The sequence below is a fragment of the Glycine soja genome, chromosome 10 (genome assembly GCF_004193775.1).
Source record: "Glycine soja cultivar W05 chromosome 10, ASM419377v2, whole genome shotgun sequence".
Taxonomy (NCBI): Eukaryota; Viridiplantae; Streptophyta; class Magnoliopsida; order Fabales; family Fabaceae; genus Glycine; species Glycine soja.
The window spans coordinates 29,319,343-29,391,431 of record NC_041011.1 but is presented as its reverse complement, the minus strand read 5'-3'; the positions used below and the strand labels follow the sequence as shown (position 1 = coordinate 29,391,431).

The 72,089-nt window shown below is 36.5% G+C and overlaps 4 protein-coding genes across 4 annotated transcripts; 1 reads left to right on the top strand and 3 right to left on the bottom strand.

Moving 5' to 3' along the window:
- Positions 1–2,215: 2,215 nt before the first annotated feature.
- On the bottom strand, positions 2,216–15,323 carry LOC114371602. The gene is made up of 5 exons (XM_028328989.1): positions 15,191–15,323; positions 14,914–15,116; positions 14,677–14,731; positions 14,292–14,549; positions 2,216–2,367 (listed from the first exon to the last, which is right to left on the bottom strand). Exons 1-5 carry the CDS (start codon positions 15,321–15,323, stop codon positions 2,216–2,218), a joined length of 801 nt encoding a protein of 266 aa, XP_028184790.1.
- A 23,006-nt stretch (positions 15,324–38,329) lies between these two features.
- On the top strand, positions 38,330–39,024 carry LOC114369556. The gene is made up of 2 exons (XM_028326784.1): positions 38,330–38,443; positions 38,544–39,024. Exons 1-2 carry the CDS (start codon positions 38,386–38,388, stop codon positions 38,849–38,851), a joined length of 366 nt encoding a protein of 121 aa, XP_028182585.1. The 5' UTR covers positions 38,330–38,385; the 3' UTR covers positions 38,852–39,024.
- Positions 39,025–41,299: 2,275 nt separating this feature from the next.
- LOC114371601 (probable serine/threonine-protein kinase PBL19) lies at positions 41,300–47,304 on the bottom strand. The gene is made up of 4 exons (XM_028328988.1): positions 47,128–47,304; positions 41,826–41,936; positions 41,543–41,680; positions 41,300–41,362 (listed from the first exon to the last, which is right to left on the bottom strand). Exons 1-4 carry the CDS (start codon positions 47,302–47,304, stop codon positions 41,300–41,302), a joined length of 489 nt encoding a protein of 162 aa, XP_028184789.1.
- A 6,468-nt stretch (positions 47,305–53,772) lies between these two features.
- Positions 53,773–54,645, bottom strand: LOC114371600 (protein PHYTOCHROME KINASE SUBSTRATE 1-like). The gene has a single exon (XM_028328987.1). It carries the CDS (start codon positions 54,643–54,645, stop codon positions 53,773–53,775), a length of 873 nt encoding a protein of 290 aa, XP_028184788.1.
- Positions 54,646–72,089: the final 17,444 nt, after the last annotated feature.

The window sequence follows — 72,089 nt, the reverse complement described above, 5'->3', positions numbered from 1 at the left end:
TCCAACTTCGCAAACTTGCTTGTCATCTTCGAACTATCGTTCGTCATCTCGAAAAATTTAACTTCAATCTTTTTTTGGTTAATTTGAAAATCGAGATGATACTGGATAAATCTGAAGTCGTGTATAACACTTTCAGATTGAATCAAATTTCGGGGTTCAACCAAAATTGTTCAATCGGATAAAATTAGAAGATTATAATTCAAGAGTTTTGTTTTGGTCTTGTATGTTTTGTCACCCGTTATGCTTTCTGAACCAGAATGATTATTTATGATCAAAGAACAGGTGGTTTTTGGCAGTTGATGGAAGTTTTTTCCTTTTTAAAAACTGCCGTTGATGGAAGTTTTAGTAACTTCCATGTAACTTCTAACCGTTGATGGAAGTTTTAGTAACTTCCATGTAACTTCCAAAATTTTCCTAAACCGAACATCTTGTTATTACATTAAAACAAGCGTGCACTCTTATTTTAACATAATAAAGAGATCAATTACACTAAAATGTCCAACAATTTCCTCCGCCACTAACAAATGATTTTGGTCTTGGCCATCAGCCCTTGTAGAGATATCCACCACTTGTCTCGAATCCAATCCTATTATCCGCTTATCAAAGCTGAAACTATGAACATGTCTTAATCCACAAGCAATAGCTTGGATTTCTGCATGGATTACTGAGCAAGGATCAAACAAAGATGAGAACCCATACAGAAACCTCCCATGTTCATCTCAAAAAATGCCACCTCATGCTGCACAACTCTAATCGCTACTCACAGCTGTATCACAATTAAGCTTAATAGGGATTCCAGAATACCACTCTAGAATGGCATTGAATCTGCACAGGATCACCTAACACCTACTTAAAATCAGCAAAATCAGCAGCCTTATGAATCTCATTTGCAAAATAACTAGCTTCATACCACGTTTCCGTTGAGGAGGAAAATGTATTGTCGAAAAGCCATTTATTTCTCCTCCACCAAATTTTATCCACCACTGCACCAAAGAGTTGACATAGGTACACCATGGACATTAAGATTTATGGCTGATTGCATCAACAATGTTGTGAGGTGAGATCCTCAACAACTTGTTAGTGTCCCACTGACCATCTATCCCAACAAAGAAACACATGCAAATTGTATGATCACAGAGCCGACCTTGGTTCAGGATCTAGTCATCCTCCAAAAAACGCAAAGTTTGCCCATTCCTTACTCTCCAAATAATATTCTTTCTATACCATTCCAACAATGCATAAGACCTCGCCAAAGGTTTGTAATGTTTTTTTTATGATCCATGATGGGCAAACAAGATTACCCACATTGATATTTCTTTCTAACAAAATTAGCCCAAATGTCATTTGGTCAAGTGCACATCTTCCACCCAGTTTTCATCAGGAGAGCTTGATTAGCATTTCTGGCCGTTCTCAATCCCAATCCACCCCAATCTGTTGGACGACAAATCTTATCCTACTTAAGCCAGTGGACTTTCCTACAAAGGGATCTAGGGAGAAAAGAGGTCTGCATGACATAGGATAGGAGTGCCTGTAACACAGATTCACTACTAAAAAAAGGTCTTCTACATTGGTTCTAATGGCCATTTTACATCGGTTATGACGCGTGGTGGTAGACCCCTGTCGTTGAATAACAACATCAGTTGAAGAACCCGTCTTAGAATTATGGACATTCTACATCGGTTCTGAAGGTACAAACGATGTAGAATGTGAACATTCTACATCGGTTCTGAAGGTAGAACCGATGTAGAATGTGGACATTCTACATCGTTTGAACCTTTAGAACCGATGTAGAATGTTCACATTCTACATTGTTTGTACCTTCAGAACCGATGTAGAATGTCTACATTCTACATTGTTTACACCTCTAGAACCGATGTAGAATGTTGTTTTTTTATTTATTAGTTTCGCAAAATTTTTGTGGCATTCTACCTAGGTAATGTCTCATATGAGACTTAATTTATAAACTCATGTCAAATTTCAACTATCAAAATAGTTAAATAACAATTTATCATTTCACTTACACAAGGTATATGTACAAATATGTAGTTATGATCTAATAGCTACATACAAATATGTAGTTATAAAAATATAGATGCCATTCTAGGGAACAAAACAACTTTTGAATGTAATCAAATATCAAATACATCGACAAGTCATCAGTCACTAGGTGAAAATCAATTCTTCTAAAGCCAAATCAGGATCAACTAACAAGGAATTAAGCTGAAGGAACAAATACCACAGGCTCTGGCTGAATAGGTTCATCCAATCCAGCTTTGATAGCATCCGTAATTTCAATTGATGATATCTTGAATCCTGTTTCACTAGCTCCCTCAATGTGAACTTTTTTTGGAACACAAGCAACAATTGCTACACGAAGTGGTGCAAGATGACTTTTAAACATATTAAATTTAATTTAAAATATAATATAAAATATTTAGTGAAATTCTGATACCAATGACGGATGTCGTACAGGATGTCACGACATCACTCTTCAGAACATGCAGATTATATTTGACAGTGTGAGCAGTTTAAACAAGTAAATAACACAAGAGAATTGTTAACCCAGTTCGGTGCAACCTCACCTACATCTGGGGGCTACCAAGCCAGGGAGGAAATCCACTAAAATAGTGTTAGTTCGAAGATCTAACAGCCACTGTTTACAACCTTCTCACCTAACCACTACCCGTGCAATCTCTACCTAAGAGCCACTCTTAGATATGAGAACCCCTCTCACTCCCTCTCAATCACTCTCCTGTGTTTACAATTAAATCGAATACACACCAGAGATTGCTCTCTGAACAATAGAGATCAACTCCACACACTATAGAGATCAACTCTACACACTCAGGTCCAACACTTGATGTTAGGGTGACATCAAGGTGGCTCACAAAACACTCAAGTCCCAAAACTCACTAAATAACTCTTCAATCCCGGACTTGGTAGAAAACTCGTGCAGCCTTCATGTTTATATAGCCGTGTGCGTTTCTGGGCTGCAACTACTTGTGCTGGATGAGATCTATCATTTTCCTGAAAATCTGCACTTAAAGATCTAAAAGATACAGTTTGATCTTTTAGTTTTTATCTTTAATCTTTAATCCCTGAACGAACTATTCAAGTTTGTAATTCGAACTTTAATTATCTTTTAATTCGTTCCAAGAGATAGATCTTCTTATCTGTTGCTAACTGCACAATAATCTGTTAAAGAGATAATAGATTTATGTGTCCAGTATTTTCGGGCCGGATGTCAGGACATCGTGTCCGACATCGTGGATCCTGCAGCTTCAATTCTTCATTTGACATTTTATCTTGCCTTGTGCATTGTGCAGCCCGATCTGATTCCTTGACATAACGTTGGACATCATGTGCAGCAACTCCAGCTTTCCTTCATTGTCTAAGTGCTTATGTTTTAACAAAATCTTAGCCAATCTTTTAAACACTCAGTAGAGCTAAGCACTAACAATCTCCCCCTTTGGCAAATTTTGTCTAAAACATACTTAGACACTTCCTGAGCAGGTACGAGCAGTTATGCAAGTGGGATCAGCAACTTTCATTATCAGAGTAATCAAGCACAGCGGAATTGGTAATGGCGACAGCAAAATTCTGCAAGTTGCAAGTCATTTCCGTGACATCAGCTTTCTGCTCCCCCTGTCTCCATGCTCTAGCTGCAACATCTTCTATCAGCTACTCGTCTTTTCCAGGATGTCAAGACATCTCACGTGACATCCGCTTTCTGCTCCCCCTGTCTCCATGCTCTAGCTGCAGCATCTTCTATCAGCTACTCGTAGTTACAGTAGCTTACATCAGTCATCATTAGCAGCAGTCTCCCCCTCAAAATCATGAATCATGCATACATCGTATCATACAACTCCCCCTCAAAATCATGAATCATGCATACATCGTATCCTACTACTCACAATCATAGATCATGCATAATACTACTATTGCATACATAGTGCTATTACTCCCCCTTTTTAGACAGAATTTGACAAAAGTAGAATGCATGCAAATATTACAGACCAATAGCAATTAATTGTTCAAAGGGACATGCCCCTATAACTAGTAAGAGTAAAAGGCAAAAATAAAGGTCTGATGGTCATGGGGTGGCTTCAGAATCATCATCATCTGATTCTGTATCCTCTGCTGCATCTTCTCCTTCCTCAGCTGCCTCTTCTTCTTGCTCAGCTGCTTCTTCTTCCTCAGCTGCTTCACCATCATCAATGCCACTGTCTGTGAGTCTTTCGATCAGCCGTTCCAGCTCCATTTTCTTCTCTGTGGTGGCTTTGATGGTTGCTTCCAGCACCTTGCATGTGTCCTTGAGTTCAGCAATCAAGGCATCCTTGGATACAGCACCTGAAGCAGCAGCTTTCCCTGATGTCGAGACAATGTCTGGGACATGTGTCCCCTCAAACAGTTTGTAATGCAGGGATAGAGGAGATTCTCTTTTCATCACAGAGTCAATGTTGTTTAAGATATTGGGATGTTGACTCAACATAATGCCACACAATACAGTTGGGAAGGCAATGGGTAATTTGACAGCAAAAGATTCTGAATGCTTAACAGTTTGATCAAAAATATAGTTTCCAAAATTAAATTTGGACTTTGTTCCAACAGCATACAGAAATTTACCCAAACCTGTGGCAACAGTGGAAGTATGATTGGTGGGTACCCAGTTTGCAGCGCCAATCCTGTGCAAGATTGCATACTTCACACTTAGCTTCCCTGCAGAAAGCTTCCCTTTCTTTGGCCAATGCTGGACTCGTTTGGCAGTGATTTCCTTGGCAATCTGATGCTCAGAAACATCAATATCCACCACTCCTTCAGTAGGTCTGCCCAGGTATTTGTTGATCACAGCAGGGGAGAATCTAACACACTTTCCTCTGACAAACACTTTTTGATAATCATCACTTTTTCTGTTTGTTATGTCAGAGGGAATGTTGACAATGAATTCCCTGACTAGGCTTTCATAACAGTCTCCCAACTTGGTGACTGTCTTCAGTAGTCCAGCAGCCTTGATGAGGTCCATGATCTCCTTGCAATCCAAGGCATTTCTTCCCAGTTCTCTTTCTAAAGCAATTCTGCGTTGATATACAAATTTCCACCTTTCAACATTGCCAATGGAGTGAAATGAGATGTTGTCCAATGGTGCATCAGGGACATTTTCAGGCACCTTTTTCCCTGATTTCTTGGCCCGCTTGATGTCGGGAACATCTAGTTCGACATCATAATCAGAATCAGATGAGGAAATTTCTTTCCTCTTCTTGGAAGGGATTGCAACTTTGCTCCATCTGGATGTGGTAGGAGTGATTGGTGTGTTCTTCTTCTGTGCCATAGTTTTGATTCGTCCAGACCTAGTAATGGGGGCTTTTCCCTTTCTGCCTTGTAATCTTGCTGCAATGCCAGGTGCCAACTTGTTGGCAATGGGTTCCTCATCAGATTCTACTTCTTCTAGGTCAATGAGGTCACCTGGAGCAGGTTCTGGTGCCCTTGGTGCAGGGGTCTCTTCTGTGGCTTGATCTTCTTCTTCTGTTGATTCCTCTTCACTGGGTGAAGGGAGGGCTTCAGCATTTGGAGTGGAAGATGTTGGAACATCTTTCTCAGCATCAGGCACAGAAACATTTGGGGTGGAAGATGTTGGGACATCTTCATCAGCTTCAGGGACAGAAGCATTTTTCAAAATGCTACTCACAATACTGCGGATTTTCTTGTCCATCTCCGTGTCTACTTCCCTAGGACTTGTTGCAAGGCCAGGGTTTTCAGAAGTCTTCACTCCCTGTTGTCGTTTGGGAACCAGTTTCTTGGGGACAGGAGCTTGACCAGGAATCATTTGTATGGGTTGGATATGGAATTCAGGTTGTTCCTGGTTTGATGGAGCTTTGGTGGATGATGGTACAGAGGGTGAACCAGGAGCTGAGGTTTCTTTTGGTGCGGTAGCCATGGAGAAGCAGAGCCTTTGGAATGGTTTCGTGAATTTCTGAGAGCTGTTGGGGAATGCTGATGAAACCGAGAATGCCACGAAAATATAAATTTGAATGAAGAATGTAGAGGGGCGTGTGAAGCAACGGTCGAATCTGTTTTGGCCCAGTAATGAATGTGCTATTAACGTTTGAGCACATTCAAATAGAAGTAATTGCTATAAGTCTTCTAGCAGACAAATGCCCAGCTTGCCCCTCAGTTTTTCAAACTGATTTGCATCCAATGCCTTTGTGAAAATATCTGCTATTTGTTCCTCAGTGTCAACATGCTTCAGTGTGATCACTTTATCATCTACAAGATCTCTAATATAGTGATGTCTAATGTCAATGTGCTTGGTTCTGCTGTGTTGAACAGGATTTTTAGAAATATTAATAGCACTCAAGTTGTCACAGAACAATGTCATGACATCTTGTTCGACATTGTACTCCTTGAGCATCTGCTTCATCCAAACTAGTTGTGAACAGCTGCTTCCTGCTGCAATATACTCTGCTTCTGCAGTAGATAGGGACACACAGTTCTGCTTCTTGCTGAACCATGAAATAAGATTGTTGCCCAGATAGAAGCATCCACCAGAAGTGCTTTTTCTGTCATCTGCACTTCCAGCCCAATCAGCATCACAATACCCAACCAGCATTGAATCTGAACAATGACAGTACATAATCCCATAGTCACTGGTGCCATTTACATATTTCAGAATTCTCTTTACTTGATTCAAGTGACTTATCTTGGGATTGGCTTGATATCTTGCACAAACACCTACTGCATAGGTGATGTCAGGTCTGCTAGCTGTTAAATATAGTAAGCTCCCAATCATGCTTCTGTACAGACTTTGATCAACACTGGTGCCAGCTTCATCTTTTGTCAGCTTCAAGTGAGTAGGTGCAGGTGTTCTTTTATGGCTGGCATTTTCCATCCCAAACTTCTTGACAATGTTCTTTGCATACTTGCTTTGTGAGAGGAATATGGAGTCTTCCATCTGTTTCACTTGAAGTCCCAGAAAATAAGTCAGCTCTCCAACAAGACTCATCTCAAATTCAGATTGCATCTGTTGGACAAAATGTCGAAGCATCTCATTCGACATCCCTCCAAACACAATGTCATCAACATATATCTGTGCTATCATCAAGTTTTCAGCATCTTGTTTGACAAAGAGAGTCTTGTCAATTCCCCCCTTCCTATACCCTTGCTGAGTAAGGAACTCTGTTAGCCTTTCATACCAAGCTCTTGGAGCTTGCTTCAATCCATAGAGAGCCTTCTTGAGCCTGTATACATGATCTGGATGAGTCGGATCTACAAATCCCTTTGGCTGCTCCACATAAGCTTCTTCATTCAGGTATCCATTCAGAAACGCGCTCTTCACATCCATCTGGTACAGCTTGAATTTGAGGAAGCAAGCTACACCAAGTAACAATCTGATGGACTCAAGTCTAGCAACAGGGGCAAAAGTTTCATCAAAGTCTACACCTTCAATCTGAGTGTAGCCTTGAGTAACAAGTCTGGCCTTGTTTCTGGTTATAACACCATCTTCATTGGTTTTGTTCTTGAAGATCCACTTGGTGCCAATCACATTAGTTCCCTCGGGTCTAGGAACTAGCTCCCAAACTTCATTCCTTTTGAATTGCTCCAATTCTTCTTGCATAGCATTGATCCAGAACTCATCAGTTAGTGCCTCTTTCACATTCTTGGGCTCAATTTTGGAGACAAAGCATGAATTGGAGACAATCTCAATCTCCCTTGATCTTGTAGTGACCCCTCTGTTTGGATCTCCTATAATCAGCTCCTTGGGGTGCATCTTCTGGATTCTAATGGAGGGTTTCTTGTCAGGTTGGTTGATGTTTGGTTCATCTGTAGCAGAATCAGAGTTTTCTGCATTTTCTCCACTTTTAGCTGTATCTGCTACATTGTCTCCCGATGTTCTGACATCTTCTTCGACATCCTTCTTTCTTGCTGGAGTTAGATCATCAACAACCACATTGATGGATTCCATCACAGTTCTGGTTCTGGAATTGAATACTCTATATGCTCTGCTGTTTGTAGAGTATCCCAGGAATATTCCTGCATCACTCTTGGGATCCATCTTTCTCCTTTGCTCTCTATCTGCCAAAATGTAACATGGACTTCCAAAGATGTGGAAGTGCTTGACAGTTGGCTTCCTCCCTTTCCAGATTTCATACAGTGTGGTTGGAGTCCCTCTTCTCAGTGTGACTCTGTTGTGGATGTAGCATGCTGTGTTCATGGCTTCAGCCCAGAGATTATAGGGAAGTTCTTTGGCATGAAGCATGACCCTAGCAGCCTCTTGCAAAGTCCTGTTTTTCCTTTCAACTATGCCATTCTGTTGTGGTGTAATGGCTGCAGAGAACTCATGAGTGATGCCTTCAGATGTGCAGAATTCAGTAAACTTGCTGTTTTCAAACTCTCTGCCATGGTCACTCCTGATTCTCTTGATGACACAGTCTTTTTCTCTTTGAAGTCTTAGACTAAACTCCTTGAATACTTCAAAGGTGTCTGATTTTTCTCTGATAAAGTTGACCCAGGTAAATCTGGAGAAATCATCCACAACAACATAGGCATACCTCTTTCCTCCAAGGCTTTCAACTTGCATAGGCCCCATCAAGTCCATGTGAAGTAGTTCCAGCACCCTGGAAGTGGTCTGATGTTGAAGCTTCTGGTGGGACATCTTGACTTGCTTTCCAATCTGACATTCACCACAGATTCTGCCTTCTTCTATTTTCAGATTGGGAATGCCTCTAACAGCACCTTGGTCAATGATTTTCTTCATGCCTCTTAAGTGCAGATGTCCAAATCTTTGATGCCATATTTTGACTTCATCTTCTTTGGAGGATAGACATGTGGAGGAGTAACTGGTTTCTTGAGGTGTCCATAGGTAACAGTTGTCCTTTGATCTGCTGCCCTTCATTAGAACTTCACTCTTCTCATTTGTTACCAAGCATTCTGACTTTGTGAAGTTTACATTGAATCCTTCATCACACAACTGACTGATGCTGATCAAGTTTGCAGTCAGTCCCTTCACCAGCAGTACTTTGTTCAGACTAGGAAGTCCATCATGGACTAGCTTTCCCATTCCAATAATCTTTCCTTTAGAGCCATCTCCAAATGTCACATAGCTAGTGGAGCAGGGCTCAATGTTCACCAGGAATTCTTTAATTCCTGTCATGTGTCTGGAACAGCCGCTATCTAGGTACCAATCTTCCTTAGCTGATGCTCTAAGTGAAGTATGAACAACAAGACTGACAATCTTGTGTTTTGGAACCCACATCATCTTCTTTTTGCTGCTGCTACTTTGAGTTCCATGATGTGGATGGCCATGTAGATGATAGCAAAAGGGCTTTATGTGACCATACTTGCCACAGTAGTGACACCTCCACTTCTTTCTTTTACTTCTTTTACTCTTTTTCTGCTGCGTTCCATGATGTCGAGACCGATGTTGTGACATCGTGGCTCCAGTGCTGTTTTTGGCAGGAACAAATTCTGTCATGGTTATTCTGCCAGCAGATTTATGATTAAACCCAAGTCCTTTCTGGTTTCCAACATTCTTCCCAAGCTGTAGCACCTCATCAAGCATATCTGAGCCTTTATTCAGCATCTTTATTGATTTTGTCATGTTTTCCAGTTTAGAGTTCAGAAAACCAACTTCTCCTTTAAGCTCAGAGATCTCCTCTTCATGTGCCTCCTTCTCAGCCTCCAGATTTGCAATGACCTTCTTCAGTTGTGCTTCTTGCTGAAGGATCTTCTCACTTTTGATGCATAGTTCTCTATAGGATATAGCAAGCTCATCAAAAGTGATTTCACTATCTGTATCACTTGAATCTTCAGCAGATTCAAATCTCCCAGTGAGTGCATTCTCATCTCTGTCAGAATCACTTTCTTGTTCACTCTCTGTATCATCAGACCGACATACAGAAAGTCCTTTCCTCTGCTTCTTGAGATGAGTGGGACATTCAGCTTTGATGTGTCCATAGCCTTCACACCCATGGCATTGAACTCCTTTGCTGTGACTGGGTTTTTCATCTGACCTTTTCTGGTATTCACTACCTTTCCTGATGTCGAAGGGGATGTTCCGGACATGTGGTTTCTGCCTCCTGTCCATTCTGTTCAGCACTTTGTTGAACTGTTTTCCAAGGAGCACAACTGCATTAGCCAGACCTTCATCAGTATCCAGGTCATACTCATCTTCTTCTCCTTCATCATTGGACACGAACGCCAAGTTCTTGCTCTTCTTTTCAGTCCTATCCGAGAGTCCTAGCTCAAAGGTTTGAAGGGAACCAATGAGTTCATCTACTCTCATGTTGCAAATGTCTTGGGCCTCCTCTATTGCAGTGACTTTCATGTCAAATCTCTTAGGCAAAGATCTGAGGATCTTTCTCACCAGCTTTTCATCTGTCATCCTCTCTCCCAAGGCAGTGCAGGCATTGGCAATTTCAAGAATGTTCATGTGGAAGTCATGAATACACTCTTCCTCCTTCATCTTCAGATTTTCGAATTTTGTAGCCAATAGTTGCAATCTGGACATCTTCACTTTGGAGGTTCCTTCATGAGTGGTTTTCAGGATCTCCCATGCATCCTTGGCCACTGTGCATGTGTTGATCAGTCTGAAGATATTCTTGTCAACTCCATTGAATAGAGCATTCAAGGCTTTGGAGTTTCCAAGTGCCAATTCGTCCTCTTCTTTTGTCCAGTCTTCTTCTGGCTTCAATCCATCAGTGGGCTTTCCTTCTGTGTCCAGCATCTTGGGATGTTCCCAGCCTTTGATGACAGCTTTCCAGGTTCTGCTATCCAGTGATTTGAGGAAGGCCACCATCCTAGCTTTCCAGTATTCATAGTTGGTTCCATCCAGAATTGGTGGTCTGTTCACTGGTCCTCCTTCTTTCTCCATGTTCATCATAATTTATCTCCCTAGATCTCACTCAGTGATTTCGAGTGCCTGCTCTGATACCAATTGAAATTCTGATACCAATGACAGATGTCGTACAGGATGTCACGACATCACTCTTCAGAACATGCAGATTATATTTGACAGTGTGAGCAGTTTAAACAAGTAAATAACACAAGAGAATTGTTAACCCAGTTCGGTGCAACCTCACCTACATCTGGGGGCTACCAAGCCAGGGAGGAAATCCACTAAAATAGTGTTAGTTCGAAGATCTAACAGCCACTGTTTACAACCTTCTCACCTAACCACTACCCGTGCAATCTCTACCTAAGAGCCACTCTTAGATATGAGAACCCCTCTCACTCCCTCTCAATCACTCTCCCGTGTTTACAATTAAATCGAATACACACCAGAGATTGCTCTCTGAACAATAGAGATCAACTCCACACACTATAGAGATCAACTCTACACACTCAGGTCCAACACTTGATGTTAGGGTGACATCAAGGTGGCTCACAAAACACTCAAGTCCCAAAACTCACTAAATAACTCTTCAATCCCGGACTTGGTAGAAAACTCGTGCAGCCTTCATGTTTATATAGCCGTGTGCGTTTCTGGGCTGCAATTACTTGTGCTGGATGAGATCTATCATTTTCCTGAAAATCTGCACTTAAAGATCTAAAAGATACAGTTTGATCTTTTAGTTTTTATCTTTAATCTTTAATCCCTGAACGAACTATTCAAGTTTGTAATTCGAACTTTAATTATCTTTTAATTCGTTCCAAGAGATAGATCTTCTTATCTGTTGCTAACTGCACAATAATCTGTTAAAGAGATAACAGATTTATGTGTCCAGTATTTTCGGGCCGGATGTCAGGACATCGTGTCCGACATCGTGGATCCTGCAGCTTCAATTCTTCATTTGACATTTTATCTTGCCTTGTGCATTGTGCAGCCCGATCTGATTCCTTGACATAACGTTGGACATCATGTGCAGCAACTCCAGCTTTCCTTCATTGTCTAAGTGCTTATGTTTTAACAAAATCTTAGCCAATCTTTTAAACACTCAGTAGAGCTAAGCACTAACATTTAGTACATTTTGTTTAGTTTGTCAATAAAAATTGGGAAAATGACACAACAAATGAATAAAATACCATAAATATAACATGATAAAGGAACATTTAAAAACAACTTTAGAAAATAATGGACATGTGAATATATTAAAGTGTAGGAAATGGGAAAAAGAGTACTTGTTTTTTGTGGAGTTTGGACGGGAGTTTTGGGCTTGAAGAAGCATCTCCAGTCCATCTGGTTCTATGTACCTACCAAAAACACAAGTAATAGGAAAAACTATATTTAAAGGGCCGATTCCAAAACCTCAAATTCAATTAAGAAAGCGGGTATCAAAGAGACAATAGGAATTACAGGAAAACACACCAGAAGAATCAATATACCAAATTCCCCAACCTTTTATTTGATAAAAAAAATATAAAAAAATCAAGTGACATAAGGAGGGACTCTAGTTCAAAACTCTGCAACTCATTCAGCTTCCTTCGAAACTTTAAATACCAAAAAAGAGAAACTTTTAAGATAGAAGTTGATGGAATCTTGTAGGATATCCATAATTTAATTCACATCCACTATATATACTCTCAGTAAAATAATTATTAATGATGTTGTCTTCTTATTATCATATAACCAATAACTGATTCCAAGATCTGTTAATAAAAGAAATGAAATCATGTTGGATTAAGTTAGAAACTACTACTGTATACAATAACATCTATTGATCTACGATTGCAATTAGTGTATTAGTATTAACTAGCTAGTATTGCAATTAGAGTATTAGTCTTGCATTAACTGCTTATATCCATATTTCTTGCAATTTTAGTAAGGTTTAAGTATGAGTTTAAGTCTAATAATTAAAATGAGTGGTTATTTTTTAAGTATAGTTCCTGTAAAAAAAAATATGAAATACGAAATAATTGTTTTAATCTATATAAAATGAGTAAACTTTGGTTTTAACTCTTCTAAAATCATTGTTTTTCATTCTCTATGAAATTGCTATTTTTATCCCTAACTTACTTTAAGGTACATAGATAAATACGTATTTATTTTGGAGATCTATAAACCAGCAAAGCCCATGTCACACTTCAACCTCTAGAATCTTAGTCTAAATTCCACCTTAGCATGTATATATATATATATATATATATATATATATATATATATATATATATATATATATATATATATATAATACACATTTCATGAAAAAAGGGAGTATGATATCACTTTATAAGAATAAAAAATGAAGCGTCAAATTTAATAATAGCCAATAGGGTTCATGTAAAAGTTACTAACAATTAATAATATCTAAATATTTAGGCTGTATTTTAATAAGATGATCATTTATAAATTCCATTAATTATTCGAGCTATGAGGCTACGTCACAAATAAACTAATAAAGTAATATTAAAAATCAGGAATTATTTTTTCTTTTAAAATAGGGAAAGACATTAAAGAGTTTTAATAAAAGCAATCTAAACTGGAGCACCAGTAACAATGAGAGCTTCAGTTTATTTCCCTCGAGCACATCAAGCCAAATAATCTCACCAATGTTTTCCCAAGCAATGCAGCCTAAAATCCACGCTCTGCAGCATCAGCTAAATGCAGCTATCCTCACATACCATTCTTTGGCACTAGTATACACTAGCTCAAGGTTAAAGCTTATGCTTTGGGCCCACCAACAAAAATATATTTGTTATTAGCTTTTTATAAAACATTTGACTCAAACTAAAGTTCAGAGTGCAATCATTCAAAGATCAGAACAAAAAATTGCCTCAAAAAGACCTTCAAATGTATACATGACAATGTCTAGTTTAAAATCTGAATTTATTAATTCCGCAAAACTAAAGAGACAACAAGACATTACACAATTGATAAAAGACACCTGCTGCACTTCACATGCACAAAATGAGTTTATTTTACACATTATAGCAAAAGTCTAAAACAACCACCAATACCTTCCAACTTAATCATCCTCAAAATTTTAACCCACCATCTTACTTAGCAATTAGTACACAGTAGTTGTAAACTCCAATCCATAACAGGAGTCTTGGTTCAACTCATTTGTTAATGTAAATTGTAAACTTTAATCAACAAAAGAGAAAGAAGATCCACAACAGTATTGTACAATTTGAAAGCAACACCGTGTCTTCTCCTCTGTTACCCTTGAATACCCTATTACTTTAACCCAGCAGAACTATCTTACCGAAAGCACAACAATACAACTACTAATTCATCAATGAAAAACATTAAAAAACTAAACAAATAAATAAAATACCCAGTTTTGCTTAACACCAACAAAAAATGCACCCACTTCTTAAGCAGAGTTATTGGACTGTTATCAGTGTCCTCCACAAACATTGGAACGTGCAAAGACCTAGCCACACGTGCCTTCTCTCTCTCACAGGTTGGCCTAACATCAAGAAGAATATGTATATGTTCATAAAAAATAGATTAAAATATACCTGGCCACCAGATAAAAGCAATACAGCTAATTTGCCATCAGAAATGGCCTTCAATCCCATTTTCCACCATCTCTCTCGATCCTCTTGACTTCTCTCCACCACCGTCGACACACTACTCTCCGACACAGGCTCAATGGCCGCCACCGGCAGTCCTGAAAGCAATCGCAATTTAGTTACACGCGGCAAAACACATAATCGTTAATCAACATACATGCACGTAAAGAGAAGAATTCGATACAATCAATTAACAAACACGTAATCACTAATTAACATCCAAACCTTGAGATCGCAGCGAGCACCGAATAATCCGGTCAATTCTTGAAAGATCTAAACTCTGCAACATGCAACATATTAATTAAACAAAACAGAAACAAAAATCACACAATAAGGAGGTCAAAATGATCCGAAATTGGAAAATGAGACAAATACGATTTGCAAATCTGAAGTTCCGAACTCGAATCGGAGGCGAATTCGGAGGAGAGGAGAGGGAATTGGATAGGAAGGAATAAAACTTACCTCAATGTCCTTGACGAGAAACTCGCGTTCCTCGTAAGAGAGCTCGTACCAGAGGGCGAAAGCGTGTTCTTGATCGTAGTCTTTCAGTCTCTGGAGAAGAGCTTGCAGTGGAACAACGTCGTTGCCTTCGAATACCACCGACGATGGCTCCCTCATTTTTTCTCTCTCTCTCTTCGGTTCCAGTTTCAGTTTCGATTTCAGATCTCGAAATTATGAAGAGAGTGAGTGAGCGAGGTTCAATGTTGGTGTTAATGTATGGTTGGTTGGTTATGGAGACAGGGGAACGAGGGAGGGGCGACGAGGGAGGGTCCAGCGTCGAGGGAGGGGCCGGCGTCGACCTCCCGCGACGGTTTGTGGAGGTGAGGGAGGGAGGACAAGGTTCCAGCGCCAGACAACACTCGCGTCTCCATGACGAGGAAGGAATAGCAAGAAGAAGAGAGTGTGTCTGAGAAAGAGAGTTTCGGGAAGAGGAAGAGGCATTACATTGGGGAAAGGAAAAAGGCATTGGAAATCACTGAAGCGATTGAGGAGATCGAGAAAGAGGTCGGCATTTAAATTCAAAATTACACAAGTTTAAAGACGGTTTTTCTCGAAACCGTGTTTGAATAATATAAAATAAAAGCGGTTTGGAAAAAACCGTCTTTAAAATGTTATTGCTATTTACAAAAACTGCCATTGCCTTAAACAAAAACGGTTTCAAGAAACCGACTTTAATTACGTGTGGTAGAATACGCCATTTTTAGTAGTGATTTCGCAAGCATCTAAGGACTAACATAGGAGAGATTTAGAGCTTTCCAATCACTCAAACGTTAATTAATTTTGTCCATAATGAACTGGAATGATTGTTTTGAAGCTCGCTTGTGGTGGAGGGGAACTTCAAGATACTCTCCCAAATTCATGGTGCATTGAAATCCTAACTCCAAGGCAATCTCATTTTGTAACGAATTACAAGTATTCCTAGAGAACAAGACTCTAGTTTTTTTCCCACTTACCTTCTAGCCAGAACTGTCACAGAATAGTCAAATAACCTCCTTGATAACTCGGGCTTGCTAGACATTGGCTTCCGCTCAAAGAAAAAGGTCATCCACAAAGGCTAGATATGAAATATTAGGCCCACTTCTCAATACCTGAATCAGATGTTGCACCGCATGATTTATTAAATGAAAAAGGCTTTCTATGCAAAGAAGTAATATTTATGGAGAAATCGGGTCACATTGTCGGACTCCTTGAAATTGAGTGAAAGAGTTCAGCATCTCACCATTCCATAGTACCCTCATCCTTGAAGATGAAATGCAGTGCCGCACCATATTTGTAATGTTCTCGGGAAGAACGATGTACTTCATAGTAGTGTAAATAAAATCCCACTTAAGCCTATCATAGGCTTTCTCCAAATCCACCTTTATCATCATCCATTTCCTGCCAGTTCTCTTATTTTGCATTGTATGGATCATCTCTTAGGCAATGATAATATTGTCACCATTGTTCCCGTTGGGATGGAACTACTTTTATAGGGATTGATCAAAGTTTCGATGACAGGTCTCTACCACCCAGCCAGGATTTTGGTGATAGTCTTGTAAGAGACGCTAATGGACACAACTAGTTCCACTTTAGGGATTAAAGGGATGAGAGTGTCATTCAACACATTAATAGAAGCAAGATTCACTACAAGAAAATAGGTGAATAGCATTGATAAGTCAGTCGCTATGGTAGGAAAATCGGTCGCTAATCAGTCTCTATGGTAGGCAAATGGGTTGCTATATAGATCAACGACTAACCTTGCTTAGGCGCTATAATCTTGGTGACTATTCCATAGTGACTAGTCTTTAGTGACTGATTCTGCAATCAATCTTTAGCGACTGTTTTTGTGACTGGTCTTAAGCAACTATTTCAATTATTGATTATCAATGATTAACAACTACACTAGTATTCATTAATTTAATAGCATAAATTAGCGACTAGTTCAATATCTTAGTCTCAAAATCAGTCACTATTGTAGCATTTGTTTTTTATTTTTTAAAATTCATTTAATAAAAATTTTACTTGATAAACAATAAATTTTACATTGTATTTATCAATACAAATTGACATGATAAACAATAAATTTTTTTAATTTATAAAATTTATCAAAACAAGTATCAAGTTCATCCAAACAAAATATCAAAACATTTACAATAATACATAATTATTGAGTTGACTATTTATCAATAATATGTCAATGCATATAAGTTTGTTTTATAGAATAACTAGTTATCTAGATAACTACACAAAAAGTATCTAAGACTCATCCAAACTAAATATCAAAACATTTGCACTAGTTACTACACAAAATGTCTATCATATTAGATGCTTTGCGTTACTTAAATACCAATTAGGTGCTTGATTTTAGTTGAGATTAGTACCTGCAACAAAACACATGAATACCACATTAGGCATCATTTTCTTACTAGAAAAAATTAAAAAAAAAAGTATATGAAAATTACAAAATCCAAAGAACCTGTGATCCTACATCTTCAGTTCCAGTCATTGAATGGCGACAATTAAAAATAAAATTATGAATCCATAAAATCTCAAATCCAAAAAGACATATTTTTAAAAATAAAAAGGAAATAAAAAATTACAACAGCTTTAAACAAAGTTTGTAGTTCATAGATTTGAGATTGGCAATGAACCCTGAACATCCACTAACAGATTGTTAACAAACCATGCAAACAAAATACCTAGATTGATCGAGAGTGGCTTTTATCCAAATAGTTTGCAATTTGTCCACATAGTTGGCACCTGCTAGAAGGAATGATTGTATAACCTTGCTCCCTCCCTCCACCATGTGTTATCTAATCTAATGTAGGAAGGAAAATAACCTAGTCTAAAAATGTTGGCCATGTGGAATCCTTTAGCTGACCTAGAGTAAAAAAACCTCTCAATCATAATCATATCAATCACTTCACTACTGGAAAAAAGGTCTTCTACGACGATTGTAAAGTACCTTCTATGAAGGTTTTAAACCATCTTTGAAGCCAATGTCATTAAAATTTTTGACTTTTGACGATGATTCCCTAAAAAACCGTCTTAGAAAAAGGTATCCTTCTAAAACGGTTCTTAACAAGAACCGTCTTAGAATGTCACTCTTCTAAGACGGTTAAAGTTAAGAACTGTCTTAGAAGGATACCCTTTTCTAAGATGATTTTTCAAAGAACAATCTTAGAAGAGTATCATTCTAAGACAATTGTTAGATAAAAACATTCTTAGATGGGTACTATTTTAAGACAGTTTTTAGTTAAGAACCGTCTTAGAATATACCATCATAGCTACACACAAGAAAGAAACATTGCCAAAATCAGTATCAGTTTGGGAGGCCAAGAACCTCTTGTCCAATTCCTTCATTGACAAATTACATTGGCTCTTGTTAGAACAATTTTTTTAGAGACAAATACAAGCAAAAATATTACCTTGGCTCCTATTAGAACAACTGCTACCACATCGTACAAGTAGTGTAACATCTTCAATTGAATTAGTGCCATCTATCTCCTAACTAATAAGTATATTTCATTATTCTTCATGTCATCACTCATCACCAATTTAATGACTTTTGCATTGTACGAAGAGAACAATTGACAATTATAAACAATAAACCACGTTCTCTATAATCTATAACTATTATAACAAAGACAAAACATAAACTAAGTTATCATTTTAGTCTAATTTTTTTTATAAACTTTTTGCTTTTATTTTTTATTAAGTAAACTATAACAAAAATTAACTATTCACTCTCATATTGATATGTTATATTTCATATCTCTTTATTAATTTAAACAACATATCATTGAATTAGTTCAATTGTTCAAACAAACACATATACTAGGCCAAAAGACAAAATATATTTTGTCTTTTTTTATCCATCCATGAAATATCGATATATAGAATTATAAGTATGAAGAAAAAATATTTGGGATTAGGTTGGTTACGTGTACATAATGCTGCACTTGCGATCACACCGTGGTTGAAGCCTCGTTGCATGTGACATTTTCAGCTCACATTATACATCCAAATCATATTATATCATCTAATTTCATTATAATAGTTTTCTGTTTTGATTTTTCCAACCATCACACTTTTTTGGTATAATTTTAGTGAATTAAAAATGTAATAAAAATACAAAAATAGTTTGTATTGCATAATTAAAGAGAAATAAAATTTAAATTGAAAGTAAATGAATGAATTAAGATATTTTTTATTAAAAAAATAACAGTAAAGAGGAAAATCATATTGAAGTTTAGTTTATTAGTTTTCAGTTAATAAATGTTTGACAATTCTCAAAGAAAAGCTTGAAGGGATTGAATAATCAAAAAGAAAAAAGAAATGATCTCTATTGATTCTAACTGATGTAAAGAAATTGAATTTTGTATTCACTATTGGAAACAATGGTACAAGGATTCCTTAGATACATGATATTATGAATGGTAAGAATAACTTAGACTCTAACAGGGAAACTGTCAAGCAGTTATTAACAAAAAAAAAACTAACTATAGAAATTAACTAACTCAGCCTAATACTTGAAAAACTAAATAAACACATAAATTTAGACTTTAAGAATGCAGACAAAATATATTTCATAGTTGAAATGTAGTAGTTAACTACCAGGGGGAAGAAATGAAGCACTGATACTTTAATTTAAACTCACCCATACGGAGCCTTTTCCAATTACACTTTGGGTCCAAGGAAGTTTTTCATCAACGCCAACTTTTTGCCGTATGTACTTCTACAAATACAAAAGGAACATAACAAATTGACAATAAATGCATGATACACACCCTAGCATCAAGAATAAAGTTGATTAAAAAAAATAGAAATAAATAAGCAATAAGGTAACATCTACATATGTTTTATTATTAAATAAAAAGAAAGAAAAAGGAAACTTAAAATGTACAACTATAGTATAATTTTGAAAAGGTTGTATAGATGAGGAAACAATAGTGGCAACCTATGAAAATGATTAGAAGAGAAGGGAAGTGTTAGTGAAATAAATATAAATATAGTTTTGAAAGTTGAAACAATTGTAGTAGTACTTGGAAATTGATGGCTCTTTGGTGAATATCATGAGGAAGCAGAGGAGGGTCAGGATACTTATCTTCCAAATATTGGATGTGAGACTGAGAAGAAGAGGGAATGAGTGACTGAGTCTGACCATAATAATGGCAAGAGAGTCAATAATTACTGAATCTCCATCGAGCAGCATGAGAATAAATCCAATGAGGTTGAGCTTAAGAAACTCTAAACAAAAGTAAAAGAGGAAATTGAATTGATCTGAGCTTAACAAATATTATATTGCAAAAAATTGAAGTTGGCCCCAAGGGAACAAGAGGAAGCTACCAAGGCTAACAGGAGAGACAACAGAGTCACAAATGTAAGTATATAATTTATGTATATAACAATCCTCATTAGAAAATCCACCATCCAAATATAAGAAAATAATACATGTGTTCTTTAGATAAATAAGACAGAGAGAGATAGCTTACGCATCTTGTAGGAAACCACACGCTTGTTGTCGAGTGAGCGAACTTGGAGGCCCAAAGGGTATATGGTGTTCAGCCTACTCATGCACCCCGCATAATGAATCATAAGGCTCACTAATGCACCAAGCACCTTCATGAGGATAATGAATCATGTCCTAAGGGAGTTCATAGGTAGGTTTATAGTTGTTTATTTTGATGATTTCTTAGTCTATACTAGGGACCTAGATGATCACTTAGGACATCTATGGCAGGTTCTTTTAGTTCTTAGGAAACATATTCTATTTGCTTGTATAAATAAATGCACCTTTTGTGTCGATAGTGTAGTCTTCTTAGATTTTGTGGTTAGCAAAAATGGGATCCAAGTGGACCCTAAGAAAATCAAGGCCATCCAAAAGTGGCCCACCCGAAAAAGTGTAGGAGATATTGGGAGCTTTCATGGGTCGACCAGTTTATATAGAAGGTTTGTTCCTAATTTCTCTACACTTGCTTCGCCACTCAATGAGTTGGTGAAGAAGAATGTGGCATTAATATGGGAGAGAGACAAGAGCAAGCCTTTGCTTTGCTCAAAGAAAAGCTCACCAAGGCACCCGTTCCAGCTCTTCCTGACTTTTGTAAAACTTTTGAGCTAGAGTGTGATGCCTCTGGTGTAGGTGTGGGAGCTGTGTTGTTGCAACGTGGGCACCCTATTGCTTACTTTAGTGAGAAACTTCATGGTGTCGCTCTCAACTACCCCACATATGATAAGGAGCTTTATGCCTTAATTAAAACCCTCTAAACTTGGGAACATTACCTTGTTTCCATGGAGTTTGTTATTCATAGTGATCATGAATCACCTAAGTACATTAGAGGGCAATGCAAGTTAAAAAAGAGGCATGCAAAATGGGTAGAATTCTTAGAGAAATTTCCATATGTTATCAAATTCAAAAAGGGAAAGACAAATGTGGTTGCATATGCTCTTTCTAGGAGACACACATTGCTTTCTTCCCTTCGAGCTCAAATTTTAGGATTTGATAACATAAGGGAATTGTACGTTTCCGATGAGTACTTCTCTCCCATTTATGCTAGTTATGGGCACAAGGCCCAAGATGGATTCTACATTGCTAACGGGTATTTGTTCAAGGAGGGAAGGCTTTGTATACCCCAAGGATCCATTAGAAAGTTGTTGGTCAAGGATTGCCATGAGGGTGGACTAATGGGGCATTTTTGAATTGATAAGACTCTTGTCTCCCTCAAGGAAAAATTCTTTTAGCCCCGTATGACAAAAGATCTCCATGGGTATTGCACTAGGTGTATGGCTTGTTTACAAGCCAAGTCTAGGGTGATGTATTGCACACCCTTACCCACTCCATCTGCACCCTGGGTAGATATAAGTATGGCCTTTGTCCTTGGGCTCCCTAAGACCTAGAGGGGTGTAGACTCTATCTTTGTGGTGGGGGATAGGTTTAGCAAGATGGCACATTTCATACCATGCCACAAGGTAGATGATGCTAGTCACATCTCAAGACTTTTTTTTAGAGAAGTTGTGAGGCCTTATGGTTTACCTAACACTATTATTGTGTTTGATAGAGATGCTAAGTTCCTTAGCCATTTTTGGAAAACTTTATGGGCTAAGCTAGGAACTAAGCTCCTTTTCTCCACCACTTGTCACCCAGAGACTGATGGGCAGACAGAGGTAGTGGATCTCTCTCCACATTGTTAAGGGCTCTCCTAAAAGGCAATCACAAGTCTTGGGATGAGTACCTTCCTCATGTGGATTTTGCCTATAATAGGGGGGGGGGGTTCATAGAACTACTCGGTAGTCACCTTTTGAGGTTGTCTATGGGTTCAATCCTCTAACGCCTCTTGACTTAATTCCCCTTCCACTTGACACTTCTTTTATACATTAAGAAGGGGTATCTAGGTCAGAGTTTGTGAAGAAATTACATGAGAGGTTAGGAACCAAATAAAGAACCAAATAAAGGTGTATGCAGCTAAAGGCAATAGAGGAAGGAAGGAGGTGGTGCTTAATAAAGGGGATTAGGTTTGGCTCCATCTTAGGAAGGATAGATTTCCTACTAAGAGAAAGTCCAAATTGAGCCCTAGAGGTGATGGCCCTTTTCAGGTCTTAGAGAGGATCAAGAACAATGCTTATAGGCTAGACCTCCCAGAGGAGTATGGAGTTAGCAACACCTTTAATATTACTTGCCACTTTATTGGTTCTGCACTAGTATCGTGGCATAGCAAAAAGCAAAATAGTGTTTCCTTATCAACTATAGAAGCGGAATATATTTCTGTTGGAAGTTATTGTGCACAAATCCTATGGATGAGACAAGAACTCTTTGATTATGGTTTAATGCTTGATCACATTCCTATTCGTTGTGACAATACGAGTGCAATCAACCTATCCAAAAATCCTATTTTGCACTCTTGAACAAAACACATTGAAATTAGGCATCACTTCCTTAGAGATCATGTTCAAAATGGTGATTGTGTACTAGAATTTGTTGAAACAAAAAATCAATTGGCCGATATCTTTACAAAACCTCTACCCAAAGAAAACTTCTTTACCATTAGATGAGAATTAGGGATTATTGACCAATCTGTTTTAGATTCCTAGCCCAGAAAATTATATATAATATTTTCCTCTTCATATATTTAATGATTTGAGGGAATGTAATCGATTACATTAAGTATGTAATCGATTACCAGGGAACCATAATGGTGTAATCGATTACCATTAAAACATAAGGTTGTAATTGATTACCATAGGTTCCTAATCGATTACTAGAAGGTTAGTCTATTATTTCTTAAGCATGTAATCGATTACAATAGATCTATAATTGATTACCAGATAGTTAGGAAGTTACATTATAACGCTTGTAATCATTTACATTCCGTCATCCCTGTCTTTAAATACAAATTTTCTCTCTCTCTAAGTTCAGAACACTCATCTCTCCTTTGTCTCTCTAACGGCGCCCCACATCCTAAAAACATCAAATCCTCATATCTTCTTCATTTCTTCACCAAATCGCTTCAAACAAAGTGCGAAATTCTTCTATTTGAATCCTCTACAAAACCCACCGATTGAAATTTTCTAAAACTTCACCAAATGGAAGTCAAAGAGGCGCAAGGGCTCATCATAAAAGACTCATTATCCATTTTTCAATCCAAAGTATTGAAAAAGTTTTTATATTTAAAATTTTCATCAAATCTTAAACTTTTTCATATAAGCAATCATTGAAAAATCAAGGGGGAGTGAACGACACAAATGGATATTATTATTTCTCTCTTTACTCCTTATCTAAAGATGGCTGTCATCATCAAAAAGGGGGAGAATGTGAATGTATATCATGCATGTTTTGATGATGTCAAAAGTTTACTTGATGAGCACGGATTGAATCAAGTCAAAGAACAAGATCAAGAAAATCTAAGATAAGGACTTAGTAAATTTGTTAAAAGAATCTCTCTTTGATTGCTATAGTTTGGCCTCAAAATCTTTACTATCAAAATTCTTATATTAAAGTTAAATCAGTTCAAAAATCTCTTTTTGAACTAGTAACTGATGACCAGGTTCGTGTGATCGATTACTAGAGTATTTGTGAAAAATGACATATAGAAAATTTGGAACTGATGAACCAACGACACAAAATTATTTGAAAAATGGCATATTGAAAATTCAGAAAAACTATTTAAAAGTCACAACCCTTCAAAGATATGACTGTGTAATTGATTACAAGTGTCATGTAATCGATTGCTAGTGAAAAAGTTTCAGAAAATCTTTTGAAAAGACATATCTCTTCAAACTATTTTGAATAGGCACAATGGGTATATATATATATGTGTGTGTGTGTGTGTCCTTACTTCGAAAATAAGAGAATTCTCAGAGAACTTAACTTTCAAAACCTCTCTAAACATCTTTGGCCAAACTCTTGCAAATTATTGAGAATTTTGCTATAATCTTCAAGTTGTATCATCTACTCTAAAAGAGAGAAATCATTCTGTTCATCTTATAAAACTCAGTTGTAATCAGGAGATTGTTTGTCTCTTGGCGTGTGAGAAACTCGAACACAAGGGTGAGGGATCCCAAGGTGTGTTCAAAGATTGTAAAGGATTTACAAGGATAGTGGAAAATCTCAAGTAGGTTATGATGACATCCTCCCAAGGATGGGACCCATAACCAAAGTCATGGCTAGGAGACTCTAAGAAGATTGGGCTAGAGACATAGGAGAAGGCCCTAGGGTTCTCATGAGCCTTAGAGTAGATTTTGAGCCCATGGACTAAGTATGAGCCCACTTATCTTTTTACATATTGGATTAGGGTTTCATTATTTTTGGGCCTTGTATTTAGGGCTCCATATTGTAGGGAGGGTACCCTAGTAATGTAGGATTTTTTCAGCCCTTGTATTTTACGGCACCTAGGCTAGTTTTTGTATTAGGAGAAGTTTTGTAATTTCACATGCATTAAGTGCACTATTTGATGTGTGTGTGTTGGGAGAGAAATTTAATTGAATTGGGAGAAGCCCAATCCAATTAAATTTTAGAGGGGGAGGTGAGAATTTGCTTGCTACACCCCATTGACACATCATATAGTCACACTTTGTGCATGCCCTTCATGCTTTACATGTCTCATGACACCTAAACACACTTAGTGGAGAATCTTGGACTTGGTCTTGGATTTGTGGGCTAAACCATAGCTAAAATTCACTAATCATAATTAGTGAAATTTTGGCTCCACAAATTCAAATTCAAATTCATGTGAAATTTGAATAGAAATTCAAATTTTCCTCCAATTTTGTGTGACACTTTGGCTATAAATAGAGGCCTTGTGTGTGCATTTTTTCAACTTTGATCATTTGAGAAATTACAATTTAAAGTTCAGACCTCATTTGAGGCATAAATTTCATGCCCCTTCTCTCCCACTCCCCCCACTCATCTTCTCCTATCTTCAAGCTCTTATCTATGACTTCCTATGGTGGTGAGCTTGTTCTTGACTAATCTTCTCCTTGAAGTGGCGTCTCCAATCACCTTTCCTCCGTCTCCATTCCGCTGTCATTGATATTCAAGAAGCAAAGGACTCCATTGATGAAGAAGATCCAAGGCTTGCAAGCTCCTCATGGAGCTACATCAGGTTACTTGAGGGCTGGATGTAGGCACGAGAAGTGGCCGAACCAGTATAAATCGAGTTTGCAATTATTTCTTCCCTTATCTCGTTTATTTTATTGCAATTTACTTTGTCTTGCATATTTAAAGAACATTTTTAAATTGATTGTTGCTTCTTCCTCTACATTCTAAATCTATCACATATCATTTAAAAGGGGATTAAATTCACCCCCCCTCTTAAGTTATCGAGGCCACCTGTTCAACAAGCCGGTGTTCTGGTTTGTAGCCCACGCCCCACATTGAACTTGTGTCTCGTGAAGTGTAAGCATGGTCTAAGTAGACACTTGATCGAGAAGAGGAGGTACGCGTCGCCATGACAAGGCAATAGGAACTGAAGCTGGCAAGGCTAGAGAGGAAGGAGGCAAGTCCGCTGAGAAATTTGTAGTCATCACACCAGCACTAAGAAGTGTCATAATAGTGGAAGAAGGAGAAGCAGAGGGTGCCAAAATAGAATGTGGCTCCAAAAGAGCAGTTGTAGCGTGCACAACCAATGGAGTCAAAGGCAGACCTTGAGAACCAACTGAAGAGGGGCAACCCAAACTGGTCATAAACCCAATAGCTTGCTTCATGACTCGGAGGCTGAAAAGGGCCCTTGACCTTTTACAGCCTGGCACACCGCCGTCACGCTTCCTCATGGTCTAAGAAGACATTGGAGTGACCTCAAAACTTCATCATCATTAGGGTCAACCTTAGCAGTAGGTTGACCCTATTCTTCGCAGCAAAAGAAGACATATCACCACCAATAGGTCCGATCGGCTTAACTAAGGGTTTCCATGCGAAATCTCCCATGATATCTACAAAACAAGAAAAAATGCAACAAGGTTTAATGCAACAAGGTTTATCCCCCATGGTAAAACATTTTACCATGTAAGGCAGAGAGAGGATTGTTCGTCGAAGGAAGGGACAAGATTGCCCGAGCATCCAATAAGACTGAAAATTGATCTAGAATAGCCTTGTCAACCCTCTCCACTATGGTCAACAGATCCTCGTCAAAAGACTTGAATCTGGTAGGGTGTGACAGCCAGTAAAATGGGAAGCGGGGTTCCCCATCTCAAATAAACATCAATGGCAATCCATCTGCCACGACATCCATCACCAAGACCTTGAAAACACGTTCGAGTCAAACTAGAACAACTTCTTGGGCACACTATTGAGGGACACCCAACCTATCTTCCTCGTTAAATTTATTTGAAATAAATAAATAAACACCAATGCACTAGGCCGGATATTGAAAAAGGGGCATAGGACCTCGAAGGCCCTCACCATCGCCTAATTATTGTTATGAAGCTGGGAGGATGCCGCATTCAAGTGCTCTAGCATAGCACATTGAAAAGAGTCTAGGGGGGAGAAGCAAACCCAGAACTTCAAAAAGACAGCAGTACATAAGAAAGAAGGGTGGACAACTGGATGCCACCTTTAGAAAGGGAAATCATCACTCCATTACTCCTACAAGCCTAAAAAACCATCTTGCAGAAGTCTTCTTGGTTGGCCAACTTCAGTTGACACCCTAATGCATCGAAGGGACGTTGGTGATCCATCATTGTGGCTATACTTGCTACGGGGGGGGGAGGGGGGGACTTAACATCCCCACTGCCACTCCTTATCACTGCCCCAACGATGCAACAGAAGGTCGCGCCCTTCTACTGGGACGAGAAACACCCCCGCCAACACGACACGAGTCCACTAACCTCTCGGAGGAAGTGGGCTCGCTGTCAGAAGTTTCATGGCGTGCCCCCTCCAAGGAGGAGTCGCCGATTGGATGGCCCCTCATTCCACTAGGGGTTGTTGAATCAAACCACCAAAGTCACTTTTTGCCCAAACCCATGGCAGAATCAAAGATGAAAGACATGGTTGAAGGAAAATGTACCTTAAAGCAAGGAAGACAAACAAAGGAGAAAGGGAAATTGCAATGATCGCGAGCAGAAGGCAAGGAGATTCAAGGACAACTTAATATAAGTAGCTTGGACAACACTTGTCCTGGTCGAGGGGCTCGACAAACTCACAACCCTCCTACTTTTCAGGGCTACTACTCTCAACACCAGACAATCTCCCTCGACACATGACAATCTTTCTTGACACTAGGTAACCTCTTTTGCCAACAAGTTGGCTTAGAGCTTGGGGGGCTTATGTATTGTCCAGGGTCTACAAAATGAATGTGGCAAGTGACATGGCACTCCAATACACACGTCCACCCTGGCATAGGAGCCGAACACATCGCCCTTAGTGTTAGGCTACTGGGCCAACAAGTACTCAACTATCTATAAGAGACAAATTATCCATAAGTCACAACTTATCTACTAGCTATTATCTACAAGCTAGGAATTATGTGTAAGGGTTGTTATACCACTGTAACAACCCCTACAAACAAGGATTCAAAGCTCGTATCTCACTCTATAAATACCAGGTTCTATCTCACCTTTTTGATTCCATTCTCAACTGACTCACGCACTTACTTGAGCGTTGAAGTCCTTTGTTTTGCAGGTCCCTCCCTCGTGTTCTCCTAACAAAGGGTAATTATAATCGACGTACGGGATCGTGGAGCCCTTGTTGGCCACATTGACCCTAACGTTGATCAATTCTAGATTTTGGTAAGTACAATTGAATTGATTAAAGATTTTATTGGAAATAGAATAAATATAAAATGTTCATTAATTAATTGAATTATTTGGAGAAATGAATATGTGATTGTCACGTAGCATCACCTCATAAAATCAAACCTTCTTTTGCAGTCTCACCACATATTTCACACAACCTGTGATCATGAAAGGTAATTAAAGATTGTGACAAAACTAACATAGAACAAAAGGAACCTCAAGATTATTGAACTAAAAATCTAGTTTGCATAAATTGAAACAAGATTGGCCATGCTTTGGTGATAACATTCTTATAACTATGTAAATGTTAAAAAAAAGCATGTAAAATCTTGTCTCTGAGCTTAATAAACAACAATGGTTTTCAAATTACAAAAAGAATTACCCACAAGTACATAGGATGGAAAAAAAAGTACTAATAGAGCTTCCCCCACCCAACAACTTTCAAATTCAGAAGGGTCCTAAGATGAAAAAAGTACATACATGAGACTAATTTCAAACACAAATTAGAATTAAAATGACAAAACACAATGGTATTCCCAAACCATTCTTCACTAGGAATAGTAAAATTATGTACTTTAAAAATTTGAATTTGGCATACATCTGAGTTCTAAACCATCATGTGGTAATTTGAATTTTGATGTAAACAATGTCGAAAATAGCAACTGAGACTCTGACAAAGCTCTCGATTGAAGGCAAGTTGAGAGAGAGCTTCTCATATTATTTCATTAGATTCATTAATATGCAATGGTTGAACCTCTCCCTCCCAACCCCCAAACCAAAAAAATCTAGGTTCATTAGGGGAATAGTCACAAGATTTAGTGACATAAGTGAAAGTTGCATTAGTACCATACCTCTAGAGTTTCTTCTCAAAGAAACAGTAACAAATATTTTAAATGTGAAATATGGACACATTCAGAAATATCATGGGATTATTGTCAAGTGCAAGACAATATTGCTGGCATGCAATCTTTTTTGTATAAAATTATTGGTTTTCTTTATTTTGGATGGGGTGAAGCCACTAAGAAAAGGGGCAAGGAGTAGGGGAGAAACATTGTCATATATTATTCTTTTTGAGGTGATGAAAGTACAAACTTACTTTTCCTAGTTCATTCCCCATATATCAGCTGAAAAGAGAAACCGAAGGTTCAAAGAAACTTCATGGAGACAAGAGTATATTTTTTACCAAACATCAACATGAAAAATATATCCATTCATATATTCATATGCTATACGCCAAACTAATAGTTGACGTCATTATTTGGAACTTTGGATGTAACCTCAACTCACAACCACAAGAAGTCGGGTCATTTGTGAATACCTAAGATGGAAAACCAACTGGTTGTTTGGTTGCATTTGCCCAACTCACCCTCATTGAAGTCTATTGCCAATAGAAACTCCATGTGTCAAGGTGCATAACAATGATATCGATTCTCCAGTTAGAAATGTACCAGTAAAAATTGAAATAGTTATCAGCTGATACATTAACCAACTGACTAATGATAAACAATGAAAACAATTTCAAAAGTTCATCCTCAAATTTATGAATATTATGGATTTATGCGTTTAATATTGGTAAGATAATAATAGTAACGGAATTTCAATTTAGAATTTCCTATTGATGATAATGAAATTTAATAATGATACTAGTAACGCTAATGTTCTATGCATAACAACATAAGTATGCTGCAGAACTTGAATGATTTCACAAGACAAGATAAAAGGTTGAAAGCTTTGGCAAGGATTTGACAAAATGAAAAAATGAAGCAAATAGTAAACAAGATCATATATATAAAAATAGAAAAAAAAACACGTGGCACAAAGTGAGCCATCTTTCGAAAACCAGTACTCTATCAAGACATGTAACAATAATATGCGAGTAGAGCTTTATGCTACAAGAAATGATTATTTTAGCATGAAAGTCAGTTAAACAAGTTGAAATTACTTGTGCTCTACCTTTTTGAAACAATAGTAAACCCAGAAGTATGGTGTAAAAACAAAGGACACCACATTAAGCGCATGCTAGAAAATCATGCAAACATAGGGCACAAAATTTTGTTCATTTTTCATCAACAAAATCAGGTCAGAGCAAATACAATTTCAGTAGATAACATTGAACTTAGCATGAGGCATAATAAGAATGAACCTGAAAATAACATCTCTCCTAACATTAAAACCATGAGAATTTGATTAAAAATCACATAAAGCTACATCTTTCTCCTATTTCTCAATATACAAGATTGCAGCCACAAGAATGAAGTAAACATAGTACAATAATTGCCTTATATATATCTACACACAGGATCTTGAAATGACCCAAAGCTTGCAAATCTCAGAAACATGCAAGGCATATGTCTGTAATATGGAACATGCAAGGCATATGTCACAGATAAAAAATTAAGTTCACAAAAATAAATCCAGACATTGAAAAAAAAATGTTTTCAGCTACTTGGTTAAGGTAAATATGAAAGTTCTGCAAGAAATAAAGAGAGGTATACCTTCTAAAGGATTCAGAATTTTGAGCATGAATGTTGCAGATCCAGCCCCAATCTTTAATCTGTTCACTACAACTACGAAGTAGCTGATAAGTAATCTCTAGCAATACCTGTATCATCATTATCATGCATCTTACAAGCAGTATAAGAATTTTAACACTTAGAAAACATGTCATAATCGACATTCACATTAAATTCTCTAATTCATAGATGTATACCAATGATGAAATCCTACCCCCCAAGGGTATTGGATAGAAGACTCCAAGAGGATTGAGCTAGAGCGATGTTAGACCCTAATTTCGTCTAGAGACTATCATTCACCGATATTTTGATTCTTGCTAGCCGAACTGCATTGTTTGACACCAGTTACCGCACAAGACGAATGATCGTTCAATGTTTTGATCAAGAATGTGAAAGATACCAAAAGAGAGGGGCAAAAGGGTCTTTTTATTGAGTTTCTTGGACCCCAGCTCGCCCAGGCCCTCAAATGACTTCAGGTTGAAGGAACCAGCTCGCCTGGGCGAGCCAGTTACTTTAGGAGTAAGTCTCAGCTTGCTTGGGGAAGCTGCCATGATCCCAAGTGCCCTTTTTTCTATAAATAGGCGTGAAGGGGAGCTGAGGAAGGGGTTTTAGCATTGAGGAGTGAAGGAAATTGAGAGAAATAAGTGAGAAGAAGAAGAAAGAAGAGGAAACAAAGCCGAAGCATTGCCAAATCACGATTGTGATCAATCTCTACATCGTTATTTGTTCGGTGTTCTTTGTGTGACCATTGGCTAGTTTTGTTTATTTTAAGATTTGAATGTGATCTATGCACCCTTAGGGGTCCCCTTTGTTGTTTTGTGCATATTCATCTCTTCCTTCTATCGTCAGTAATCTCTTTTCTTTTGTAAAGTTTAATCTTAATCGATCATTAGTGCCGTAAAGTTGTCTTTAAAGAGGTTGAAAGTTAATAAACAAAACAAAGATAAAACCAATTCATAACCTCTTCTTTTTATCAAATATCACTTGAGATCATTTCAAGGTCCAACACCTTAAATGACACTTTGTTCGCAATGAAAATAAATCTTTCAAAAAAAATCAATTTAACACACAAACATTCCGACTTAAAGAACTACGTAGTTCTGAATTCCTCATCGTACCTGAGGATACGTAGGGGCAAGGGCAAAACCCTTGTCGACCCCAAAAAAATAAAAAAATATAAAAAGGGAAAAGTAAATAATTCTGAAGTCATGTTGCACACACTCGATTAAAGGTTGTCGTCCCTTGTGACGGGCGCATGGGGTGCTAATACCTTCCTCATGCGTAAACAACTCATGAACCCTTTTTTTCATTATTCGCTAACCCTTTTTTGGTTTTTCTTACATTTTCCTCGAATAAATGTTGGTGGCAACTCCCATGCGTTTTCCTTGTTGGGAAGATGTTCCTTTGGCTTTTCGCCCATCATCCCGTTGTAGGGTAGGTTGTGACCAGCGGCCAAAGAAGGCCTTAGGGTTCTCATGAAACTCAGGGCAGATTTCTAAGCCAATGGGCCAAGGTTGGGTCCACTCTTCTTTGTAAATATTAAAATAGGTTTTCCTTCTTTTGCGCCTCATATTTTGGTCATTCTAGTAGTATAGGGTTTTACCCTTGTATTTTAGGGCATTTTGAGTAGTCTTTATAGTAGGGAATTTTTTTGTATTTTCATGTATTTTGGCATAGGGGTGAGCTTAGCTATTAGAGGGGTGTGTGTAGCTAAGCATTTTCATGTATTTTGACATAGGAGTGAGCTTAGCTATTAGAGGGGTGTGTGTAGCTAAGCTCTAGCTTCTCAAGGAAGCTTTTCATGGAGATGAGCTTAGCTATTAGAGGGAGTGTGTGTAGTTAAACTCTAGCTTCTCAAGAAAGCTTTCATTTAGTTAGTGACCTAGGCTATAAATAGAAACATGTGTAACACTTGTCATAACTTTGATGAATGTGAAAATTGTGAGACACACTTCAAATTTCAACTTCTCTCCCTCTTTTTCTCCTTCAATTTTGTGCCCCCCTCTCTCTTTCTCTCATTTTTTTCCTCCATTAAGCTTACTCTCTAAGCTTCTTATCCAAGACATTCTCTTGGTGGTGAAGCTCCTCCTTCCATGCCTTATTCCCAAGTGGATGGTGTCTCCTCTCACCTCTTCTCCTTTATCTTTTGCTTCATTTCCATGGTTGAAAATCACCATTGAAGGGCTTCATTGAAGCTCAGAGATAAAGCCTCCATAGAAGCTTCTCAAGCAAGCTTCCATCATGTGGTAATCAGAGCACAAGAGATTCAAGTAGGTGTTCCTTAAACCTCCATTAATTTTTAACTTTACTTTCTCCTCCATTGTTGTTTCTTCATTTTTCTCCATATATCTCCTCACATGTCTTGTGCTAAATGTTGTTAACATGATTCTTTAGAATTTCCACCGATTATACTTGATATAGAAGTTAGATTTGATTTTCTATGGTTCAAATTTCTTGTTCTTGTTCTTGAACCATGAATTATGTTGTTCTTGTTCTATGGTTCAAATTTCTTGCTATTTTTTGTGGCTGAAACCTAAACCATAAAATTCCTACAAAAACATTAAAGTAAAAGAAAACCTCGAAATTCTAGAGTGACTTGTTCACCTATTCTAGTTTTGTCATAGAAGTCATGTCTAGTCATGAAACTTCTCACATAAGATTTCTTGCGTTGAATTTTATTTTTCTTGTTTCTTTGTCTAACTCATTTGTTCATGAGTGTATGATATTCTTTTAGCCTATTAGTTTATTTGAGTCTAATCTTGCATGTTAATTAGTCCTTAACATGCTCATGCAAAATTCTTAGAGAGCCTTTAATTGTGAACCTTTTCTTGAACTTTTAGGTTTCCTTATGATTGTGTCTATTGTGAATTTGAGTTTTGGTGATTGAATTGCTGGCTGAAATTTTGATCCTAAGTGAATATTGAACTCCTAAAACTATGGTAAACAAGCCTAGTGAGTTCAACATACATAGGAGGGTTGAAAGTAAGCCTAAGACAATCAATATACCATGCTTAAAAAATTCAAACTCTGAAATCGCTGGTGCTGGCAGCTTGAACATACGAACTTTTAAAAATTACTGAGAATTGGTCACTGCGAATTTTGAGCTGAAATGTTTACTGAAACTTCTAGACATCTGGAAAAAAAGGAAAAATAAGAAAAAATCACACAAGTTGGCAGGAAAATCTGTGTCCAGGAAAAAAAAGTGAAAAGGAAGTGTGCTTGTTGTTTTGGCTCAAAATTTGTTCTATAATTGGTGCCTATTTTATACCAATCTTAGTTCTAAAATTTCAATTGAAAAGTAGTGCGAAAACAAGTGCCAAAACTAGAGGTTTCTTGAGTTTTTTTGTAAGTTTTTTTTACTCAACTTTAGAGCCATCCTAGGTTTCTCTTTGAGTCCTAGCTTGCTTTTATGTGCTTTTCATTGCTTTAATTGTTGAATAATCCTTGAAAAATTTTCTTGTTAAAACTCTATTGGTTTAGCTTTCATTTAATTTTTTGGTCTTTGGTTATTGCTTGTTTCCTTGTTTGTTAGTTGCCGTATAGGGAATTGAAAAGGAGGATTGGTGTCATCCCTTGAAGAATTTGAGTCAATAAGCAAAGGGCCAACCACCTTAAGAGATATTGGACTAAGAAACACTCCAAATTGAGTGAAACACCAAAGAGAGAACAACCACCAAAATTGAGGACTTTTTTGTAACTTTGTAATAGGCAATTTACTTACCTTCATTGCTTTCAAATTTTGTAACAAAAAGGCCTTTCATTGGAAGTGTGTTGGGAGCCTCCAATAGGTTACCAAACTTCCATTTGTGTGTAATAATTTTAGGAAATTTTCCCTTAGGATAGTGAGTATTTTGTTGAGAGCCTTAAATGTGGTCATCCAAACACTCTTAGGATCCGCCTAGTTTATATTTCTTGCTTACTTTCATAGCTTATTTTCTTTACTAGTCATGCCTAGTTTATCTTGTTATTGCATAATACTTTCTTATTGCTTATCACACTTATCTTGAGTTCTTTTGAACCCTAGCTTTTACCTTTTGCAAACCCCCAACAAGAATGAACCACAAATTAGGAACCAACATGAGTCATCATTCATCTAGTGTTAATGGTGAGTTAAGTTTCCTCAAGTTATGGAAAGAAAAAATATAAAGAAAAGAAAAAGGAAAAGAGAGGGTAGAAATAAATCAAAATGAGAGGGAACAAATAAGGAAAGAAGAAAGAAGGAAAATACTAAAAGAGTTAAGAAAAGAAAACATGTCTCCTATAGTAGTCATGACTCTTGCAAGAACCTAAGTTAAGAACTTCGTGACTATTATAAGCAAGACATAGGTCAGATCTTAGTCCCTTGACACACTTGGCACCAAAACCAAACCATTCATTTTTTTCCCTCTATCTTGTTGCTTCTTAGTGCTAATTAAATACTTTTTGTTAATGGTTACCCCATCCCCTTTCAGCTGAAGGGATTGGTGAGGGGTCCCTTGTCCTTGTCCATGACATGAAATAAAATCATCTAGGGACCCAGGGGGAGCTAAACAATCCATGCACGACTGAATGAACAGGAGTAGAGAGAATAGGCTTCACGCATGAATGATTAACCAAAAATAAAAGGACAAAATTTAAATGACAGTTAATATAAGCCATTTTAGTATTATTTTCTAATCAAAATTCAAGTTTTATCAAAATAATTTGTACAATAAAGATTTTTATTATCAACAAAGTTCATAAATAGTTGTTCCATATGCACTACTTTTATATAATTCCATTAAAGATCAGTTAAACCTAACAGGAATGACAATCGGAGTCTTATTTTGGAGGATTACCATTAATTTTTTAATTACAAGAATTACAATTAGAATTTTATTTTAGTAATCACAATAAAACTCCAATTCTAATCACTGTGATTGAAAAATTATGACAAAAACACATCCAAAATGAAACCATACAGTGACCATTGGTCCTAATAGAAGAAGAATATCACAAGGTATTAGTGGGGGGAAGCATCATGATGAATGCACAGTGTATCTTTCATTGATGTTTGAGACTAGGCCACACACAAGCTTCTTTTCGATTAGTATATGAGAGAGCACTCCAATGCCTTAACTCAATTGCATTGCATGCTTTTTGTGATTTAAACTACTCATGCATTTGGCAACAGTAAGCAAAAAATATATCTATATGATAAATAACTGATTGATAATAAAAATATATGATAAATAACTGGACCACGTACAAGTACTTGAAATCAGAATTATATATGATATCGCATATCACCTAATTTCATCTAGAATACCAGGAAAGAAAATTACCACATTAATAAGGTTTGAGAAGTATATACAAAATCCTAGGTTCAAACTTTGTTTTCATCATTTAAAAAAAAAATAGTCAGGATCCAAAGTTTAGTACCAAGCTCTGAGACCAAAAAAGAGAAAAGTAAGTATGCACCAGTTCTGAGATTCACTTTGAGGATTTGTCCAATAACAAAATCTTAAAGTTGGTTTCGGATGTAAGGATGATTTTCTTCTCCAAAATCCAATTGAGCAGTGGAAACAAGTATTGGTTCTAGATGTTTATCCACACTGATTTCCTAAGCTATACGTATAATACACTTTTGCAGTCTGTAGGAAAATTCAAATGCATGTTGTTTGCTGCATTATACTTCAGAAGAGTTAGAATTTTTACGTTTTACTTTTTCCAATCAACATATTTAGAGTAGAAAAAAGACGTTGATGTGTGAAACAATTTAAGTCAAGTTTAAATCATGTTGTTGCCTTATCCAAAATGCATTTCCGTGAAAGAATTATGTGCAGACATAATTGGAGAGTTTGGTACAAATCCCTTTAAGATCATTTGGATATTTGCCCAAATGGAATGTATAACTTATAATAGAGGGTGGCTTTTTTTCCCATATCAAGTGATCACCCGAGAGACAAAGCTCTAGAAAATCCATGTACTATTGACTATTAAGGTTAGCAACAACAGGAGCAACTTCACTTCTAATCAAATGGAAACTACTTTTTTCGGCATAGCTGCAAGTGCAGGGGCTTATGTAACACTAATGTTATATAAGGGGACATTGATATTAGCATTTTTCGTTATCAGTTTCCTTGTTCTACTCTTGTTGTGATAGTTTTCCCTTGCTCAAAATATGAGAAAATACCGATGAGTTGTGTAACGTTATCGGTATTCGAATTTTAAAGTTCTTCCGTTTCTTATTAGTTGTTACATGTCTAGAACTGGCAGAGTGGGCATAATGAATATGAACATGAGACGTGTCCGTTCATACTTCAAAGACAAAAAAAATATCATTCAACAATAAATACAAGAACCTACAATGCAGGATGGTATATTTCCCAACTAGAAATGTAATTGGTAAAACGAAAGCATTTTACTTGGCGAAAAACTTGGGTTCATACGGTTGCGGGGTGGCAGAGGCGAAAGCGAGATTGACTGTTCACTGCTCGTTCATTGACAATGATAAAAGATGGAGATCATTGTCGCGTGGCACGATGGCACAACGAAGAAATCACGATGACGCAACACTCAACGAAGACAGCCTTTTGTGCGATAATAAGATGTTTGAGGCCGGGGAGCAAAGGTTGGGCGTGAGAGCACAGAGGAAAACTAAACCCCTTTAAAATTTTACTTCGTTAAAATGATGACAGTTTCTCTGTAAAACCGTCGTTGACCAACTTGAATCTAAGTCAATTTCTTGAAAACTACCATAAACCAACTATTGTTAATGCCGGTTTTTTTGAAAACTGCCGTTAACGATGCCACTTAATTACAAAAATGTCACTGTGACTTTATTTAAGATGATTTTTAAGTACCCATCCTTGATTGGCCGTCATGAAAAACCTTGCTTTTAGTAGTGACATTAATTAGGCAAGAATTAAATTTACATGACTGAAAAAAAAGTTAAGCATGTATCATGAAGAAATAATGAGAGTGTAGTGAGGGTAGTCGTTAGTATGAGGGTATATGGATTTTTACTCATTAAGAGATATTTGTGTTTCATGGAAATAATTTTTCCCCACTTCCTTTGTCAGGACTAAATATTGATAGAATGTGAGTTTATGTATTCCCCAGGAATAAAATATACCTAGTATCCAATCTTTTATAACCTCATAATGAACGTGGGATAATTTTTTATGGTCCTGGATTCTCAGGAATAACTAGATGGTCTGTGAAACAAACATCCTCTAAGTATTTTTTGGAAAAATCATAGGAGAACACAAAAAAAAATTATGGACAATGCAATATTAAACATCCCAATGAAATCTCTTCTCCTTTTAGTGTCTTAGCCAATGCATAGGGGCAACGGTTAACATTTTCCTTTTATTAAATGCAAATATACATAACATTAATTGCATTTATACATACTTAATTTTCATAAAAGGTTTAAAAATTAATAATCTGAGATATATACATAACATAAAGACAGTTTTACAAGAAGAGCAATTGGCATTGAATAAATTTTTTAACTGAGATATATACATTCAAGAAGAAAAGTTAAATTTTCAAGAAGAGCAATTGGCATTAAAAATTAATAATCTGAGATACATACATTTACTAATTCAAAACTGTTAGTTTGACTAAAACTTTCACATTTTTTCATGTGCATTGAATAATCTTATCAATTACAAGAGGTGCCAAGTCAAAATTTCTGTATAAAAGAACAACAAAGAGCTACATATCACGGCTCTTCTTTGGCTAGGATACAATGGCAGCAACCTTCAAGTACCTTTTTCCCATCCTCTTCCTTACCCTTATAGTCAAAGGTATATATATTCTCTTTCTTTAACAAATCTTTTACGTTTTTGGTTTCACCATGATTCTCCCTCTTTCTTCACGTATTTGATACATCCAATTCATTATCAGGGTCTTGTGAGTGTTCCATAAACAACATCAATATTGGCACTACAAGAAGTGGGAGAGTAATACAAGGCCAACCTGAGTGGAACGTAGTTGTGATCAACAACTGCACTTGTACACAAAGCCAGATAAGGTTGTCTTGCAAAGGGTTTAAGACTTCAGAGAGTGTTAGCCCATCAATTCTTTCCATAGAAGGTGACAGCTGCCTCCTTATCAATGGCAATCCTTTGAATAGTTTTGCTACTGTTCGCTTCTCCTATGCTTGGGATCCTCCTTTCCTCTTATTGCCTACAAGCTCTAGTATAAGTTGTTAATAGGGATATATTTTCTGAAATGTTTCATAGAAAAACAATAATAGAAATGATAATAATCGTCAATTTTAGCATTCTATGGATTTTATGGGTATACTATGGGCATTAGAAACCTTGTTAGGGAAAGATTGACCTTATGCATCCCATTCTTGAAAATAAACGAGTATTTTCTGCAATATGAAAGAACATTATTATTTTTATAAATAAATAATAAAAAAAGACAGAAGAATTGTCCAAAGTAGTTGGAAGTTATTGTAGTTTAGCAAAAAAATTGAAAGTTTAAGAAGTAATTTAGTAATAAAATTATCCAATGAAATGTGAATGTCAAACAAGAGTATTTCCTGTGTGTGTGTGTGTGTTTAATTGTAGAAAAGGTCGACATGGCTAGTTGCATTTAAGTGCTCCGTTGGTTCAACTCTTTATTCTTAATCTGAGTTTATCCAGGTCAGTCACAAAGACAGGTTTTAGCTGTTAAGCTTAGTGTTCTTGGGCTGATATTCAAGGCCACCCAAGGTGTTTATTTTGACACACATGATTGCAGAAATAAATCGTTCTCCTCCTAGACCAAAAGTTACAATGAAGAGAACAGTCTGGTATGGCAAAAATCTATGTGCCATTGTGAAACTCCAAAATCTTGTTGTTGCTAAGCTCGTCTTGTTTTCCTCTCTCTCTCTCAAACTGTTGCAACCATCATTCCCTCTTTTTTTTACCAAAAACAGAAACACAAACAAATAACCCACCCCCCCCCCCCCCCCCCCAAAAAAAAATAGCACACCCAGAAAAACACAGAAAAAGGAGAAAGAGAGAAGAGGTGAAGCGGATTTCAGATCCAAAAAAAGAGAAGCCACATGCATGAAAGGAAAGGCAACAAATATCATCTAAAAAAAATCCAGAAAAATGAAAGAGGTAGAAAAGTGGCAACGAATCCCAGATCTAAAAAAGAAATCCAAAAAAATGAAAAAGGTAGCAAAGTGGCAGCAGTTCAGGGAGCTCGAGGTTGTGGGCGTGGTAGTGGTGGAAGTTGTTGTCGCAAGGAAGAGGAATAAAGTGCCATTAAAGCACACACATTATGTTTAACATATCTCAAATAATGGAGGACTAAAGTGAGAAACATTTTACACTTTTAGGGATGATTTTGAAATTTTTACAATTTCAAGAACTAAAATAACAGTCAATTACACTCTTTCAGGTACTAAAGTGATTATTTATCCAATTATTTTTTGTATTTAGATTAAGTTAGTGGATACATATTCAAATGATAGAACTTTAAAATTTAAAAGAATGAAAAATACATTTTTTTTATAGCTTTATTTAAAATTTGAAAGAATGAACCTACTGAATTAAATTATTTTTGTCTTAATAGACTTCAAGCAATTAAATAATTAAAATATCAATGAATAACTATTGTTAATGACACCATATTACATTATTTTTATTTCTTAACAAAAGAGTTTTAACATAAAAAATAATATTACCTTCGTCCTTATTATAAGACATAGTTAACAAATTTTGTTGTCCCTTATAACATTTCATTTCATCTCTCTTACGAATTAATTATTTTTTTATTAAAATATCTTGAATTGTCCTTTTTTCTCTCCTATGAAGATTGGAAAAGATGATAGGTTTCCAATAATGTTGAGGATAAATTTGCAAAAATATGATAATTATAGACAAATTTAATGCTAGTAACTAAATTAACTAACTTTCTTAATAAGCGTAAAGTAGTCAATTATGTTTTATAATTAGAAACAAGGGAAGTATTATTTTATTAATATTAGTTCAACTACGGTTGAACCATTAAACTTTAAACTGGTGTCTTGACCGGTTCAATGACTGGTACAATTTTAAAAACATTGAAAAAAAACTTTGCAAACAAAAAATAATTAGATTGAAAAAGAAACAGGAATAAGAAAAACATTAAAAGAGCAAAAGGAGATAACAAGAAAAATTAAAAGTAACGCAACATTACCAAACCACCATCATGCCTTTGCTATCAGTGCCTCTCAAACCACAATCACTGTCTTTGTATCATATCCTTGTAACTCATCCATGAAAAATCTTCCATCTTCAAACTCCTTCGTTACGCCTAGCATAATCAAATTATATTTTAGCCCAAGAAAATACCATTGTTTTACGTACACAATATGAGTAAAGATAGATAATGTTATGATTCATCAATGATCTCCTTTACATTTTCTATGACAATTTTTAGAAACTGATGTAGATAGTATTCCTTTTTAAGAAAAAAATATATGATCATTTTTATTAGTACACTACATAGTGTGTGTGAGAGATAAACGTGTAGCTATGAACCAACTTTGCCCCCAATAAAATATCTTGACTCATACATATCCACTAAATTACAAAAAAAATCAACTAATTACCATCAATGAATCACTTTCCTTAGCTTCAAAAGTAACTTTACTATATACTATACCACAACATCCAATTTCAAATTTTCGACAAGGTGTTTATTTCATTCTTGAACTCAGCCAAGTTTTTGTTTTGTAAATCCTGCCAAAAAACTTCACTGGATCAGAATAATCAATAAAAACTAATACAAACTAAAAAAAGTCATACATGGTCAGGCTTATATATGATAAACATATTTCTTTTACATCATTTAACTTCAAGCACAATTGGACAATTCTAGTGATGTGAAATAATCAAAAGATGAACATTATACTACCATACCTTCTTGACATGCTTTATAGCCACAAGGGTTCCATCATTAAGCTTTCTCTTATACATTGTTCCAAATAATTGAATTTTTCTTACATAGGTTTGGAGATATTGATTCCTCAGTTGTGGGTTGAGAACAAGTGCAACAAGCTTTTTGAGAATATCAATGTGAAAGAAACATTTAGATTAACAAGAAAAAAAAAATCTTAGTAAAGCAGTTTCACGGAGCATGGGCAGAACAAAATCATTGAAACATTGAACTAGAACAATTGACCATTGATACTGACTAACAAACAAGATGATCAAATTCATAAAGAAGCAATAATTGCAAAATCTTATCAGGGTTAACAGGAAAAATAACTATGCTAAATAGAAGCCAACTAACCTTGCATTTGGCAGCAACATCCTGCACAGCAAGCATAGCAGCATATTGAGGTGATTAATCTGTGTCAGCTTTAACCTTCATTCTGCCTGAAGTTAGAAGCATAAGTAAGTCACAACAGTTTTGCTTTATCTACTATAAAGGAAAACACTCAACCAAAATTTATTTAAAGGCGAATAATGGAAAAAAGTTCACAATTTAACTTTTTTATCAGCATGCAAAAAAGTTATTATAAATATCTTTGTTAAATGAAAATGAAACTATCTTAAGAAAGTGCATGTGAACTTTGAAAAATCTCTCGCCTTTCAACACAATAAACTCATGACTTTATTGTTATTTTCAATTATTGTCTTACACAACACCAGTACACAACCTTGCTCACTTTCCACTCTCACCAAATCCAAAACCATGCACATGGAGGCTCTCCCAGGTAAGCTTGTTAACAAATTTTAAACTTCCAAATTTGGACCGTGAAGGAAGTTATTTAGCCTAAAGCCTCGCTCTCCTTTTCATCTTATTCATATTAAGATCATTTAACTAGATCCTAACCATACTTAAGATAATGTATTAAAAAACAAAAAGAAACAAATCTTTAATAAATTTTCATTGAAATTAAACAAATTTAATCATCCAATTCATATGCACAAGCTTGGAAATACCTTTCGAATAAAACTTGCAGCAGATGCCAACCAAATTTTGTTTTGCAGCTTACTACTTTGATTAAAGGTTTGCCAAATGCAGCTAGCCTCCTCAAATTCAGGAACCTATACTACTAGAAAATAGGTTTTTTTACATTGGTTATTAATCAATATTGAAATTACCTATGTTAAAGTATCAACATTAATTAACAGATTGTTTAGAAACCGATGTTGTTTTACGAAAAAAAACATCGATTTTTATAAAAGCCAATCTTGATATCTTCTCACCAACATCAGTTTTCATGTTGCTTTTCACTGACAACATCGATTTTTTTTAACAACCAATGTTGTTTTTTGGATTTTTTTTAATATCATATCTATTTTTTTAATTACCAACCTATAATTATTCATATGACAACTTATCATTCAAAGTTTTATAAAACTCATAAAATAAGCTCAATTTATAAAAAAATATATATACCACCAAGACTTATAAACAAAAAATTACACAAATTAATATATCACTAAGATTTCTAAACAAAATATACCATGCACCAAGAGTACTTAATAACAAAAATTTCCCACAAATGAGTTCAGGATGTTCCAATTCCCACAAAATATACCACAAAAAATTATAAACAAAAATTTACAGATTGATAATAATATAGTATAATGTACTTTAATTACAAACAAATCCAAAATAAAACAAAGTTAGAAGTTGCATTTGGGAACTCAAATATAATTTGAGTTTCAGCTTGTAAATTTTGTGATTGTGCAAAAGTCTTTCATCCATTTCCAATTTTTGTAGTCTTCCTCCATTGATTTTAAACAATCCTACACTCTGTAATCCATTCAAAGTTCAAATGGGTGAATCCTGCAGCTTTCATAAATGAGTACATGGTACTCGGCACATGCTCAAATTAACATTAAATTCAAATTAGATATGTATATGATTTTAAAATTTGACAGACAAAGAAGTGTTTAATTACTCACAAAACTGTTGCGAGTCACTTTGTACTCACTCAACGGGACTTTGAAATTGACTGAGTTAGGAACTTGGTAGTACAAGGATTTCCATTTAGGATAAGTTTTTGATTCATAAATGCTTTTGAAGATGGTGAGAAAGAAAACACTCTGTCCAAAATGGGTCATGGTCACTTGATGATTTACAGTGAGTTCATAGAAATCTTTGAGTTTTGTCCATCTAGCCATTAAAATTGGGCTCACTAGATCTTGGTTAGGGAAGTGTGAAGAGGAATACAAAAAGAAAATATACCCCTAACTTGACCAAAGAACATATCAGTCTAGTTTGGGCCCCACAGAAGCATGAATCCACGCTAGCCATCCATTTTTTTCTTGTTTAAGACCCTAGGATTCTCATGAGCCTTAAGGTAGATTTTGGGCCCATGGGCTAAGTATGAACCCACTTATCTTTGTAGATATTTGATTAGGGTTTTATTATTTTTGGACCTTGTATTTAGGGCTCCAAAGTGTAGGGAGGATACCCTAGTAATGTAAGATTTTTCAGCCCTTGTATTTTAGGGCACCTAGACTAGTTTTTGTATTAGGGGTAGTTTTATAATTTCACATCCATTAAGTCACTACTAAAAACAGGCTTTCTACATTGCTCCATTAAGATCGGTTATTGCGAAAACCGATGTTAATGAAAGTGCGGTGGCATTTTTGTAATTAAATGGAGTTACTTAACATCGGTTTTAACAAAACCGATGTTAACTACTTCATGTTAACATCGGTTATTTAAAAAATCGATGTTAACATGATGTTAAGATGAATATGGTAACATCAGTTTTGGCAAAACCGATGTTAACTTCATAGAGTTAACATCGGTTTTGAGAAAGTCGATGTTAAGGAGTTGATTTTAACATCGGTTTTTTAAAAAACCGATGTAATCTATTTGATGTTAACATCGGTTTTTCCAAAACCGATGTTAACTATATTCAGTTAACATCGGTTATCCATAAAAAAATGATGTTGTTATGTTTATGAGTTAAAACTTGACATTTCACAACCCGCGCACGCTCGAAAACCTTGCCATCCTTCTTCTCTTTGTCCTTCTGCCTGAAATCGCTCTTCTCTTTCTCCTCCCGCCTGAAATCTGTCGGAAACCGCTCCCTCGACACCCACATTGTCCCACATTGTTTTCAATACTACTGGAAACCCCTCGCTCGAACCCACAGAACCCCCTACACCGCTCTTGGAAGTGTTGCTCGAAGAAAACCCTACATACACTCTTGGTACTAGGGTGCTGAAACACTCGTGGGTGCTCAAAGGTCAAAGCTTTCTCCGCAAGGTATGTAGGTCAATTTCGTGTATGCTAAGTTTCTATGGGTGTTCATGTTTTATTGATGATAATAATAATAATAATAATAATAATAATAATAATAATAATAATAATAATAATAATAATACGTCTTCAGTTGCAATATTGCTGATTGAGGTACGAGGAAAGCTTCAAGTTTCGTGCCATTTTGTTAGATCTCATTGCCATTGTCACTGTTTGGGTTCGAGATAAGCTTGGTCTCTTTTTCATTTGTAGTTTAGTAAGGAAACATGTTGAAGTTTGTCTCTATTAAATCTATAGACTGCTTGGAGCACTAGTAGAGATAACTAGTGATAAGGATCCTGTTATTGTGAGTAATTTAGCTCACTATCTCATTATTTTGCATTAAGCAGGTTCATATCAAGTTACTGACACTTGCAATTATTTTGGAGTTTGGGGCACTTGTTTGGTATGTCACAAATTTTCCAAATGCCTTCCATATAAATTTGTTTGATATATAACTTATAGTGTGGTGTATGCACGCATTAAGTTACCATAGCATAAATATGATGTGGCATAAGCAGGAGTAAGCCTATTTTAGGGAAAATTGTAACATAGATTCAATTATATGTGCCCTGGAGAAAAATAGTTACAATGGTTATAGAATTAGTTAGAGGGCATTATTAATTGTTAGAATTGTAAACCAGAATTGGAAAATTCTCCCCTTATTTTGTTCAGATCCACTATTTATCTTTCTGTCTTTGTTCTATTCTTCAATTCTGGTTCATTGATTCGTAACACCCAGTCTAGCAGTACCATACTGAAATTAGTAGAAGACTTTTTCCGTTTCAGTTTTGTTAGGTCCCACAGTTTTGCTGATTTTTTCAACTTGGTTTAGGTACATACTTTCTTCAACTTGGTTTAGGTACATACTTTTCAGTTTGTAATGGTTTCTTTTGAACTGCAAAATTAAGTTATATTAATAGATAAAAAGTACGAGGGGTACTACATACAACACAGGAGAGAGATCTCCTGAAAAAGATACAAAAGACAACAGCCCAACAAAAACCACCACAGACCCAACCCTACAGAGCAATTCTATATAAAAGCTAAGGACGTTGTTGAGGACCATTGGTGAAAAGGAACATTGAAATCCTTTTCCCACCCCTTCAGCCAAGACCAAGTAAAGAAAGTTGTATTGTCCACCAGCTTAGAGATATCAAAGGACTGATTATGAAACACCATGTCATTTCTGAGTTTCCAAATTGACTTTGTAGCAGCCAACCACCATATTTTCCATCTTCTATTGATTTCCTTCCTTCCTGCTGTAGTTGAGTGCTAGAGAAAGTTATCCATCGGGATACAGTGGAGGACTCTGTCTTCCCTAACCCATGAATTGAATTCCCACCACAAAGGCAAGACTTTACCACATGTGAAGAACAGATGAGAGGCAGACTCAGGTTGGCTTTGACAGAAGGGACACAGATCATTGTCAATCTCAACTTGTCTCCTAGATAGGTTATCCTTAGTTTTAATTAAAAAGCTAAAGGCTAGGCCTGGACATGCAATATTATAATTCCTACACAACTCCTCAACAAGGACCTCATTTGGAAGTGTCCTTCCATACTGCAGATTCAATTTTGGATTCCTTGGGCCCCTGGCAACCCCCTCTATATATCAACATCAAATATACTGTACAAAAAAATGGCAACCAACAACATGTCAGCCAAAGCAAACGCTTCTAAATTAATGTAATATTAATGCTGCTCTTTTCAAACAGCAAGGTTGTTTTGGGATTGGTATGTGATTATTGAACTAGACAGTCAATAGGTTTTAGATTCTATTCACAGTGACTCTAGTCAGCAGACTGATTTTGGAAACATCATCACAAAATGTAGAGATTACCTCAAACGCACAACAACTATAGGATGAGTTTCACTTGGAGACAAGCAAATCTTATTGTTAACACTTTAGCTAGAGCGTCAAGATCTTATGCTAGTTTCCACACTTTTGATTTGATTCCTTCATATATTGCTCCCATTATCTTGAATGAAATTCTCTAAGTCTCTTGTTTTCAAAAGAAATAAAAATGTCCGCCACTTTGTTGGCATGCATTCGTTGTAATAATTTGATAATTCAACAAGAAACTAATTATAAGAGTGACTACTATACAACTAAAATATGGATTGAATTAATTTATTAGGATGTTAAATGATACAACTAAAATATGATGTTTAAGTCAATTTTTCATCAATAAAAAGATAAATAATAAAAAAAAACCAGTATCTTAATGTACCTTGTAAGCCGAACCAGGATAGAAAAAGTCCTCAGCACCAAAGGACATGTCAAGATTTCTCCTGCCACCAATGATCTCTAAAAGAAGCATTCCATAGTTGTAAACGTCAGCTTTTACAGTTATAGGGTGATTACTAACCCATTCTGGTGCCAAATAACCTCTAGTGCCTCTAACCATTGTCACCACATGAGAGTGCTCCCTTCCCATCAATTTGGCCAGCCCAAAATCAGATACTTTGGGACAAAAGTTTTCGTCTACCAATATATTTTGCAGTTTGATGTCACAATGTATTATCCAATCCCTACACTACTCATGAAAGTATGCAATCCCTTGTGCAGTAGCTATGGCTATATTTAAACGAGTTGTCCAATCTAACAATCTATCTCGACCTTCATATGAAGGGAAGATCCATTTATCCAAGGATCCATTTTTCATGAACTCATAAACGAGAAGCCTGCAAAACAATATTTGTCAAAGCCAATTAAAACCATTTAAAATTATGTATGTCTTATTAATCCTTAAACAATGTTTTGGGGAGCTAAAAGTAAATTGAAGCCTTCTTGATAACTAAATGATAGTTCCTAGTGAGCAAAACAATGAGAACTTTCCATCTCCCTTTTAAAAGTTCTTTTTCTGTGAACACTGCAAATACAGTAATAAACTCAGCAAAACAATGAGAACTACCACGATGAGAACAATAGGAATAATCACAAGCTTCTCCTTTGCACTTCCCATTCCATCAGAGGAGCTATTAGACCCTTCTGCTTGGCCTTCTGAAGTCCATGACCCATTTGCTCTGACCTTTACAAACAAAGTTGAGCTAGTATCCTGAAAACCACCAAAACTAAAGCTCCTCAACACCCAACAAAATGACCTCTCCTCATTTAGCCCATAAACAGAAGCCACACAATCACAATCTGACAAGCAAGCATTCCCACATTTTGACACATTAGAAATATCACTATATTAGCTATTACTGAAAATTCAGGAAAATAGTAGTTGGTTTGCTGCACCGCTAAAAACCTAAACTATGATGTCAGGTTTTCATGCTTGCCATTGCAATTTCCAACAAGAGATGAATTATCATAGCCCTGGCCATACCTTGTACTTCCCTAGAAAACTATGCCGCTGCCCAGTTATCATCATGTCCACATCTCGGTCCAGTGTGATTTTCACAGGTCGATTTAATAGATAAGATGGAACTGAAGCAGCAGCAACAATAAAGGCTGATCTTGTCTCCTTCCCCCCAAATCCACCACCAACTCATTTTGTTTTGCAAACTACCTTTGACATGGGAAGGCCAAGAACATGAGTGTAGATGCAAATGCCTTTGGTGTTTTGATGATGATCATGATGATATGATGCAATTGATACAAATGGGCTTTTCAAGATTAAATTCAAGACAATACTTCAAGATTACAAGTCACAACATCAAGATGATCACTAGAATATTAGGACGGGAATTCCTAATTGAATTAGAAAAAGGTTTGGCCAAGTAATTTAAATTAAAAAGTGTTTTTCAAAGGATTTACTCTCTAGTAATCGATTACCAGAGGATGTAATCGATTACCAGTGGCCAAATATGCTTTACAACAGCTATTAAAATTTGAATTCGAAATTTTAGACTGTGTAATCGATTACACAATTTTGGTAATCGATTACCAGCAGCTAATAAACGTTTTAATTCAAATTTTAAAAGCTGTAATCGATTACACAATTCCTGTAATCGATTACCAGACAGGATTTTCAGAAAATATTTCTAAGAGTCACAACTTTTCAAAGGCTTTATTCATGACCACCAATGGTCTATATATATGTGACTTATAACACGAATTTGTGAAGAGTTTTTCAGAACAACAAGTGTTTATCCTCTCAAAGAGCAAAAATCATTTTATCCTCTTAAGAATTCCTTGGCCAATTCAATTGCAATTCATTAAGGAATTATTTGAGTGCTCAATCTATAAAATCTATCTGTTTCTAGAGAGATTCATTCTTCTTATTCTCCTCATTCTCTAAGGGATTAAGAGACCGTGGGTCTCTTGTTGTAAAGGAATTCTAAACACAAAGGAAGGATTGTCCTTGTGTGTTTAGAACTTGTAAAAGGAATTTACAAGATAGTGGAACTCTCAAGCGGATTGCTTGGGGACTGGACGTAAGCACAAGGGTGTGGCCGAACCAGTATAAATCTGAGTTTGCACTTTTTCTTCCCTTAATCTCCTTTGCTTATTATTGATTTATATTCATATTCAAATTGTTTTATTTGAATCAATATTTAAGAAGTTCATTATTAAGGGAATTTATAACTTGAATAAAAAGTGAAATAGATTTTTAATTGGGGAAGTAGTTTGGAATATCTTAATTCAACCCCCCCTTCTTAAGATATCTGAGGCCACTTGTCTAACAATGAGAAACATATTTCTGGTGCTTCTGAGGAGCCTGCAACAACACAATGTTATTTTCACAATGCAGTTATTTCCTTCAAGCCATAAATTTAGGCCAATACAAGGAAAACACTAACACTCACACACATGGGTTGTTTGTTTCACCTTTTTTTAAGATTCTGGTTTGGGAAGTGGTTGTTATAGCCACTACTTTTTCATCTTGTTCAATACTTCTTTCAAGCTAAGCATGCCTTATGTTTAGCTTGTTCTCTAATAATATTAAATTTAGCTTCTTCTTCTTCTTCAAAAAAAAAAAAGTAACACTCACACACACACACAACTTTTGTTAGGATCCAATTACAAGGTATGGGACTTGAGTCCCACATTGGAAGTATAGGAATCTAATGTGGGGTTTATAAGGCCATGGGCTCTCCAACCACATCAGCTAGCTTTTGTGGTTTGATTCTCCCAAGGTTTATAAGGAATTATTTGTAGGATACCTTGAACCAAGATGAAGCCTCAGCTAAGCCTTCCTTCCGTGATAATCCGTTGTAGGACATGTGGGGCTTTTAATTTGTAGGATACCTACCTACCAATAATAATTTGTATGGGGTTGGTGGCTTGTCATGAAAATTCTGTGTCTTGCAAATACTTGTATCATACAATTAGTAATCTAAGATCCTTCTAATCTTTTGTTTCCCAGGAACTCTATAGCTAGAAGATACATTTGATTGGGTTTTAGTGGTCAGCTGATCGAGGTACGAGGTTTGTTTGCTACGTCATCAGTCACTTTGCTGGACTTGCTAGACGTAATCTTGCATATACTGAGGTACGACTTGATCAAGGTACGAGGTGATGAAGATACATTTCCTTGATATTTTTGTATGCTTTGCTGTGCTGGTGATTTTGTTGGTGAGAATTGCAATTGTGATGTCATGCTATCTTGAAACACAAGCTGACAATTAAAAAGATATTGATTAGTATGAATAATAGGGAAGTTAGGCCCTAATTATCATGCTATTTTGATAAAGAGCTCATAAAATCTTCGAACCTTGTTCATATATTCGTCCGAACTGTGAGTGTTCTAGTGAAAATGAAGAAATCCCCTACTAAAGGATATCGATAAGCAATTCACAAAGTAAACAAGGCTGATAGTGTATGTTGTTTCTTAAATATGTAGTGTATATTTTATATTTTGTAGTTGCTTTTTGAAGGATAATTCATTGTTCACCTATGTAGTGTGTATCTGGATTCAATTCATGGTTGCGTGTCTTTCAATTTACTTGCATCCAAATATACTAATATTATAGGAGCCGTACACTCGAATGGGTGTTGACCTTGGTCAATACTTTGCTACATGAGTTGGTTATGCCTTTTTTGGACTCAGGTGTTCTATACTACAAATTGAACCTTAACTCTAGTTTAGAACAGTTTCAATTTCAATAATGATGGAAATGGGGGAAAAGATATTTGAGTTTGGGGTTTTATGCACCATACCTTTCATCCTCTTTCTTTTACATAACTTTTTTTTTAGTTTTTACTAATAGGACGAAAAGGAAAAAGATAATAAAAGGTAAAGCAACTAAATATTTAGTGGGATTATTCAAAAACAATTATGAGATCGACTCTATCAAATAAATGATGAAATTTAATAGTATTTCAATGGCAAGACAATTGAGATATATAAGTCTAAGTTAGAAAATTAAATTAAAATAAATAAATTATTAAATTAAAACTTAAAATCATTAACTTTTCACTTGGCAATTGAACTATGAAGTTCTTGGATAAACTCCTCACTACTACTAACTCTTCTTGAAAGCATCTTCTCTTTGGTGTAAACCTCCAGCTCTTGCTCCAATTTTGATTTTTTGAGTTCTCTTTGAGTTATTTTTGTTTCCATAAGTATTTCCTCCTCGCTGGCCTTGAGAGCTTCAATCCATGCCTTAGGTGCAGCTACTTTTTTATCAGCAATTTCTTCTACTAAGGCTGCATGATTTGTTAGATACTCATACTCAAATATTGAGATAGTGATCATGGGACTATGATGTGCTGTTATAGGTTTTTCTCTCATGGTACTCAGTAAGAGTTTTCAGCTTCCATAAGGCTACAGCTTCAGATGCTTTGGCTACCACAAACAGTCAAAAGATCTGCTGCTTGGCAACAAACACTGGCAGCAAGTGCTGGTAACATATCTTTGTCACCAAGGTTTGCTAAAGTATTACAACATGAACTTTCAGAATCCAACCACCTTGTCACGTGTTTGAAGAGTCCAGTTGTTCGAATCTATTCCACTATGTTAGTCTGAAATTTGAAAGCTCTTAAACATTATGATTAATCATTTATTGGATTTTCTTCAATGAGATGAGGTCCCTAATTTTGCAAATAACAAACATCAAAAGAAAAAATGTAGTGTCAAAACCTTGATTGGTGAAACATCAACCATTTCCATTTAATTAGGAGAGCATTCTTGAGGACCTTAATGTCTTTGATCCCCAAACCTCCCAAATCTCTAGAGGCACACACCTGTCTCCAAGCTACCCAAGCTATCTTCTTCCCTTCAAAGCTACCACCCCAAAGAAATTGCCTTTGAATGGTAGTTAGCCTATTAATCAGTGTTGTAGGGGCCCTGAAAAAAGACAAATTGAACACAAGCAATGTTGTTAGGACAACATTGATTAGAGTAATTCTGCCAGCCATTGAAATGCTTCTTTGGTTCCATTTATTCAACCTATCCTCGAATTTTCTGATTATAGATTCTCACACCACCTTTCTTCTGGGATTAACTCCAATTGGCAGCCCTAGGTAGCAAAAAGGAAAATGAAGCAGGGCACAGTTTAAGTAATTCTGTCAATTTGTAATGATTAGAGTAATTCTGTCAGTTTGTAATGGTGTTAGTATATGTCAGGTAATATACCAAAGATATATAAGTGCCTTCATTTCTGGTGTAACCACAAACAGATCATAAAAAATGAAAACCTATGTAGTAAATATGTATGTTTATAGTTGAAATGGCTTAGGTATTCTGTAATGTCCATGATAGGGACTATGTGCATAAAGGAAGAAATAAGATAAAAAGATAAATTCGGCTACAATGCTTCTTGATAAAGCAGAAGGATAGGAATTGGAAATGAACTTAGCATAGTTGGCAGTAGAAACTTCAATTTGTGATTAACTCGGTGGTGGAGTTTTGAGGCATAAGTTAGAACACTTACACATAATATGCTGAACAATATTAAGCTATTTAAATTTAATAAATAATAGTTTTAAAGAGGAAACAATCATTAGTATGTGCAATTTGTTTTGAGAGGAAACTGGTCTATGTCTTACATACATACAGACATACTAAACATCGGAGATTTTTAATCTTTTCAGTTGTCTATTCTTCCGCCTCTGGCTTCAATATTTGTGACTGGTCTTGCAGCACAATTAGCTGACAACTTGATTTCAAGAGGAGTTGAAGCCATTGTGGTATGAGAGGCATTGAAACATCATTTTTTGTTGTTGTTTATTATATGAATAATTACTACTTATGAATTATTATATGATATTAAGCGTATTTCCTCATGATTAAGTTGACATCATTTTGTGTTAAGAAATGGAATTTCATGTTCTATAGCCATCCATCTCTATTGCTAAATTTTGCATCCAAATTGGCTGTATACATAATACATGTTTACAATAAAGACAACTACACCTTACTGGATGTTGACAGTAGACACGGTAGATGTTGTGGCTATTGACCCAATTTGACATGTCAATGACAACTGACAAATTATTAGAACATGCCTATCCTGACTGTTATTAATTTCTTGGCTGCCTGAACATCTTTAAAATATATATATATATATATATATATATATATATATATATATATATATATATATATATATATATATATAGGTTCGAAAGAATAAAAAATGATATAATCAGCATAAAGCCTTAGAACACTTACACATTCGTTTCCTGAAAATCTTCTTCTGGTATTTCATATTTCTTCTAGAAATCAAGAAAATGATTATTGCAGATATTGCTAAAGCAGAAGCAGCAGCTGCTACCCCGGCAGCAATTTTTATGCCCAAACTATTCTTTTTTCTTCTCCGAATCAATATTTACTATAGCAATAAAATGAAAGTTAAATTGGAGAGACTTAGTAAAAATCAATTTTATTAACCAATTTGAATTGCCTAAAATTTACATCAGTTATGAGATGTACTCTATCTAATTCATCAACAAAAATGCTAATTATAGACAGAACAAAGGAAAACTACTTTTGCATTTTCTTAATGCTCAAAGACTTGCTCCTGCTACTCAATATTGGGGAGCCAAACACTTCCAATGAATTCCTTGACTTCTCTACTTGTAGAAGTTGCATTTTCGCCAGATTATTTCCTAAGCTAGAATTCAAACCTGAGAGTGCTAAACTATTTTCTTTGCTCAATCCCACCCCTAACTTCTCTGGGCTTTGGAAGTAAACATCTTTGTTAATCGAGATTTCGGCTGCGTGAGGCCTAGTAACTTTAACTGAATGATTAGCCTCTGGATCAGCATTGAACATATTTCTTGAAGTTGTTTTTCCATGACTAGAATTTTTGCTGAAACTGATTTCACCTGCATGGTGACTAATATCAACATAATTCTTGTCAGAACAATAGCATTTGCAACCAAGACCAACTAGAAAACTCTTCCTATGCAATTTGCTTTTCATGTTCCTTGAGGAGTTCGTCACAGCACTTCGCAAAAGTGCACTTTGGCTATTCAAGCTTGATTCAGACCTTACACTTGGAGTTCCATTTTGAACTTTGTACTTTCTGGTTACAAGAGTTGTTTGTTCATCTTTTTGGGGCCGATGCTTGTTGGCATCATTATTAGCAACTCTTGGGGGGCTTTCAATCTCTTCTCCATTGAAGTACTTTTCAGCTTCAAATACTCCAATTTCTCCATCATATTCCTTCTTTACTCCTAGAGGATCCTTTCTGTTGTTGACATAGCCATGGCCTGATTCTGCCAGGATCTCTTCTTTGTTGTTCAAGTACGAAGAAAAGGACGCATCACGAAGGTGGTAATTGTTGTTATGAGAGTTGAAAGATTGCAACTGATGAATGTTGTTGTTATTTGAAGTGGCTGTTGAGATAACCATAGTAAAAAAGTATCAAAGTACACACAAAAAAGGGCCCAAAAGATCTTGTTTGCATAGAGGCTGATGGAAGATGAGATACAAAAAAGAACAAAATGAGATTGAAATGAAAAAATAGTGGTATAGATAAAGATACTAAAACACTTTGAAGTAATAGAACTAGTATTATGACAACTTTTGAGTGCTAAAAGGCCATAATAATAAGTAAAAGTAGCAGCTAGCAAGGTTGAAAGCAAAACTTAGTTATGTGAAGAGAAGGCTAAAACTAGATAGAGGGAAGGAAATGGATGCAGGAGAGAATTTAAAATTAATAGCTGAATAACTGCCTGGCACATTTAAGAGTAGTTCTATAAGTAGGCTAATGGAAGAAGCAAAATGTCAAATGGGTAGGGTCATGTGCTTGTGTGTGGCCTAATTGACACTTCATCAATAGTTTTAACACTGATGAAATTTCTTTGATTCTGATGGATAACAAGTAAAGTATATTAATAACATTTTGCCTAATAACATGCATTAGCACAGACTCTTTTCTTCATGTTAACAATGGTATGTTAGTTATATTGTAAGGCCCTGTGATTTGTCTCCTTCCAGGTGATAGGGTGATAACTACTAGAGAGAAACATGTTTTTATCCACTTTGATTGTATAATATATATGTAGTCCCATCCTTTTAAAAACATGATTTGTTATCCACTTTGAGATCAAAACAGATTCTAAACATTAAGTGCCTTAAAAGTTATTTTGGTGGAATCAAATATATTATTTATAATGTCATTTAGTCTTTTTTTTTTTAATTTGCTAAACACTAAATTATGCTGCCATACTATTTTCAGATTCCATTAGGAGCGATTTTAGCTATTGTTGATCCTGTGGTCATTGCTGTTTCGAAATTCAAAGTGGTCCTGCGGTCATTGCTGGAAAGTCAATTGTGCTGAAGCCTCGAACTCAGGTATTTATATCTTTGATTCGAAAACTACTTTGAAATTGTTTTTGTATGCATTACTGGTATAGTTGTAACTTATGCTATGCCTCTCTACATGACCTTTCTTTCATTGGACTGATATCTTTGAAGTATTTACTGTGATTTTAACTCTCACAAGTTGTTAATTGTTAGCTCTAAAAAATATCGACTCTTAATCAGGAAACTCGGGTTCTTTGCCATATAACTTACAACTGTATATGATGAGTGCACAAATAGGTAAAAGACAAACAGAAACTTTTCCTCACAACAAACAATCACAAATTACAAATAAAATCATGAGCAATGACATTTGGAACAAACTTGAAGTAAATCATCCAAAGCTATTCCCATACCCCTATATTTTCGGGCAAGGTATACAACTAAGGAATGACTACTTTGTATGAGCTCATCCCGACAATAATAGCCACGATGCAATAGCTACTGTAGCACCTTCTCATCAACTCCGGATGCTTCTGCCCAGGTACTCAAGCTTGCTACTGGCTTGGTATCCTATTCTATAGCTGTCCTAATTTTCTCTAACTCTGCTAGCACCTACAGTAGTACAGATTACAGAATTTCAATGATTAGCTTTTAAAGTCAATGACTGGGATGAAACTGTTGTGGCAACAAATTCTCTCTTTCTTCTAGTTTTATTTTCCTTTTTCTTGCTAGACTGGACAACAACTTTGTCCTTGTAGTCATCCACTTTGACAGCATAGTTTGTCACAAGTGAGGTTCCAACTGATCTTGATAGACAAACATTGAATAACTCAAGAGCACCAACCTCTCCTAGTTGCAATATAATAGCCTTTTCCAACCTCCATGCTTCATAATCAACAAAAGTTTCTTCTAAAACACATAGGTTCTCCATTAACATACGAAAATGTTGTGCCCTGAATGACTCAAACTTCGTAGAAACAGTAGATACCTCTCCAAAAGGCATTTGGGTATTATCAATCATTTTATGTACACTACTCAGTTTACATAAAATGGACCATACCCTTGGTTAATTGCAGCAATGGACTATACCCTTCACCAAGCTTCCTTTTGTCTTCCAAACTAATAGGCTTTGTTCCTGTTAGGCTAAAATTAAAGTGTATCTCTTTGGGTCTATTGACCTGTTATCCTTGAAATCCACCTTGTGCTCTTGACACACACACACACACACAAAACCACCCACACACACCCCCTCGCCCCCCCCCCCCACACACACACCCACACACACACACACACACACACACACACCCACACACACACACCCTCCATAAATAAAGAAATAAGGCCCTTACAGTAAAGTCACATGTCAATCTCCACATGGATTCCATGAGTTGTCCAGGTTCACTCTCTCTCTCCATAGATTCCATAAATCAAGACAAACCCAAAAGGTGTACAAAGTCAGTTTCTAATTAGGGTTTTAAAGTTAGAGTTGTAGTTGTATTACAAATAGCAATGACGAACAATTCTTGATGATCATTTAGTTATTTTATGCTAATTAAGTTTATACAAACCTTACAAATCATAATATTGCATCTGTAATTATGGTTGGGAACCACAATTTAAAACCATGTTTGCAATCTTATGCTTCCACTCAATTTCCAAATTTATGTCCTCCCCTAAATTGAAATTGCGTACTTGGGATTAAGATACAACACTGATAACTAGTTTGCCCTCAATTTTTACTAGCATGACAACTACACACATCCTGATGATACACACACACACCCATCATACACACCCTCATCACACACAAAGACACAAACACACCCTCATCACACACAAAGACACACACACACACCCTCATGATAGACACACACACACATACCCAACTACAATAATAAAGCATAAGCACCCTCCAAACCCAGAATTTGAAATTTACCTTTTGTATGTTCTTTTATGTCATGAATGTAATTTGCTTTATACACAACTGTTGTTCATGTTGAGTGAACCTTAGATTCCCGTTTGAGACTTAATGCAATGATTCTTGCGGATAGTTTGCATTAGTCATTGTATTTAGTCTTGAATTGTCCGTTTGGACAGTTTGGGGAGACTGGTATTTTTATGTTAGATTCATTCATCAAGGTTATTATTATTTTCATTAATTTGATGAAATTTCGGTTCAATGCATTTCAAGTTGTTCTCTGAGTGCATACTTGATTATCGGGAAATTCATTTCACCGATGTCATGTCGTGTACTTGGAGACCAATGCGAAATGCTGCCGAAATTTAGTCAATTTTTTGTAAATAATGGTAACCCTGACGTTTGAAGCTAACATAAAAGACAGTTTTCCTAAATGGGATAGGGCCACACCTATAAATAAAAAAGTGAGATTTTCATGCATGGAATTGCTTAGATGGATCGAAGTTGAATGAATGAAAGTCGCATGAGCCCAGAATATGAGGATGGCGTCGAACAGTTCTTGCAATTTGCTTCAAAAAGAGGTCAACCGAATGAAGAAGGAAAATATTATTGTCCTTGCATAAACTGTTTGAATGGAATATGACAACTACTGGATGAAATACGGGACCATCTATTATGTGATGGGATTAAGAAGAATTACACGACATGGATATGGCATGGTGAAGTCACAGACATGCAGAGTGGATCCCAATCTAAACCGTTTGATGTAGAAATAGGAGATCGCTTGGAGGACATGATTTGTGACCTTGGACAAGAGTCTTTCCAGCAAGCACATGATTTGCGACCTTCGTCGGGTGAAGGTTCTACAAGGATACTCTTCAAATATTAAGAGCCTTGTGTAGTTGAAGGAGTTTAAGCTTGTAGGGTTAAAGTCTCACGATTGTCACATGCTCATGCAACAATTATTAGCCGTGGCTATACGAGACATCTTGCCAAACAAAGTCAGGTTAGCCATAACTCGCCTGTGCTTTTTCTTCCATGCTATATGTAGCAAAGTCATTGATCCTGTCAAGTTTGATGAGCTAGAAAATGAGGCCGCAATTATACTGTGCCAGTTGGAGATGTATTTTCCCCTTGCTTTCTTTGACATCATGATTCACTTGATTGTGCATCTGGTCAGAGAAATCAAATGTTATGGTCCTGTTTATCTACGGTGGATGTACCCAGTTGAGCGATACATGAAGATCTTAAAAGGGTATACAAAGAATCTATATCGTCTAGAAGCATCTATTGTTGAGAGGTACATTGCAGAAGAAGCCATTGAATTTTGTTCAGAATACATTGAGAAGGCTAAACCTGTTGGCCTTCCTGAGTCTCAGCATGATGACAGAGTGGGTGGTAAGGGTTCAAGAGGACTGCATGTGATCACTCCAAGTGTAGAAGATTTGTTACAAGCTCACTTGTATGTCTTGAACAACAGTAATGAAGTTTTGACATACATAGTTAAGCATGAAGCTTTAGTCGAATAGAATAATCCAAAAATGTCAAAGAATTGGGTGTTGAAAAAGCATAACAAGACTTTTTGTGATTGGTTTAAAGATACAATCTTTGCAGATGAGAATGCTTCAGAAACATTAAGAAAGCTAGCAGATATGCCTAAAAGAAATGTTATAACTTGGCAAGGATACGACATAAACAAGTATTCATTTTACACAAAAGCACAAGATGACAAAGGTACAATGCAGAACAGCGGGGTCACCCTAAGGGATGAATCTCAACACTTCGCAAGTGTGAATGACGCCAATCCCTGTGTAGCTTCCATCCCTTACTTTGGGTTCATTAATGAAATTTGGGAGCTTAACTATGTGAAATTTACTGTATGTGTTTTCAAATGTAAATGGGTTGACAGCAACACCGGTGTGTGCACCGATGATGTAGGATTTACGTTGGTAGACCTAAAGAAACTTGGTTACCACAATGACCCTTTCATCATGGCAGAACAAGCTAGACAAGTATTTTACATGCAAGACCCTTTTGATGAAAGGTGGTGCGTGGTTCTCCAGGGAAAAACAATTGGTGTCAATGTAGAAGATGATGATTCATACATGGACACCTATGTTATTCCTTTGACCACACAAATCACTCCTAACGTTGTTAGAGAAGAATAAGCTGACGACATTCATGCTAATTGTAATGATCACGATGAAGGAGAATTGATTAACATCGTCTAATGTAATTTTCTGGAGAGAGAGAGCTCACGAAAGCAAGTAAGTGACAACTACACTTTTTTCTGATTGTTTAAAATTATATCTTAACCTGTTGCCATCTAATGTAATTTTCTGGAGAGAGAGAGCTCACGAAAGCAAGTAAGTGACACCACAGTTGAATCTCCTGTCTTTGGCGAATAAGACAGAGGCCATCAAAGTGTGTCATTAGCGAATAAGACAGGAGATTCAACTGTGGTGAAGATAGGAGATTCAGCTAAAGTTGTCATAAAAAAAAGACATGAAGGGAGGAGAGCATAAATATGGGTTTAACAACAATAAACGTGAGAAGTCAGAGAATGTAAGGGTGGTGGATGATGAAACTGGCGACAAACATGAGCTGTATGAAGTCCTAAGGATGCCATCTAGATGTGTATTTTTCAAGATATAGTATTTATATTCCATCATGCATCCATTGACTGCTTATTACATCTAATATACTTTTTTTAACATATATTGCCAAATGAAATCATCATTCAATGTTTGCTGCACAACACGTCAGTAAAATTTGTTATGTACAAAATGATACCAACCCCAATCAACCCTTCCCCTGGTAACCCCCAATTTCATTCCTTCATCATTCAAGGTCTTCATTTCATCAACAGTTTGTCCTAAGGGGGTATTCTGCTCCGAATTGCAGAATCGAATTGGAAGGGAATATGGTAAATTTTTGTTTGTTTTTTGAAAGAAAAAAGAAGCATTCATTCAATTTTGATGGGACTGAGTGGTAGAGTAAGAAAGTGACCAGAGAAAGAGAGTAGGAAGAAGGAACCAAATCTTTTGGGCATATTATTGTTACCATCCCTTGTGTATACAAAATGTCGATAAATGATATTAGTAACTCGTTTGGTACCTGTAGCTCTTATACATGCAACATTCTCAATTGGTTAATCACAGTTGAAAAAACAACTACCTCAACAACATCCGCGATAATCACAATTTGGGAATTTGCCGGGAAATTTGGCTCCTTGTTCTTGCTTGGTTATGGATATTGATGCTGAAAATCTCATGGACTGTGTTATGGTAATTACCTTTTGAATCTGAAATTGATTATTATTGTTCCTAGTTTGAATTGTTAACTGTTTGGATATGGAATTGGTTATTATTGTTTCTAGTTTGAATTGTTGTCAATTGGTTATTATTGTCTCTGTTTGAACTTATTGTATGTGGAACCTAGGTGAGGAGAAAAACAACCAAAATTTTCGTTTATCAATTGATATAGTGGTTATGGATGGGAGAGGCTGCACGATTATTACTGGTATCTGTGGCTTGTCAAAAAAATTCCAGTTGTCGGGCTGTTGCTTTGGTGTGACTATCGCGGTAATGAACAGGGAAGGAAAAGTGTATGGACTACATTTTGGGTTGGGCATTAACAACTTGAAGACTCTGTTCCTCTTGAATAGACATTTAAGTTGGGTTGAGAGTTGGTTCATCACAAAACTAAATTAAGGTTAAAAATATTGATAATGATGATATTCTTGTTTCTAGTGAGGTAAAGGAGGCAAATTGAGTTATTAGAATTCCTGTTCCCTAATTCTTCACAAACCATATTTGCGGGTAGATATGTTCTTTGAACGAGCTGAAAAGCTCAAGAAAGTAAAACTCAGCACATAGTAGTTTGTGCGGTGTGTCCCTCAGACGTTATTTCTGGATTTTATCGTCTATAAAATTGTCTCTATGAAAACAAAATGTCAGTAATGTTTTAAAATACCATAAGAAACAAACCGTAGATATGTAGTCTATAGATGCAAGGTCTACACTAAGCTTCAAATACGGAAAATTAGATTACAAATGCAGCAGAGTTTAAGCTCTACAAGTAAAATGTTGGTCCCACAACTCTGTTAGAGAGGTTTTGTGGCCACGCTGTGACACTTTCTTAAAAGTAGCCCATATGAGATCGATGTAGAGTGGAAACAAACACATCCATAGATATTAATTTAATGGTTACTATATCGACTTTGAGACTACAAAATAGCATAATTACTCCAATTTTCGTCTTTGATTTCTCTTGTGTTCTCATCTTTTAATGTGAATGCTAATGTTAAAAGTGAAATTGTTTTCATGCATACAACTTGATGCAAGCTCCATTGGAGCTTGTAGGCCTAGGATCTTCTTCATCAATGGATTCCTTTGCTTCTTGGAAGATAAATGGCAGCAGAATGGAGAAGGAAGAGAGAGAGGAGACGCCACTTCAAGGAGAAGATGAGTCTAGAAGAAGCTCACCACCATAGGAGGCCATGGATAAGAGCTTGGAGGAAGAAGGAGATGAATGAAGGGAGAGGGAGAGAAGAGCACGAAATTTTGTGCTAAAAAAGAGCTCTGAAATCTGAAGTTAATATTCAAATGATCAAAGTTGAAAAAAATGCACACACATGACCTCTATTTATAGCCTAAGTGTCACACAAAATTGGAGGGAAATTCAAATTTCACTTGAATTTGAAATTGAATTTGTGGAGCCAAACATTGGAGCCAAAATTTCACTAATTATGATTAGTGAATTTTAGTTATGGTTCAGCCCACTAATCCAAGATCAATTCCAAGATTCTCCACTAAGTGTGCTTAGGTGTCATGAGGCATGAAAATCATGAAGGACATGCACAAAGTGTGACTATATGATGTGGCAATGGGGTATAGTAAGCAAATGCTCACCTCCCCCTCTAAATTTTAATTGGATTGGGCTTCTACCAATTCAATTAAATTTATTTCCAACCACACACATCAAATATCCACTTAGTGCATGTGAAATTACAAAACTACCCCTAATACAAAAACTAGTCTAGGTTCCCTAAAATACAAGGGCTGAAAAATCCTATATTTCTAGGGTACCCTACCTACATTATGGAGCCCTAAATACAAGGCCCAAAAATAATGAAACCTTAATCTAATATTTACAAAGATAAGTGGGCTCGTACTTAGCCCATGGGCCCGAAATCTACCCTAAGGCTCATAAGAACCCTAGGGCCTTCTCTTGCATCTCTGGCCCAATCTACTTGGAGTTTTCTATCCAATGCCCTTGCGGGGTAGGATTGCATCATTCACTCCCCCTTGAAAAGGATTTGACCTCAAATCCCGAGGTTCTTGAAACTCTGGGCTTTTTTCCTCAACACCTGTAAAAAGAACAAAAACATATGTATTAGTGGTGTTTAGTATGTTGAAGTAAGGTAAGGTCTGAAAACTCATTTCCTGGGCATCTTCCCATGAAGGAACATGGTTCCTCACCAACTCAATGAGTGGTGCTACAAGTATTGAAAAATATGGGGCAAACCTTTTGTAAAAGTTTGTTAAGTCTTGGAAGCCCCAAATTTTTCTTACACTTGGTGGAGCGGGCCACTTAGGAATGACCTTTATTCTCTTAGGGTTCATGGGAACCCCTTGATCACAATTTAAAAAATTAAGAAAAGTAAAGCAATAGAACATACCTTTTTCTGTATTTTCATGTTGATTATTCCTACCAAAAAGTATGACAAACCTAAGGTGTCCCATATGAGTGCCTAAGTTTGTATTGAAACTAAAAATAAGAACAAACCTACCTAATGAGTCCCTATGTACACAAATCATGAAGATGTTGGGTGCACGAGTGATTTTACAAAAGAGTGTTGCACCACCCAAAACATTCATCACACCACCTATTTTAGGGATTTGGTGCCTAATAATACCTATTTTGGGCACCAACAAAGCACAAGGATTTAATCTCTTGCGAACCAAACCCTCATCCAACAACTCCTTTACTTGAGGAATAAACTCAAGCCTAAGAGATGTGGCAATGCTAACAAGTGTCTTTTTACAAAGGAGAAAATGTGGAGGTTGTCTAAGAAGGGAAATTTCTTTTAATATTTGTCTTTATTTCAAAATGTCTTTCCTTCTTAGCTAACCTCTTGGAGGAGACACTTACCTCCTTACACTCCTCCTTAACCATTAAAGGTTGTCCTTCTTCTTGGGGATAGATTTCTTCACTAGATTCTCCCCCCTTTGCTTCTTCACTTTCACTAGAGGAAGGTGAAGTAGTAGCCTCATCTTGGCTACTATAAATGTCTTGGCCCCTCATAATCATGGTTTTCTTGGTGGGGCATTGAGAAGTAATGTGTCCTCTTCCAAGACATTTAAAGCACTTCATGGAGCTAGTCTTCTCTTGCATACTAGCCTTAAGGGGTTGCTTTTCTATTGTCTTCCCCTTATCATCTTTGGGCTTAGAAGGTCTCACCCCTAAGATTCCTTGACCTTGGTCTTTCTTTGGATAAGAGTGAGAGCCATAAGATTTTGAAGTAGACTTCCTTTTAAGTTGTTGCTCTACCCTTATTTCCCAATCTAAATTAGCCTCTACATTGTCCTTCCCATGGAAGTATGGGAGTTTAATGTTAACCTCTTGAGGCTTTCTTTCAGTTTCTCTCCTATGGGAGTGAGGTCTAAGATGTGACCTATGCCTTCCTTCATAATAGTCACGAAGTTCTTCACTTAGGCTCTTGCAAGAGTTATGACCACTATAGGAGACATGTTTTTCCCTTTTCATTTCTTTCATTATTTTTCTTCTTTCTTCCTCTCTTATTTTCTTTCTTTCATCTTGACTTATTTCTTCCACTCTTTTTTTACCTTTTTCTTTTATCTCTTGTTTTTCTTTCCACAACTTAAGGGATCTCAACTCATCTAATATCTAATACAAGGGGTCCTTAGGAGTAGAACCCTCACCATTAACACTAGATGAAGAATGAAGACTCATGTTGATTCCTAAGTTATGGTTCTTTCTTGTTGGGGGTTTGAAAACAAAAGGTAAAATAAACTATGGTTGAAACTAGCCAAAATAAACGCTAAAAGAGGTGTGAAAGATAAGGTAAAAACTAATTGGTAAAAGGCAAGCTATCTAGGCGGTTTGACAATGGAGGGTAAAGGAAATAAGCTATGAAAATAAGCAAGAAATTAAAGTGCAAGAAATGCAAACTAGGCGGATCCTAGGAGTGTTTGGATGACCTCATTTAAGGTTCCCAACAAAACACTCACTATCCTAAGGGGAAATTGCCTAAAATTATTACACACAAATGGAAGTAGGGTGACCTAGCGGAGGCTCCCAACTTACTTCCAATGAAAGACCTTTTTGTTTCAAAATTTGAAAGCAAAGCAAATTGCCAATTATAAAATTACAAAGAAAAAAAAAGTCCTCAATTGTGGTGGCTATTCTCTCTTTAGTGTTTCACTCAATTTGAAGTGCTTCTTAGTCCAATAGCTCTTAAGGTGGTTGGCCCCTTTCTTCTTGACTCAAATTCTTCAAGATATGGCACCAATCCTCCTTTCCAATTCCCTATATGGCACCTCACAAACAAGGAAACAAAGAGACAAGCAATAACCAAAGACAAAAAAAAAATGAAATGAAAGCTAAACCAATAGAGTTTTAACAAGACAAATTTTCAAGGATTATTCAACAATTAAAGCAATGAAAAGCACAAAAAAGAAAGCTAGGACTCAAAGAGAAACCTAGAATGGCTCTAGAGTAGAGTAGAAAAACTAAAAAAAAAAAGACTCAAGAAACCTCTAGTTTTGGCACTTGTTTTCACAATAATTTTCAATTTAAATTTCAGAACTAGGATTGGTATAAAATACGCACCAATTATAGAACAAATTTTTGAGCCAAAACAACAAGCACACTTCCCTTTCACTTTTTTTTTTCTTAGACACTGATTTTTCTGCCAACTTGTGTGATTTTTCTTATTCTTTCCTTTAATCCAAATCGATTGGTTCGTTTTTATAATTTTTGTCCAGATGTCTAGAAAATTCAGTAAAAATTTCGGCTCAAAACTCGTAGTGACCAATTCCCATTAATTTATACAATTTTGTATGTTCAAGCTGCCAACACCAGCGATTTCAACCTTGAAATCAAGAGTAGTGTTTATGTTGCTTAAGGCTTGGATAGTTACAATTTGTGTTTGCTTATGCTCAATTATCTTGAATAACACAATTCAAGAGAGCTTAAGACTTATTTGATTCACAAATCCAGCCACAACTCAGCACCACAACTCAACTTCATCATAGGCATCATGTAGGAAACTTAGAAAACAAAAAAAAGTTCAAGAACAAGACTACTTCTAGGAATTGATTTAGACCATGTTATGAACTAAATAACATGCATGAATTAGACTCAAAATTCAAAAGATAGGCTAAGAATGACAAGAATACATGAACAAATGTATCTAGAATTCAATCAACAAAATAAAAATTCAACACAAACTTAGAACATAATTTGACAATTACTATGACTAAACATGACTCTAAGACAACATGGATTAAGTGATTTACACTCAGATTTTTGTGTTTTTTTTTCTAATCAATATTTTGGAAGAAAATTTAGATCTAAGGTTCAGCACAAGAATATTATGAATGAAAAATGATAGAACCTAAAATCAACACAAAAACAAGATTCAAGAGTAGATCTACAAAATTTGAACCATGGAAATGCAAGAACAAGTGTAGATCTAAGATTTAATCAGTTTATTTTATTTTTAATCTACTCTAAACAGAACCAAACCACAAGACAATGGAGGATATACATGGAGAATAAGATAAAGAACAAGGAATTAAAGAGAATTCACCGAACAAAAAGATAGAGGAAGCAAAAGAACATCACCTAGATGAAGATGCTCTTGATACCACATGATGCAAGCTCCATTGGAGCTTGTAGGCCTAGGATCTTCTTCATCAATGGATTCCTTTGCTTCTTGGAAGATAAATGGCAGCGGAATGGAGAAGGAAGAGAGAGAGGAGACACCACTTCAAGGAGAAGATGAGTCTAGAAGAAGCTCACCACCATAGGAGGCCATGGATAAGAGCTTGGAGGAAGAAGGAGATGAATGAAGGGAGAGGGAGAGAAGAGCACGAAATTTTGTGCTAAAAAAGAGCTCTGAAATCTGAAGTTAATATTCAAATGATCAAAGTTGAAAAAAATGCACACACATGGCCTCTATTTATAGCCTAAGTGTCACACAAAATTGGAGGGAAATTCAAATTTCACTTGAATTTGAAATTGAATTTGTGGAGCCAAACTTTGGAGCCAAAATTTCACTAATTATGATTAGTGAATTTTAGTTATGGTTCAGCCCACTAATCCAAGATCAATTCCAATATTCTCCACTAAGTGTGCTTAGGTGTCATGAGGCATGAAAAGCATGAAGGACATGCACAAAGTGTGACTATATGATGTGGCAATGCGGTGTAGTAAGCAAATGCTCACCTCCCCCTCTAAAATTTAATTGGATTGGGCTTCTACCAATTCAATTAAATTTATTTCCAACCACACACATCAAATATCCACTTAGTGCATGTGAAATTACAAAACTACCCCTAATACAAAAACTAGTCTAGGTGCCCTAAAATACAAGGGATGAAAATTCCTATATTTCTAGGGTACCCTACCTACATTATGGAGCCCTAAATACAAGGCCCAAAAATGATGAAACCTTAATCTAATATTTACAATGATAAGTGGGCTCTTACTTAGCCAATGGGCCCGAAATCTACCCTAAGGCTCATAAGAACCCTAGGGCCTTCTCTTGCATCTCTGGCCCAATCTACTTGGAGTTTTCTATCCAATGCCCTTGCGGGGTAGGATTGCATCACAACTTATCATTTTTCATTAACTTTCCGGAACTAACAGTTATACTTAATTGCTTATAAATTTCAACTTTCTTAGATGTGAGATTGTGCTCATCTGGTGATGTTTACATTAAGATTTATTTAAATTAATACTAACTATAATTCATTATGTCATTATCATTTTGAATCACTTTGACATCCTTTAAATCCCATGGAAATCTAGCTTTGAGTGCACACTATGTAATCTTCACCTCTCTACGATTATTGTTATTTGTGGTACACAGTAATTTTCTTTCATGTCTTGAAACAAGTTTAAAGAACAAGTATCACAAGACATCATCAACCTCAATTTATCAGACTTTTTCACTACTATTACATCTTATCCTGTTTTGAATGACAATTAAAAAGCACAAGTAAATCACTTATGACTTATCCTCTTTTGATTAATCCTTTTTTGAAAGCACACACACACACACACACACAGAGAAAGAGACACACACATACAGAGAGACACACACACACACCTACAATAATGAAGCATGACCACCCCCGAACCCCACTATTCCAGATTACTTACATAAAGAACTCTTGATGTTGATATTTGTCTGTAATCGAAATTTACATTTTGTATGTTGTTGTATGTTATTGTATAAAGGATCATGGCTTCTCCACCTGCCTCCCCTCCTCCTCCTCCTCCTTCTCCTCTTGCTGCTCCTACCGACGCATCGGCTTCCCCGTCTATCGTGAAGCAGACACGCAAAGCCTCATGCCTACGATCGTTGTCTACTAGACCACCTGGTGCTGAGAGACCAGTGGTGCATGTTGATCCTGCTACCGGCAAGGCCGACGGTCCCCACAGGAAGAAATTAAGAACATATTTGGGGATTGTGGCGCGTGATAAGGTGGATGTCACCTACGATCACTGGAAGGAGGTCCCTACTGCTCAGAAGGACTTGATTTGGGAGGATATTCAGGTATTTTTCTTTTCTTATTTGATTTTGTTAAATTAATAGCCAAAAAATGCATTATTGTAACAAATAAACCTTATTTGATGTTGTCAGGCGGAATTTGAAATCCCAGAGGCTTCTGACAGTAGGACGAAAGGGAAGTTAATTCAGACCGTGGGCAAGAGATGAAGGCAGTTTAAATTAGACCTCACGAGGAAATGGGCCCTTGCAGCCGATCAGGATGGTGTGTAGGACACTGTCTGTGAGAAATACGTCATCAGCAAGGAAAAATTGGCCCAGTTTTGCCAGACTCGCAGAGACCCTTCTTGGGAGGTATGTTCCTTTCCATTTAAGTTGTTTTTCAAAAAACATTAACTTGTCATACTTCATTCAAGCAATTTGAAAGATTATTGTTTTATTTTTACAGGATGTGTGCAAAAAGGCACAGGCCATCCAGAAGCAGAACACTGCCCCCCACGTTTTGTCTCATGGGGGTTATGACTATTTGGAGCAGAAGCTCCTGGCTGAGAAGATGAAGAAGAAGCTGGAGGAAGTTGCACAGTCAGGAAGCGTTGATGGCGTCATCGACCCTCCATCCCCGGTCAGACGCCACGTGAAGTGGAAGATGGCCCGCACGAAGAAAACAGGAGAGATGATGATTGAGGCCGCAAAGGAAATTGCTGAGAAGATCGTAAGTCATTTTCAACTAACCATTAGAATTATATTTCAATATTTTTTGAATGCCATGTACAACTATGTGTTTTCTATGCAGGATTCCTTTGAGGAGCAGGCGACACAGGGATCCTTCATCCCCCATGGACGTCAGGATGTTCTCACCGCTGCTATTGGACGTCCAGAGCACCCTGGACGTGTCCGTGCTGCTGGAGCCGGTGTCACCATCAAGAAATACTTTGGATCGTCTCCACGGACATCCCGCAGCTCTTCCTCCCTGCCTCCTGAAGAATTGCAGCAGCTGACCCTGCAAAATCAGGGACCAGCTAGAGGAGTCCATCACAAAAAATGTGACGCGACAGCTCATGGCATCCTTCAGCCAGATGCAGTCCCAGATGCAATCTCAGGGACTTGCACTGCCTCCCGAGCCTCTGGTTGGTCCCTCTGATCCTCGAATAAGCACAAAGGGAAGTTGTGTTGATCCCTCAGGAAACGATCCTGAGACGGGTGACTCAGATAGGTGCGGCTTGTACATCGAAGCAGATCCTGCCCGCCTGGTTGCCCTGGGGAGAGTTTATGAGGGATCCATTGTTGTCCATAACACTCCTTTGTTGCTTGGCCAAGTAAAGGTGGGTGTGGAGGAGGTTACAGATGTAGATGCTCCAGTTCCTGTACCCACTGATGAGGTTTCCTTAGTGGGGCAGGCACTTCAAACCTTCCTTGCTTGGCCGACACATCTGGTCAAGTCTTTATCACAGCAGGTACTTTACTCTTACTATATGTTTCTTCTTTTTAAATTAACTCATTCAGCGTGCCTCAAATTAGGCCATTTAACTTTGTTTCATGAATAGGTAGCTGTGTCTCCGGCAAAACCACCTCCAAAGCCCGATCAAGAGGTTGATGATTTGCTTTATCTGATGACATTGACCATCCCAGAGCTTTTCTTGAGGCCTTATCAGGTTACATGGGATGCTATCGTGTTCGGGGTCTTTAATCCAGATTTCCCGCTCTACATAAAGCACGAAGACCTCTCCGAAATCGCACACGGTGGTCAATGTCTCAGTATATCAGTGTTACAGTTGTGGATTTTGTAAGACATTTTATATTACTTTTAATTACCTAAGTTATTGCTTTGAATTCATAAATATTTAACTTTGACTTAACATAAATAGGCATCTCACTGATACAAGTATGCGAGCGGGGAATTCTGATATCTATGGATTCCTCGAGCCACAGTCCATTCAGAGGTCTGGGCAATCGCAGTTTGAGTCTGAAAGTTACATAAAGACCTTGATGCAGAGTTCAAAACACGATGTCTATCTTGGAGCCTACCTAAATGGGTAAGTCACACAAAATAACTGAATTTAATTAATGTTTACTAATATACTAACCCATATTCGTCTCCACTGCAACGGACACTGGCAGAAGGTGGTCATCCTGCCCAAGGAACACCTAGTTGTCTGGTTTTGTTCATTGCATAACAGGCCAGACAACTACCTTAAGGGAATTATTAACAGGTTAGTGTTCTTTTCAATACATTTGCATTGAAATACCTCAACGTACAACACCACTTTTTAATTGTTACTCGCATGGAACAGTGCTTTAAAAGGTCTTGATGATGCTTCACAGCCTAAATCAAAGGCTCCTGCTAGGTGGATTGTCGTCAAGGTATGTCATTTACATAAAACTTCCACTTATATATATTTCTTATGTGTCTGTACACTAGTTGTTTAATTAATATCCAAATTTCATTATGTATTTAGTGTAATAGACAAAAAGGAAGTACTGAGTGCGGCTACTATGTCATGCACTGGATGTCCACCATCATTTTAGGAACTCTTAGGAATAATTGGGAAGCGGCAAGTTTATTTCAAACAAATTCAATTTTTTTATAATTTGTATTACATTATTAACTTATTATGATTTATTTCATCATGCAGTATTTTAACGATCCTAGACCATTGGAGCCAGAGAGATTAAAGGCGCTGCGGATCCAGTGGGCACAGTATTATCTCCGAGTTAGAGATCAGACCTAGCATTTAGGGACATTAAGTTTAGCTTAGTTTACTTTGGTTTAACATTTTTGACATTTGCTATGTAATTCGAACATTGAATTCATTTGTTGATTGTTGTTTATGATAAATCAATTATTCGATGTTTATTATGATTAAAACAAATATATTTATTTAATACAATCCAATTATTTTTATAATTATACCACTGTAAATAGAATCGCAGCAAAACAAATATACTATAACATAAATTAGTTGATCCACAACTTATGTTTCATTGACATATAAAAGCAAAATGCACTACACTACTACTACTCATTGCGGATAGAGTATACTCAAACTTTCTAAACAAATTATCCTACTCATTAAACTTTAATATATACAAAAAAAAATATTTATCACAACCATGTACATGGGTCACCATATAAAAACATAAGTACTCATTGGGCTCTAACAAATGTCCTACACAAATAAGTTTACGTATTAGCAACCTCAAGAAAATAATTTACCCAATGGTGACGAATATTAGCAATATTCCCATTAGGCATCGAACCCGAATTGTTGAAGACCTACAATTTCAAAAAAAAAAAAAACATACGATAAAATATTACCTCAAGAAATAAAAATAAAGCATCATTAATCTAACTTGTTAAAAATAGTCTTACATCCTTCCATGAATCAACTATATATATGGTGACAATGGTAAGCATATAATGCATATGGGAATGCATCCAATATAAAATGAATGAGGCAAGGTGACTAGGTATGATGTATTCCTATAATTCAATATTTTGAGTGTGACTAGGAGGGGATTGGGGAAATGAAATGGCATGGGCCACACCAAGCAATAAAATCCACCATATTCTAATATTTACTCACCATCCAATACACACAAGAAAAGAAAAACGAAAAAGATGCATCTAATATTGCAGATACATGCTAATAGATGTATGTAAGAACGAAAGTATATGTAGGATTAAAAATGAATTTTAGAGCTATGTTGACCATCACCAAAAAAATTAAACAAATAGTTACTGCACTGATCGAATCTGAATTGAAAAAGCAAAATGAGTGCAGTAACTACATACATAAGTCTTACAATTAACAAATGTAGGAAAATCAAGTGTGGAGCAATCTCAGAAATCCAAAAATAGCAAAA

What these genes read in the sequence shown, in the direction of transcription:
- LOC114371602 (XM_028328989.1), bottom strand. Translation starts at nt 15,323, where the DNA reads ATGGAGACGCGAGTGTTGTCTGGCGCTGGAACCTTGTCCTCCCTCCCT. An exon ending in CGCCCCTCCCTCGTTCCCCT is followed by an intron (nt 15,117 to 15,190) that starts GTCTCCATAACC and finishes CATAATTTCGAG; the next exon opens with ATCTGAAATCGAAACTGAAA. An exon ending in TTCTCGTCAAGGACATTGAG is followed by an intron (nt 14,732 to 14,913) that starts GTAAGTTTTATT and finishes TGCATGTTGCAG; the next exon opens with AGTTTAGATCTTTCAAGAAT.
- LOC114369556 (XM_028326784.1), top strand. Translation starts at nt 38,386, where the DNA reads ATGGCAGCAACCTTCAAGTACCTTTTTCCCATCCTCTTCCTTACCCTT. An exon ending in CCTTACCCTTATAGTCAAAG is followed by an intron (nt 38,444 to 38,543) that starts GTATATATATTC and finishes ATTCATTATCAG; the next exon opens with GGTCTTGTGAGTGTTCCATA.
- LOC114371601 (XM_028328988.1), bottom strand. Translation starts at nt 47,304, where the DNA reads ATGGTTAGAGGCACTAGAGGTTATTTGGCACCAGAATGGGTTAGTAAT. An exon ending in ATCCTGGTTCGGCTTACAAG is followed by an intron (nt 41,937 to 47,127) that starts GTACATTAAGAT and finishes CTTGCTGTGCAG; the next exon opens with GATGTTGCTGCCAAATGCAA. An exon ending in CTATAAAGCATGTCAAGAAG is followed by an intron (nt 41,363 to 41,542) that starts GTATGGTAGTAT and finishes GTTTTTTGGCAG; the next exon opens with GATTTACAAAACAAAAACTT.
- LOC114371600 (XM_028328987.1), bottom strand. Translation starts at nt 54,645, where the DNA reads ATGGTTATCTCAACAGCCACTTCAAATAACAACAACATTCATCAGTTG.